Source organism: Lygodium microphyllum, chromosome 11 (genome assembly GCF_053477565.2).
Source record: "Lygodium microphyllum isolate KBCC chromosome 11, Lygodium_microphyllum_v1.1.10, whole genome shotgun sequence".
NCBI lineage: Eukaryota > Viridiplantae > Streptophyta > Polypodiopsida > Schizaeales > Lygodiaceae > Lygodium > Lygodium microphyllum.
The window spans coordinates 17212582-17284670 of NC_141145.1; the positions used below are offsets into that span (position 1 = coordinate 17212582).

At 40.0% G+C, this 72089-nt stretch overlaps 1 pseudogene; it reads right to left on the reverse strand.

Moving 5' to 3' along the window:
* Positions 1-37203: 37203 nt before the first annotated feature.
* LOC148028580 (actin-85C pseudogene) lies at positions 37204-37879 on the reverse strand (annotated as a pseudogene).
* Positions 37880-72089: the final 34210 nt, after the last annotated feature.

Sequence of the window (72089 nt, forward strand, 5' to 3'; positions counted from 1 at the left end):
ACACACACATAGAGAAAGGGAGAGAAGGAGAGAGAAGAGGCATATATTCTCATTTATCTTATTATAGATGCTATACTACTTTGTATAATTTGTTTACCGTGTTTATCGCAGCACAGAGGAGCGGGAAAATGGAGCAGAGGAGCAGAAAAATGGAAAAAAGGAAATAGCAAAAAAGGCGCAGGATAAAAGAAGGAAAATGCACCTTGACCGGTAACCAGACCCTTAAAAATTTAAACCCCAAAAAGTCTCAGTGTCACCCCAAGAAAGCAAAAGAGTAAAAAGCGCACCATTAAATGTGGAAGCACTCCCGAATCCTTGTAAAAGAGTGCCAGGTTCGCTCCTGTGCAAATTGTATGCATTAGTTGGGAATATGACAAATTAAAATGGTGGGAAATGAGAAATGGGCTTAGGCCAATGGCTGGCCATGTAAAAAAGGGGATGACCGCCCAAAGAAGGGAGGGCATGTATATAAAGTTCAAAAGTGAATAAGAAGCTCATTCTTGTGTGTGGCAAAAGCTTCTTCTTCTTCTTCTTCTCTTGTTTCTTGCCTTCTTGCTTGTGCTTGAGAAAGGGAGTGAGGGAGTGTGAGAGGGTGAGGGAGTGAGTGTGTGAGAGTGAGGGATCGTGGAGAAGAAGCTCTCCATCTCCTCTCTCCATCTTCTTCTCTTCTCTTCTCTCCCCTTATCTGGCGCGTGGCTATGGAGGATGGAGCTCATGGGAGAGGGATTGAGGTTGCTTGAGCTTGCCACAAGGATCGTGGAGGTACCGGTGTGCAAGAGAGAGGAGGGTACTCGATCGAGCACCAAGGTAAGCTCACTACGCTCATAAGGTAGGCATGGCGCGTCGGCTATGTGAGAGGTAGCCATGGCCGCTCAGCTTGAAATGCTTGATCAATAAGCGGTCCGTAGGTCTCAAGGTAGAGCTTGTAGCTCCCCTTCATTTTGGTTCTGTTGCTGGGACCGAGGGAATCGAGCCTTGAGCGCCGCGCGCATCAAATTGAGCATAGGAGTAGGGCCTTTGCCCGAAACTGTGCTTAGATTGATAGGAGATTTAGGAGGTTTAATCGTTGGAACAAGTAAGTATTTTAAGTTTTTTGATGAGTGCTTGAGTAGGTAAATACAACCCATACTTGGTTTTGCGATTTTTTGTTAGCATTAGGTAGGATAGGATTAAGATTCGAAATTGAAATGGTAGGGTTTTTGCTGCTGTAAATCTGGTTGCAATAAGAAAAAGAAGGCAAAAATCGTGTTTTTTAAGAGGGAAATCGCAACGGGGAAAGGCTCTAAGGTTAGAGAGTGGTTGGGCAATGCTGCGTAAGGCTGGGGTAAGGGGAGAAGAGCTCATTTGCATTTTGACTTAGTTGAGAGAGAGCAAGAGAAAGTGAGAGAGCCACAGGCACAGGACGCCCTTCGATCACACTTCCGGAGTGCTACAAGTATACAAATCTCTTCCCCGGCATGCCCTTGTGTGTATTTAACAGCCTAGAATAGCTAATCATCAACATAACACTAGATTCGTCACCATTTTCATTGTCGAAAGTGCACCGACCTCGACGCGTTCGGATGTCCGAACCCCAGAATTGGGCAGTTGGCTGCCCCGAACCTAGGGTTCGGTGTTCGGCCTTCGGGCATTCGACCACGTGCCGTTTGGGCTTCGAGCTTCGGCCGCTCGAACGAAGGCCTTCGAGCTTCGGCGTTCGGCCTTTGGGCATTCGGCCACGTGCTGTTCAGGCTTCGCGCCCGAACAAAGGCCTTCGGGCCATCTAGCCATTCGGACCTTATCATTTGGGCTTCGGTAGTTCGGCCCCTCCGAATTCGAGATTTGGCCATTCGGTGTTTGGACGGCTGAATCGGCCCACCCAAACCCAGCCATTCAGCCCAATTCGAGTTCAGCCCTCGGACTTGGCCATTCGGGCTTCAACCCTCGAACTCGGCCATTCGGGCTTCGGCCTGACTGAACGAGACATTCGGACTTCGGCGGTTCAAACGCTGATTGTGAGATTCGGACCCTGCCATTCGGGCCAATTTTGGTCGAATGCATTTTTTATATTATTTTAATAATTTAAGCCCAGACCCGCGTTGCCGACACTAGTGCAACCCTATAGGTGTGAGAAAATCATAGAAAATTTGGCCGTGTGGCTAGGAAACCTAGCAGAGTGTGTTGTCGCAACCTAGTCGCAACAGCAGACCAAATATCAGACCCCCACATACCTGAGAGATGCAACAAAGACCCAGATTTTAACCAGGCAGCTGTGTGCTGATCTCATACCCAGAGGCCAAGAGCTGAAGGTAGCATTGATATCGCATTTGAGTGTCGTAATCCCGCACACACAGTAGGCCACATTGGTTGTGCACTAAAAGAGTAGAAAGCCTGATTTCGCATCGAATGCACAAACACCACACTGAATGTACATAATTTGAGGATTGGTTATAATAACAAGGAATACACTCAAGCATAATCATTCAAGAAACCCACCAATAGGAGTAAACCCCAAGACTTAGTAGACAAACAGGGCTAGGACCTAGGAGGACGTTAAGTGGACACAAGGATCCAGAAGGCGACAACATAGAGGATCGGGCGCTGCCAGAACTACTCGAATTGATCGACGGCCTTGTGGAATTGGAGGCAGAAACACTGTCAGGATCAAGAGGCGACCGCGGCTAGACCTAGGAGAATTCCCAGTCTCAGTACAGGAACTAGTCCATGACTACAATTTACTTACTAGGATCGTGATCCAGGGAAGACCTGTAGAAGAAGTGGTAGCAAGCCTCGAAGAAGAGAGAAGAGCAATCAGGAGAGCCCTAGAAGGCATAATTGCCTACAACCACGAGCAAAGGGCTAGAAAGCTACAGCAAGACGTAGATATGTACGAGGCTAAAAGGGTGCTAGACCTAGCTGGGGTAGCCAAATCTAGACCGAATGAAGAGAGGGAACATGCAACAGAGGCTGACATGACATTGAGTGAACTTTAGCCAAGCGACTCATGGACAATACGTCCGTTGAGCAGAGTGCTATAGCCCTAGCCACCACACTACTCTCAGGATTGGGAGTCACGCAAGGGGCTAAAGGGCAGGCTAGAATCCCTATCGTTGCAAAACAGCTAGCGAAGTATGAGCCTAGCAGTGACCCATACAACTTCATGGAGCAGTTCGAGCAAGTATGCGAAGCAAACGGTCTTACTGACCTGGCGCAACGCTCTCAAGATTTTGGCCTGTGCTTAGGCCATAAGGGGAGAATCTAGTATTCTAGCCTCGATGACGCAGAACGTACAAACTTTTCTCGCCTTAAGGGCCTCTTCATCAAGAGATTCTCGGAGGCAGGGTATTCTGACAACATCATTGTCCGATTGATGAATATCAGTCAAAGGGAGAAGGAAAACGTCAGGGACTACGTCACTCATGTGCATAGCCTCTTCAAAAGGATCCCTACCAATGAACGACCTACTGAGAGGGTAGTGTCTACAGTATTCATGAACGGAATTCGGAGTGAGGAGCTCTACAAGGCTTTGGCCAGTAACTCTACCTTGCAACGATACGTGCTAGCTAGAGTTTTCGAAGAGGCAATACATGTAGATGATCAGCTTAGGGAACGAAGCATGAGGACTACCAGCCGAGAAAGTGCAAATCAGAGGGATCCAGAGAGATCAACTATTTCGGGAGAAAAAGCAACCGCTAGTGTGTAGGAAAAGGGAAAGAGTGTGGACCAAGGCCAGGAGATGGCGGAGATGAGAATGGAGATTGCACGATTGCAAGAACTGATAAGGAAGCCTGCGCGATCGCATGTATAGTGTATATACTGTGGCGGCAATCACCTCCCAGCTAAATGCCAAGATCCTAGATCTAGGCCATGTGCAAATTGTGGTAGATTCGGGCATGATGTGCATTGCAGGATGCCGAGGAGATTCCCATATGCACAGCAGTACAATCCTCCGTACTTAGGTAATAGACCACCCAATTTCTTTGGGAGGGGAGCCCAATTGGCACTCCCTGCACCAAATGACTCAAGACCTGCCGTACCTAGGCTGGAGATGAACCCAACAGGTATACCAAGACCACCAGGGCCTTTCGTAACCCACCCACCGAGCGATGCTCCAGTTCACTATATGGAAGAGCCTAGTAAAGAGGAGACATATGTCAACCCGTACATATCCTATGACGAGGAGGGAAACCCAATCCTGATGGACTATCGGCCGGTGCCGGTGATGGCATCAGGTAGAGGAAGAGGCAGAGGCTTTGGAGGGCCGACCACATGCTGGACCTGCGGCCATCCAGGCCACATTTCATCACATTGCCCAGAGAAGGAATATGCTAACAAGGACAAAGTGGATCTCCGATGCACAGAATGTGGGATCACTCACCTGTTTCCTGATTGTCCTAGGCGGAAACCATCAGCTAGCTCTGCCACCGTACTGTCAGTACCTTTAGGGCTGTTTGGAGTGAAAACCTTTGATAGTGAGGACACACCTATCCCACTATAGGTTATGATGCAAGCTCAAACAAGGCAGGCATGTATCTCCTTGCCTGGACCAAGTAACCTTGATGCAGCCTCAATAGGAAAGAAAAGCCAAAGGAGAAGGAAAATGAGAACACACGCGAAGATAACCCTTAAAACTGAGGAAGCCACGACATTAGTGAGTGACAGGAAAGAAAGTCACGGATGGAGAGGCAGAGACCTCAGCCCCGAAGACACCTGAGCTAGGGAGTGCCAAGGTAGGGGATATATCCCCATCTCTAACGGCAACTTGAAGCTATAGCCAAAGTCAAGGAGTGGGTCAAGGATGCCCAGGAGCACCTCAAGGATGCTGAACCCATACTAGAAGATCCAATGGACGATGTTTCCAGCGTGAGCACACTAGCCTCACCCACAAAACCACAAACTAAAAGTGTATCCTTCCCATAGGGGGCAACTCAGCAGAGCAAGGCCAAAGGGGGACTTACCAGGGCAGACAGAATGCATGGCCCAGGAGTGCTAGCCTTAGGGGAAGACAAGAGCCCAGCAGTCTCCTTGCAACCTTGCTGTCCACCCCAGTAACTCTAATCGTAGAAGACCTGCTTAGGCAGAATCCTTCTTTATGGCAGGAGTTAAAAGATTTGGTGGAGGGACACACAGAACTTACGGGTGCTGATTAGCAAGATCATGATGCAGTTATGCAAATCCCAAGTCTAACTCTACACTCAACTCCTAAGTCATTGCACATCAATGCTTTCTAGGAAGGCACTGAAATGCATGCAGTCCTACCTGTTCTAGCCTTAGGAGATATGACGCGGAAAGGAATTGTAGACACAGCCATCGGTGTTAGCGTACTGAGCCATGCAGTTTTAGAGGCATGGGGAAACACTCCTATAGAGACTGCCAGGTTGAATGTCACGTTAGCAAATGGAATGAAGGTAAGGCCATTCTGAGTCTTAAAGAACTGGCCAGTAAAGATTGCAGGTGTGCAGTTTTCCGTGAACTTCATTGTCATTAAGGGGGTGGACTACGACATACTGTTAGGCTGACCTTGGATGAGAAACGCTCGAGTCATTGAAGATTGGGGGAATGGTTTGATCTTCCTAGGGAGCAAAACTAAAGCAGTAAGGGTAGAGATGGACACTTGGAAAACGACCCCCGTTGACCTAAATACCATCTCAGCCATGCTGAAAGGCGATACTCAAATGACCAAACCATATGGATCACTCACTAAATATATTCCCTGCCCTGAGGATGAGCGGGATTGGATACACATCTTGGCAACAATTGACCTACCATTCTCAGATGAGGAAGAACTATATCGGCAGGCTGCTAAAGCCGCAACCATGCCAATAGAGAAGCCAACTGTGCCACTCTGCATGATGGCAGGAAGCTCACTCAACCCAAGGAAACCTGTCTCGTTCCATATCCCCAGCAATAAGCTAGAGCTTTAGGAAATCGTAGAGTATCTAACAGACACACTGAAGGGCAACTTGGCTCTGCCAACCTAAAGTCTCTACGTGATCTGTTGACTAAGCCAGAATGAAAATGGACCAAAGTCCACGATCTGAATTTGTTATACAATTGGGCTTTAGTTACTGACAAGGAGACTGAAGAGGAAAGCTTAGGTGATGATGAACGGTCTGAAGAGCAAGACTTTGACGACGAGGAATATGAGGACTGCCGCTCTACAGGAGATGAAAGTGAGGAAGAGATAGATACAGTAGAATATGACACAGAAGGGAGAACGATAGAACAAATCAAGGAAGACTCGAGACCCAGGAAGGAAAAGATGAATTGGAGTGAAAAAGGAGTCATGCGGATGGAGTGCAATAGATCCTGCTAGAACACATAGGAGCCTTGGATTATGAGCAAGTCGGAGTAGCACGACCATGGGTAATCCCAGTGCTCAAGACGGATGCACCTACTGAACTACAACCCCCTAGGGAAACTCCTTCCTCAAGCGAGGGATGCGAGTTTAACTCGGAGTCGGAAGTCAGCACTGAGAGTGATCCTAAGATACCCCAATCCTCTAAGGTCAAACGTACAAAAGGGGACTTGCCAGTCCACCTAAGGTGCAGGAGATTAAAGGAGGAGGCCAGGACACGAGCGAAGGACTCAGAAGCAGAGAGGCAAAAGAAACCGTAGGATCTACCCAAACGGTTTACAAAATTTAAAAAGGGTGACAGAGTAGTGATTTTGCTAGGTGCGAAGAGGCAGGGCCAAACTAGTGAACCGATCGAAGGACCCGCCAAAGTCAAGGAAGTCAACTTGATTAGGGAGGGCGAAAAGCCAAGACCTGTATTCATTGCAGACGATTTGACCGAGAATGAGGAGACCAAACTTGTTTTGCAGTCTTGCAAGAGTATATTGATATATTTGCATAGACATTGGAAGAACTTAAAGGGGTCGACCCTAGGGTTGTGACTCATAATATCCCAATGGTCCTTGATGTAGTGCCAACAAAGCAACGACCTTACCCCATGAATCCCAAACACACCCATGCAGTAAAAGAGGAGATTGATAAGCTCATGAAGGTGGGATTCATATATGAGATTGAGCACACAGACTGGGTATCACCGATTGTGATTGTGATGAAGAAGAACGTAAAAATTTGAGTGTGCGTTAATTACAAGAAAGTTAATACCGCTACGAAGAGGGATAACTACCCTTTACCATACACCGAGCACATGCTTGAGAGGGTAGTAGGAAAAGAGGCCTACAGTTTTCTGGACGGCTTCTCGGGCTACAATCAAGTGCAAGTGCGCCCCGATGACAGGCACAAGACTACCTTCGCCATGGAATGGGGTGTATTCTCCTACATTGTCATGCCCTTTGGGCTGATGAATGCGCCTGCGACTTTCCAACGCTTAATGTGCACTATCTTCAAAGATATGCTTAGGCGCGAACTAGAGATGTTTGTAGACGACTTATACGTACACTCTAGTTGGGCCGAACACTTAGAGAAATTGAGAGCTATCTTTGAACGGTGTCGGTTATACAACCTCTTGTCGAACCCCTTGAAGTGCCAGTTTTGGGTGAAACATGGATATATCCGAGGGCATGTGGTGTCAAAGAACGGCATCGCCACGGACTTTTCAAAAGTCAGAGTCATTGTCGACCTTCCGCCACCCAATAACTACAAGGGAGTTCAGTGTTTTTTAGGACATACTGGATACTATTGCCGCTTTGTACTAAATTATGCATTGATTGCTAGATCGTGTTCGAGTGGACTGAGGAATGCCAGTGCGCATATGAAGAGTTGAAGAAGGCTCTTACCACTACACCAATCTTACGAGCCCCAAAATGGAACATAACATTTCATGTGCACATAGATGCCTCTAAGTTTGCTATTGGGGCCGTGCTATGCCAGCCTGGTGAATATAACTTAGACTATCCGGTGAGTTTTTCCAGTAGGCAGCTCACAGAGACCGAGATGAATTATTCCACCACACAGAAAGGGAGGGGTTGGCCATGGTATTTGTTGTAAAGAAATTTAGACATTATATGTTGGCCACTCCCTTTGTCTTCTTTGTTGACCATCAAGCCTTGCTCTATCTTGTGAACAAGCCTTGCACTACAGGACGCATAGCTAGATGGTTACTTCTCCTATTGGAATTTGACTTATCTGTGGTTGTACGCAAAGGAAAGTAGCATTACATGGCTAACCATATGTCCCGCATACCCACAGGAGAAGCCGCTAGACAAGGCATACCTGGCGATTTACCTGACGATTTACCAGATGCTTATCTCTTTAACATGTCTAGTGAGAGAGAATTGTTTAAAGCTGATCTGACGCCATATTGGGCCGATGATGTAGTTTAGGTGCTGGAGAACGGATTACTTGAGAGACCAATTGAGAGGGCCAGGCTGAGGAGACTTATTTTGAAAATCCAACCATACCAATTGATAGCCGGCCAACTCTATAGGTTAGGACAAGACGGTTTGTTGCGCAGATGCGTGTATGAGCACGAGATGCACGATGCATTGAAAGAAGCACATGGCGGAATCGCTGGAGGACACTTTAGCGGGGATACAACAGCCCGAAAGGTGCTGCAATCCCAACTATGCTTCCCACCCTATTCCGTGATGCTGCTAAATTTGTGAAGCACTGCGACGAATGCCAAAGAACCAAGGTGCCCATGCGTAAAGATAAAATGGAGTTGACCCCTGTCATAACCCGACAATCCTTTGAAAAATGGGGCATCGACTTCATTGGACCTATCAGTCACACGGCACAGTACTCTCAGGCTCGCTACATCATAGTGGCAACTGATTACCTAACGAAGTGGACAAAGGCAAGAGCTACAAGGAAGAATGACACTAGAACCACTGCAAAGTTCTTGTGGGAGAAGGTCATTTCACGGTTTGGGTGTCCAATAGAATTAGTCAGTGATCAGGGCACACACTTCATTAATGAGGTGATATCGCATCTGCTCTCTACTTTTCTAATCATTCACAGAAAATCCTCGCCCTATTACCCTCAGGCTAATGGACAAGCAGAATCCACCAATAAAATCCTAGTCAATGTACTCACAAAAGTAGTATCTACATCTCGGAGTGACTGGGACAACAAGTTAATGGCAGCCTTGTGGGCCTATCATACGGCTTATAAAACAACTATAGGCTAGACTCCCTTTAGGCTGAGTTATGAAATGGAGGCCATTCTGCCCTTAGAGTTTTTTGTCCCTAGCTTAAGGATAGCAATGCAGGAGTGTTGGGAGGGAAGAGATGCTTGGACAAATAGCTTGGTAGAGCTAGAACGTCTCACGGAAACCTGGCTCTTGGCCACCCATGTGCTGATTTGTGAGAAAGCACGGAGGAAAATGTGGTTTGACAAGCATGTCAAACAACGCGGCTTTGATCAGGGAGATCTCGTTCTGCTATACTCTGTGAAGGGTCACAAATAGAAAATGAAATTCTGTAAACTGGGACCTTTCTGAGTACGTGCAATTAGTCGAACGGGCAACGTTGAATTAGAGACGCTCGAAGGCGAAGGAATCGACTTTTTCAATGGTAGCCGCATAAAAAAATACTATCCTCCTTCCCACCCGTTACATGAGCCACCTATGTTGGAAGCCCCTGTCAACGTCTGCGTGGCTACTATTACGGAAATAACAGATCAAGATGAAGAAGCAGTGGCACCCGCCTACTTATGAATCACCGTCACTGCAAAAAAGACCTATTCTTTTGATGCTTTGATTGACGAAGGTGCCAATTACAATATCTTGACACATGACCATTGGACACGCATTGGTCAACCTAAATTGCAGCCCACCAATGCCAAACTCACCCCATTTGGGGGCAATGCTTACAGTGGTCATTTCTATGGAGTCTGACCGTATACCAGCTTTCTTTCACGTGTTGCCTAACACAAAAGGGGCCGGTAATGTGTCACTATTAGGTCGTACTTTTAAGAAGCAGACGAATTGTAATGTGGATTATAATCTAGATCGCATCCATCTTGCTATAAGCAATGTGCGCATAGTGACGACTTTCAGCAAGGGCTGTTCTGACCCTTTCAATATTGTGAAGCCACCGGTAGAAATCACTACGAACACACTTGCGCTCAAGTCTACACAGAAGGACACTAAGGTCTCACGCCAAGCTCTAGACCCTAGACCCAAACCCACCAAGAGTGCTCACAAGGCCAAGGAGTCTAAGCTTATATGGGTGCCAAAGCGGCAAAGACCACCTCCGGGTAGGCCACCCAAACATGCTTCTAAACGCCAAAACAATCAGTCATCACGGCCTAAGAGGCAATTTGGACGCTATCAACATAGGCACACAACCACACCACGATGGATCCCCAAAGATCTCTTGCGAGCGCAAGGCTACTATGAAGGCAACCCCTAGATTTGGGTGCCTAAGAATGGCAAGTCTAAAGGCTCATCTCCAAGCAACCTCACTCCAGCGAGAGAGGCTTGTAAACATAGCGCCCGGGCCATAGTTAGCAAACCACTGCCGACTGTGACTAATAAGTCCCAACTAATTTATCGACCAAACCAATCGCTAAAAGCCTCAAGCTTACCTCACTCAAAAGAGTTGAATACTTCCCTTGACTGTGCACTCAGAACCCAACACAACTTCCATGCCACCAGAGCTTCCTACAGCACTTCAAAGTGCTTCGGAGTACAAAGCCACACTCGTGACACCTGCAATAGAATCACTGCTGTCCAGCTCAATTGCACCATCACCACCAGTAGGTCTTAGGCCTTCCTATGCGGTATGATCTTTCCTTTCCTTGGCTAAAGACCTTGCTGAAACTTCGGGAGATGACCTTGTGACCTGCATTAAGGTGTTAGACCACACTTTCACCACATTTTCCAGGAGTTATGAGCAGTTGGACCTAGATCTTCTTGATGAACCACTTGATTCCGATGTTCGTGCATTACCATGCACTTGGGAGGAATACGAGTTTATGACCGTCAAATTCCCAAGATTGCTGCTGAACTAATAGCAAATGAAGAAATCTCAAAGGAGCAAGCTGTTCTCAGGCGACTAATCACCTCATACCGTAAGACTCCTCGTTCTGCTCCCAAACAAGAATTACATGAGCTCACGCAACTTGCAAGCTCAACTTCCTCGTTCTTACAGCAATGGTTCACTTTGCGGACCCAATGGGAAAAGAAAGGCTGTCGTATCATGAAAAAAGCTGAACAAAGGAAGGAAATCAAGACCATTGAGTACGATCCTACTTATGTGGCACCTCTTTCATTTAGAGTTTTGGCCATTACCCAGAACCAACACTTAGATGACCAGGTCCTAGCCCATCCTTACATTGACCAATTCCTTACGGAAGAAGAACTGCATGTTGCAAGCTGCCTTAATACCGGAGATATTTTTCACGATGTCTTGACCTATATCTCCCAAGTTTCTATACAACCCTGTGAACTCGATCATCATGCTCAACTTGAGTACAACCCTACATTTTATGAGTGGCTGTTGGCCGGAACACTCCATCACAATTACCTTTGATATCCTCACCACTTCGTTCAATCCTAGGAAGGATTTTTATCTTTCCGAGGGGGAGGAATAAGGCTAACAAGGCATAAATTGTTGAAAGGTTGAACACAGTGATTATAAATAAATAAATAAATAAAAATTAGTTAGCAAAAATTTTCAAGTTCTTTGCATTCCTGTTTTGCGTATTTTTCATGCTTAGCTTCATTTAGCCATGTTTTCCTTTTCCACTTGTGATTAATGGAAAGTATTTTTGCTGGGTAGGAACCTAAGATGGCTCATCAAGATCGCGCTCATAAGCTCCCCTTCATGGAATAAGAAAAGAAAAAATATATGCTGAGTCTGCAAATTCAAGCTTACGGACGGCTGAATTTCCGAATTGTCCACAACCTATCCAGGGTCGTGGAAATGGAGGAAGCAGCTAAGCAGGTCATAGAAAAGTGCAATATGACCAAGTATGTGGAGAAGGTGGAGCAAAATGTGGATCATGCAAGGTGTGTTGAGTTCTTACGAACTTTCGACTCTGCCTCCAAGAGTGCCACGGTGACTGTGGGAAAGGGGGATGTTGCCAGGCAAGTCAGGGTACCCTTAAGCAAGGAACTAGTAGAAAAGGCACTAGGCCTGGAATCAAAGGCTGTAAAGAGACCAAAAAGGGATGTCTTCGCCATGCTAAAAATGGACAGGGGCCAGGTGCGGTCCAACGACGGAGTCAATATCCAGGACATCCTTGATGACGAAATCCGCATGCGTGCTAAAGTCATCCACACCCTCTTCTCCAGCCACATCGATACACTGCCTATATGGACAGAATAAATGTGCCTATGCTCGAAAGCCTCACAGCCAATGCACTAGAAGAGATTGACTGGAATGATTATGTAAGACACACAATCGAGAAGGCTGCCGCAGCACTTGATCTGGGAAGCCAACCTGCTAGAGGTGAATCCCCAGTAGCAAAAGACAGGAAGAAGGCCACCTCCAAAGCATCATTCATTGGATATGGCGGTGTACTAACCGCCCTAATTAAAGAAGCAGTAAAGGAGGCAGGAGCAGCAGAGGAGGAGCAGGAGAGACCGCCACCCTCACCACACAACGAAGAATCCTCTGGCTCTGACAAGGAAACAGAAACTGACGAGAGTAGTGATGAAGAAGAAAAGCAAGAAGAACAGCGCCAGCAGCAACAAAGAGAGCAGCGCACTAAGTGTTTCCAACAGCAAAGGGAATAAGAAAGGAGGAAGAAAAAGAAAGAAGAACTGCAAAAAGCACAAAGAGTGTCTAGAGCCCAGGAAACAAAGAGGAAAAGGAAAGAAAAAGAGGATGCACAGAGAGTGGAAGAGGAGTCTAGAAAGGTAGAAGAGAAGAGGAAAAGAAGGGCTGAGGAGGAGGAAGAAGCCTTGAGAAAGAAGGAAGAAGAAGATATAGAACTTGCAACTCGCCAATCTGTGGAACAACATCAACGACAAAGAAAGCAAACCCCGCCCCAGGAGGATGAGAACCCGGAAACGAGCTTGAATGTGCCAGATCCCATCCCGCCACCGGTCCTCCGCAGAGGGCAAGGGCAAGGAGGCCATCACGCCTGTCCCTACCAGTTTTGTGCCAACTAGCCCTGCTGCAGCATTTGCAATATATGATGTTTGACCCTCCTTGGATATTAGTGTTATATATAATAGTGATGGGCATTGGTGTAGATTATATCGAAGACGTGTTCTATATGATCGATACTTGCATTCTTGACTTGGAGAATCTTATCTTATAGAGATCTAGCATGGGATTTTGAGAGTCTAGAGTCTCCTTAGAGAGGTGACAATAGCAAGAAACCAAAAAAGATACTAAAGCATACATGAATCAGCCAAATTATGACATCTGATTGATTCATGCATCATAACACTTTTTTTTTTCCCTTCTTACTTCTGCTACCCTGCAACAATGTTGACTCTTGTGCCATAGCATCTTTTTTTTGTTTCACGCTCTTGCTACCCTAACAAGCACATACTCATGCCTATTTGCATTGTTGGCATGACAAAACAAGCATTTATGATTATAAAGGTAAACATACATAATACTACTATAATCATCGTGAGGGCCATATGATAAGTTTTAAAAACATGTGATCCACAAAGTATAAACAAAAGAATCATTGAAAATTTATCAAAATAAGTCAAGAATTAGATAGATAGATATTCAAAACTTAATTTCATTGATGTATAGTGAGAAAATGTATTGCTCTAAAAAATTAAACTATAAAACCAGCTTTATTACATTGATGTGTAGTGAGAAAATGTATTGCTTCAAAAAAGTGAACTATAAAGCCACTCGATTACATTGATATATAATGACAAAATATATTTCTCCAAAGGATTTACAAAAATAGAGACTTTAGTCTCATTCATCTCTAATTCTTCTAGGCAACTATATATCTCTATGCTTGATTATTACATGCTTTGCATGGATTACATATAAATATGTAAATTCAAGCAAGCTTACTAAGTAAGCTTCCATTGTTATTGTACAATCTCCAAGGTTGCACCTTGCACCTATTTTTATCCTCTCTAGATCCATAATTTCTCTTTGACTAATCAAGCAAAGAGTGTGGGGGGTTGGAAAGATCTTGGCCAAAAGTTCGCTAGGGATCAAGAAAAAGAGAAGACAAATGGAAGAAAGAAATTGTCAAGGAGAGGGACTGGGCGAGAGAACGAAGAGAGAGAAGACTGCAGAGAAGAAGAAGAAGAAGAAGAGCAGAAGAGAGAGAAAGACAGGTACGAGGAGAGAGAAAGACTAGAAATGGAGAGAGAAAGACAGGAAGAGAGGGAGAGAAGACATGGAAGCTTGGAGAGCAAGGTGAAGGAGAAAAAAGACTTGTATTAATTATCCGATGATAAAAAATTAAGTCTCTCTCACCTTATATACAAGCCAGTGTAGCTAGTATTTCCCCGTTATTAAGTCCCCCTCTCTTACATTCCATCCCCACACGAAGGTTTTTGCCTTAAAAAACAATTTGGGCACGTGTGGTAATTGGAAGGGGCTGATTAGAGTACTACTGTGCGGCATTATTACAAGGGTATACTGATGAATGAAGAGGTATTATTGTGTATGATAGGTCATGGGGTATGTACGATACATGGGCCTTATCAGGGAGTTATAAACATGAGTTTTGACCTAAATATTTGGAGTAAATGCGGGCTGCAGAAAGTGGACAACAAGCTGTTTACTACAAGACCTTGATGTAGTGAATCTGTCGTAACTTTCTGTGGGAGGCTCCAAACGGGGTGTGCTATACATCAAAACGGAGCTCTCGAGAAGTACTTTCAGCCTTTGTATGGTGTGCATTGCTGTCCATAGTGCAGAATAAAATCTGCTTTAAAACAGTGTGATGTCTGCAGTCTGTCTGGGAGGAAACAAGGCTATAGTTAGTTAGATTTCAGCCAAATCTGCTTCTAAAAGGTATGGGAACTCTTCCAAAACTGAAGCTGGCCTCCAATAAGCTTTCTCGAGTGGTAAACCTTGCCACTTAATCAAGTATTCCATGATCGAGCGAGAGCGAAGCCTCTTTTCCCTTTGTCCTATGACTTTTTTGGGTATGTATTGAATGATGCCTTCTTCATCTATCGGTGGGAGTTCCTCAACATAGTCCACTGTTGAGCCAATGAAGGGCTTCAACTGACTCACATGGAAGACATTATGGATCTTCGTAGATGGGGGTAATGCCAATCGATATGCCAAGTCTCCCACTCTCTTGATAATCAGGTATGGTCCATAGAACTTGTGTGCTAACTTATTGCTGGACCCATCTTTAAGGGAGGCATATCTAGACTTAGGCACTTTCAAGAGCACCAAATCCCCTTCTTGGAACTCCACATCCCGTCTTTTGTTATCAACATAAAGCTTCATTTCATCTTAAGCTATGTTCAAGTTAGCTTTACACTGCTGAAGTAGGCCTGTATTCTATCTAATTCTTAATTGCTTTATGGATTTATTTTATCATTGAAGATAACCATAAGAAGGGGCACCTTGTAGCCATACAAGGCCTCAAAAGGTGAAACTCCAATGCTAGTATGCGTAGAGTTATTATAAGCAAACTTAGCTAAATGCAACCATGAGTCCCAAGCATGCTGCACATCATGACATAAATGCCTCAAGTAAGATTCCAGCCATTTGTTAACCCTTTCTATCTGACCATTTGTCTGTGGATGGTAAGCAATGGAAGGGGCTAACTGAGTGTCCCATAGAGCTAAAAACTGCCCGCCAAAAGTTACTTATAAACTTAGCATCTCGATCATGCACAATGACCTATGGTAAGCCATGTAGTTTGAAAACACATTCCATGAATTGGCTGGCTACTTGAGAAGCATTATACCGAGTCTTTGTGGGAATGAAATGGGCTGCCTTTGTGAGTCTGTCCACAACTACATAGATGTTGTTCCAACCTTTCTTGGTCACTGGTAGGCCAGTATAATGAAGTCCATAGTGATGTGTGTCCGCTTGCCTTCGAGCATAGCTAATGACTGAAGTAAACCAGCTCGTTTTAAGGTGCTGACCTTGTTTTGCTGACAAGGCATGCAGCCCAAGATAAAGTCTTTCACATCTCTCCAAAGGCCCTTCCAGTAAAAGCTTTTAGCAATTTTGTCATAGGTCTTAAAGACTCCCAAATGACCAGCTATAGGGGCTGAGTGCATCTCATGCATGATTTTCTGCTTGAATGGAGAAGCGTGACGGATGGCAATTCGGCCATTATACCATAAAAGCCCATTTTTTAGCTGATACGAAGAGTTTTTCACACATTGTCCTTGCTGTAAATTCTAAAATACATTGTTGAAATCAACGTCTAACAGGTAAGCCTCCTGAAGCTCATGTACCCAATCACTGTGTAACTCCATGATAGCAGAGACTTTACATGCCCACATCCTAGACAGGGAATCAGCCACTACATTGTCCTTCCCATGAGTGTGGGTGATGTCAAAGTCATAGTTCTGTAAGGTGGCTACCCATCTCGTCTGATTCGGAGTCAAATTTGACTGACAAGAAGTACTAGAGTACTCTATGGTTGCTTTTCACTCTAAACCGGCTGCCATACAAATAATGATGCCATTTCTTGATGGCATGAAGGATGGCCAGCATTTTCTGATCATAGACATTCATAACCCTCTCATTTTCAGCCAGCTTTCAGCTCTCAAAAGCTATGACCCCATGTTCTTGCAGCAAGACTGCACCAATTTCTCTCCCACTGGCATCACACTGAAGGGTGAATTCCCTAGAAAAATCAAGGCATACCAAGATAGGGGCTGAAGTAAGCAAATCTTTCAGCTAATTAAAGCTTCTATCTGCCAATGCATCGGAGAAAAATGCTTCTTTCTTCAGCCTATCAGTGAGAGGGACTTCAATAGTGGCATAGTGCCGAATGAATCTGCGGTAAAATGAGGAGAGACCCAATAATTCTCTCAAAGAGGTAGCATTTGCAGGTGTGGGCCAATCTCTGACACACTATACGTTCTTCGGGTCAACTCTAATGCCTGCCTCACTGACAATGTGTCCCAAGTACTCAACCTCAGTCTGCATGAACGAACATTTTGTCTCCTTAGCAAAGAGTCTATGCTGTCTATGTATATCAAATATCTGCCTCATGTGCATAAGGTGATATTCCTTTGAGCGACTATAAATGAGGATGTCATTGAAAAATACCAATACAAATTTGAATAAGTAAGGATGAAGTATTTTATTCACGAGGCTCTGGAACGTGGCTGGTGCATTAGTCAAGCCAAAGGGCATGACCAAGAAGTGATAGAGCCGACGATCAGTGCTGAATGCAGTCTTTATCTCATCCCCTTCATACATGCGTATCTGATGGTAGCCGGATCTCAAATCAATCTTTGTGAAATACTTAGCTCCCTTCAACTCTTCAGGTCGTCCACCCACCCTAGGAATAGGGTATCTATTCCTGATAGTGATCTTATTCAGATCTCTGTAATCAATACACATCCTGAAAGTGCCATCTTTCTTTTTTACCAGCAAGACAGATGATGCAAAAGGGGATGAGCTAGGCTCAATGAATCCCATATCTACTCAATCCTTGACTTGCTTGGCCACTTCTTCTCTTTCACATTTGAACAACCTATAAGGAAGTTTATTGACAAGCTTGGAGTGGGGCTCCAAATCAATGGGATGATCAACCGCTCTCTCGGGAGGTAATGCTGTAGGTAACTGAAAGAAGTCACCATAGTCCGCAATTAGAGCCTTAAGGGCTGAATTATCATGCATTTTTCGGGACTGATCTGCATTTTCCTTGTTAAATTGCAGCACAAAAATATGGTAACATTTCTTGAACTCTTTCTTGAGCTGTTTGGCTGTAATAAGCTGAAATTCAATGTTGTTTTTAATTTCCTAGAGGTGAACAAGCTGTCTAGCCTTGAAAAATTGCATGTACAGCAATGAAAAATCCATGGAAATGGTGCCCAAAATTTTCAGCCAATTGCAGTCCAACACAATGTCTATCGGTCCCATATTGAGTGCAATCAAATCCACTTTCTGCTCGTAATTTTCAGCAAGCTTAATAGGTACAGCTGGGCATACATCAGTGCTAATTTCCTCACTTCCATTGGCCACTTGTACCCTCATTGGTTTCTGTAAATCAAAGACAAAACATTTCAGCCTGTCCATGACTACTCTATTTATGAAATTGTGTGTGCTACCACTATCTACCAAGACAAATACATCTTTCCCGTGAATCTTGCCTTGAAGACGAAGAGTGTTGGGGCTCTTAGATCCTGTCCAAGCATCCAGGGAGATAGTACAAACAGTGGCAGCAGCACGTGAACCATTCTTATCACCCATATTTACATCTACATGACCGCCGGGGTCAAATGGAAAGGTGTCAGCCAGGTCAAAGAATTCTTCTTACCCACATTCCTCTTCAACCTCATCATTTTCGGCTGTGATTGCAAAGGCACTTGCATCCTCATGATCCTCATCAGATTCATCAAAGACTAACATGCTATGTACCCTTGCTTTTGCATTCCTATAAACACATTTAGATGCATGCTCGGCTGTATACTTTTCCCCGCATTTAAAGCAAAGTCATTTTTCTTTCCTCTCCTTGTAGAGGTTCATCGAGATAGAGCGTTGACCACCAAAAGCTGAAGCATTTTTACCCCTGCTGTCCCCTTGCCTATTTTCAGCTCTTCCTTGATTTGCAGTCCTGAAATTACTATTTTGCCTAGAGGCATTAAAGGTGGGGTATGTGGGGTTCTTTGGGGTGCTGAATGGCATATTTCCACCACCATAACCTACCTCAAACTGCCCGGGCCTTACAGCACTTCTTTGCTGCCCAAAATGTGACTGCCTAGGTCCTCTTTACTGCCCAAACAGTGGTTGAGACACCCCTCTTTCCTGTCCATACTAGAATGAAGCATCTCGTTGGTACTTATGAGAGTACCTCTCAGCCAACTCAATAGTTTTGAACAAATCTGATGGACTTTGGGCTGAAACATCAGCCGAGAGTTGGGGATCCAAACCATAAATGTACTTGTGAAGCTTTGCATTGTCACTAATGGACTCAACATACATTGTGAGATTGAGGAATTGGTTTGTGTAGTCACGCACCGTCATCCCACGTTGCTCTAAGCCATACCATTGCCTTGCAAGCTTCTCCTTCTCAACCGGAGATACAAAGGCTTGAATCATAAGAGCTTTCAATGCATCCCAAGTGTCAACAAGCTGCTGATTTTCCCTCGTTATGTACCGCTACCACGTGTGGGAAAAGCCCTCTAAGTGTATCGTGGCAAAGTGTATCCTTTGATCGTCATTTCTTGGCATTATGTCAAAGTAGTCTTCAAGCTTCGAGAGCCATTCTTCTAATTCAGTCGGGGAGGACGACTGGCCATTGAACTTTGAGAAAATGATTTTGTCTCTCAACTCCCTTTTATGGTTGGGGGGTTGTCCCATATACCCAAAGTGGGGCTGATCCATTGGGCTACCAAGAAATGACCCATTGTTTGAGTGATTCCTTCCAAAAGATGACTGAGCATGCATAGGTGGCATGGGCGTGGGTGGTGGCTGAGAGTTACTTCTCATCCCATTGTTTGTGGGCTCCTTATGCCTTTGTGAGGGTTCTCCTTACTCAAAGCTGACGTTGGGAATGCTCGTTCTTCCCAAAATACCTTGGGTACTTGCATATGCTGCATTCACGGATGGGATGGTTACTCTTTCAACTTGCATGCTTGGTCTATCCTCTTTTCCCTTGCCTTTCATTTGGGAATCCATCCACATTGAGAACTTGGATGTAAGTGCTTGGATGGTAGAGGTCATTTGGCGCATCTCCGTCACCACTTGAGCTTGACCTTCCATTACTTCCCTATGCCTCTCCGCATGTCTAGTCCCGTGTGAAGTGAGGGTATTATTGAGTGCACTAAGACTTCCCATGGAGTGAGAGAGGTCTTTCTCTTCAACCTCAAAGTTGGTGTCATCCCTCGGGATGCGCGCATCCCTTATTTGTTTCTGAACATCTTCATTTGCTTTGTTTTTCCTCCTGTTACCCGCCATGTCTAGGTGCTGTCCCGTGAGACCACTTGTCACTGTTTTGGATATAACTAGAGCTAGACAACTCCGATTGACCTATTTTTTTGTTCAAGATGGAGGCAGCGATGCCCTCTTTGAGATGAGTATAGGCACACATTCCCAGGTTTTATACAAAAAATTCTGTAATCAGAAATGTGGGATTGTTCTGTACAGTCCAGCACCCTCTCCACTCCTAGGAAAGGCCTGTTTTGGTATGCTCCAAGTGGGTATCCAAAACTGAGCGGGCTTCTTGGTAAGGCATGAGGGTACTCTCCAAGGCCAGAACCTCAATTTTTGGGAGTGGCAACACCTCTGCAAATACAAGCAATTTCTCTACAGCACCCTGAAACAGTCACAAGAGGGTTGAAATTGGGTTCCCCTTCTATTGCAGTGTGGGATTCACTGTTTGCTTGGCATCATACATCACTTTAGTATCCCTTAGCATGTTTGGCATTACTTTCAGCATTACTGAGCATAAAAGGAAGCATTCCCATAACCATATCCAACAAGATAGGCATACATGCATAACCACTGCCCTTACTACATATATGACTGCATAGGTGTATCCCATGATACCTATATCCATCTTCAATCCAAGTGAAGCAATATATTTCCATAAATCACTACATATATAGCTGCATGTTTATCTAGAGATACATTTGCTGAAGTACAACCATACATCCCATGCACACAAGAGTGTGTCATGCCATAGTCATAAAAATTTCCATCATGCCAAGTCAATTTCTCAATTTCCCAAGAAATACCTACACCTGCAACCAAGTTTTTGGCTCCAGATCACCGGGAGGTGGGCAAAGTTCCCCCCTGGGCCGAGTTGTGCACCCCTTCAGGGTCTTTGATGGCAAGGGGGAGTCACCCCTCTTTTGTCTTGCCACCTCGCCTAGCATCGGGCTTTTCCTCACCCTGAATATACATGGCAGCCATTTATTAATTAAACACCAGCATGAGATGCATTTTTGGAATGGAAATTTTGGGCTTTTCATGAAGTGCATGGAATTGGAATGGGAATTGGGAATAGGGATAGAGAGCTTACCGGCAGTGACTCACTGCCAACTCACCCTGATACAATGGATTTATTAATCAATTCTTGGCTCAGCCAATTCACAAGAAGCCAAATGGGTTATGGGTAAGCAAAAGTATAATCTCAATGAAGCTTCAGCATGAATAAAATCCATTCCAATGCCATAAGATCAAATGAGAATGACTTAGATTAATATTCAGCATGCATACAATGTTTGGGACTTCTATTATCTACTTGGACTCTTGCATCCTCTCAAACAAGTGGATAGGATTCAACAAGATGCTTAATGGGAGAGAATGAGAGCCAAGAATCGGTTACCTTGTGTTGTTTGATGAAGATTGAAGCCACTAATGGCACTTCAGTTCTTCATGAGAGCTCCAATTTGATCCTGCATGCTCAATAGCTTCAAAATGGTTGTACTCCGTCAAGAAGAGATGAATTCAAGCTTGGGGAAGAAGGATTCTTCAATGGGAGAAGGGCATTGCTTGCATAGACTGATCCATAATACCCTCTTGCTTCCAAGAAGCCTTCAAATCTTGAGAATGAGCTCCAATGTGGCTGTAGCTTTGAGCTAGGATGGCTTAGGACCTTCCCATGAAGAGCTCTTGATGAAATTGAAGCTGCCCACAAATGCATGTCTTCAAATCTTGCTTCTAATCTTCTTCCCGTGCTTCTTGATGTCCAAATCTTGAGCTAGGCTTGAAGAGTGAACCCCCGCGACCAAGAAGAGACCAAAATCTTCAAGATTCTTGAGCTTGATGCCATGCTTTCATGGCTGCCATGGACTACACATGATTAGGGTTTTTGAGGTGGAAGAGAAGTCCAAGAAGATGAGAAAGGAGGCTTCAATCTTGCCCAAAGGACCTGCAAGAAGCTAAGAATGAGAGCGAAGAAGGAGAGGAAGCTTCATTGAGCTGTTATTTTTGCCTAGAAACAGCCCGCGTTTTGCACTGAAAAATGCGGGGGGCTACCTGGAGGAGAGAGGAGATACCACACAGCACTTCCACCACTTAACCTGTAGCTCAGGGGCTTAAGGAAACCCTGGGAAGGAAGGTAGACTCCATGGAAGAGGGAGAGCAAGGTTTGGGGCTGATTACCTCCATGGGAGCTTGCAAGAAGCTTGAGAAAGGGGAAAAGAGAAGAGTCTCCCTGAAAGGTAACCCCAACTAGACTTTCTTCTAACTCCTGTGACCACGGTTACTAAGAGTTTACCTTCAAAATGGGCCAAAAATGACCCACGAGCTGCAAAAGTCGGTCTTCCTTCCTCCAAACTTGGTCCAAGCCGCCATTAATGCTCCTGCTTGTAGTCCTTTGTTGAGATATCGAGCTCCACTTGTGATACGCCAGGGTGACCGTTGTGTATTTATGTCACCGACTTGTCAGTTGCAGATGCGGTTGGTACACCGCCCCTGAATAATAGCTACATGATGGCTATCCTTATCTACTCTAGTTAGTGGCTCAGTTAGTAATGCCACCTTAGTTAGTTGAGTTTGGTTTGAGACCCATATCTAGGGTTCTTCTATTTCTTTGTACTTGAGTTCTTTTGGCTTCCACAACTAAGAAGAGGAAAAACTGTTTTCAGCCTCCACCCTTGTGTGTATTCCCCCATTGTGTAAGCAAGAAAGCTACAAGTGAGACTCCTTCCTTATCTCCCACAATCTTGACATGGTATCAGAGCCTTGCTCGTGGTAAGGAGCTCAAGAAAGCAAGCCAAGCTCGCGGTGTTCTGGTAAGAGGAGCAGTGTTACTTTCATTTTCTGTTTTGGGAGCAGATCTCTGCAGGTAGCACAGCCGGAAAGTGCAGGAGTGCATTGTCTTAGGTTGAGACGCCCTTCGCGGTGAAGCAAGAGGGCAGTATATGCTGCGGGAAAGGGCTTTAGCCCTTGGCGACCTTATTTTTTTGATTTGAGGCCATTTCGGGGCCTGTTTTGGAGGCGGAAGTTTTCTGCACGCACTCAGGAAAAGGCCCAGTTTTATGCTGTGCAGCCACTGTTCTACAGGTCGGTGAATAGTTACTGTAAAAATTGCATTGTATGCTTGTGCGCAGAGACATTGGGAGTTACAGAATCATCCCTGTTGCCTGTTGATGCAAGATCGTCACTAGGAAGTGACTGTGTGGTCAAATACCACTTTCGCCAGTTTTGCAGATTTTCCCTTATGAGGGTGAAGCTGTGGTTTTTGCAGTGACAGAATTTTTTGCAGTCTTCTGTAATGGCATCTGATTCTCTTTCACAGATTGTCACTGAAAAGCTTGACAAGAACAACTTCCAAGCATGGAAGTTTAGAATGACGAATTTCCTTATGGGAAAAGGATATTGGGAATTTGTTGCAGGAAATGAAGAGGAACCAGTTCTTCCTGATGTTCCCAATCAACAGCAAATGCAGGCATTTAAAGCATGGCATGAGAGAGCCAGGAAAGTTATGTACTGGCTGTCTATCAGTATTTCAGACTCTATGATTGTGCATATTCAGGATGCAAGTACGCCAAAGGAGGCATGGGATACTTTGTCAAAAATGTATAGCACAAATACTCAAGCCAGGAAAATGCAGCTCAAGCAAGAGTTGCATAATGTGCAAAGAGAAAATATGAGCATCAATGACTACCACATGAAGGTGAAGAAGATTGCAGATGCACTTGCTTCCATTGGGTCGCCAGTGGAAGATGATGATTTAGTTTCTGTGACCTTGAATGGTCTAGGAAAGGATTATGCACAGTTTCGGACATCCATCTCAGTTCGTGAAAGATTTCCTGATTTTGAAGAGTTGATTGCTCTTCTAATTTCTGAGGAGCAAAGAAATGGTGGTGCATCTTCTTCAGGAGGAACTTCAAAAGAAGCTGTCTTCTACTCAAATGCTGGAAGAGGTAGAGGCAGAGGTAGAGGAGGCCGCTTTGGAGGCCGTGGTAGAAATCAGAATATGCAGCAAACTCAAGAAAACCAGTCCTATGGAGGAGGACGTGGTAACTCTAGAGGCAGGGGGAGCCAAAGAGGTCGTGGTAGATGGCAAAGAGGTCAAAATGCAAACAGTAATGTTGAATGCTACTACTGTGGTAAAATGGGTCATATGGCTAAAGACTGCTATAAAAAGCAGAATGACATCATGAATGGAAAACTGCAACAAGGGAATTATGCATCTTCTAGCAGACAGGGTGATGACAGAAATGAGCATTTGTTTATGGTGCAGCACATGAACAATTCTGTGATAATTGCAGAAGAAAGCAATGATGTATGGTATGTTGACTCAGGTGCATCAAACCATATGACAGGTCATGCAGAATGGATCGAGGATGCAAGGAAAATGGAAAAACCAGGATTTGTGGAGACTGGTGATGATACTGCACATCCTATTGTGCAGATTGGAAAAATTCCCTTGTCCATGTAGGATGGGAAAAAGAAATACCTGTCCGATGTATTTCATGTCCCGAATATCACCAAGAATCTGGTTTCTGTCGGTCAAATGGTTGAGCAGGGCTTGCAGGTCAGATTTAATCCTCATGGATGCTTTGTTGAGGATATGAAAAATAAAGGTCGCTTGATAGCAAAAGGAAAGAAGAAGGGCAGAATGTTTACGTTGGATGCAGACATGTCTGAATTGAGTGCAGCAATGTTTGCACATGGGACCGGTGTAGTTGCAGATATTGATATCTGGCATAAACGCATTGGTCATGTTAATGTACATCGACTTAAATCAATGCAGGCCCAAAATATTGTTGCAGGATTGCCAAAATTCAAGGTTGCAGAAATGCATAAGGTATGTGAAGCCTGTCAGTTTGGAAAACAGGCAAGGAAACCATTTCCTAGACATGTTCAAGAGAGTGAGAAGCCATTGGAATTAATCCACTCTGATGTGTGGACTACTAAAGCTGCATCTCTTGGAGGCTGTCATTATTTTGTCACTTTTATTGATGACTATAGCAGAAAAGTTTGGGTGTATTTTATGAAAAAGAAAAGTGAAGTTTTTGGGCATTTCAAAACCCTTAAAGCTATGGCTGAAAAAGAAACAGGTCTGCAAATAAAATGCCTAAGGTCAGATGGAGGGGGAGAGTACCTCTCAAATGAGTTTGCAAAGTTCTTGCAGGAGCATGGCATAAAGCAGCAATATTCATGCAGTTATACCCCACAACAAAATGGAATTGCAGAAAGGAAAAACAGGCATATTGGAGAGGTATCTTGTGCCATGCTCAATGAAAAAGACTTGCCAGATTTTTATTGGGCTGAAGCAGTTGCTACAGCAGTCTACATAATGAACAGGACTTCCACTGCAGCAATACATGGAATGACTCCAGAGGAGAGGTATACTGGTAGGAAACCAGATATTTCTCATTTGAAAATTTTTGGTTGCATTACCTATGTACATGTGCCAGATGAGTTGAGATCCAAGTTGGATCCAAAAGCTGAGAAGTGCATCTTTATTGGTTACTCTCTGCAGCAAAAAGGGTATAGATGCTATAACCCTTCTACTCGTAAGTTTACAGTGAGCAGAGATGTTGTTTTTGATGAGATGAGTAGCTGGTATAAACTAGTAAATGTGATTGATGATATAGATGCACAAAATGGTAATGCTGCACAGAATTCACAGAAGCAGTCACAAAATATTAGTGGACCTGGAGCGTCCTCTAGCAGTGGTTTACACTCTTCGCCATGGACAGGCAGATTGAGATCAGGAGAATCTTCTCAAAGTAATGCAGATAGTGGTATGCAGGTATCACGAAAAGGAAAAGAGAAGGTTGATCAGGCCATGTTTGATGTGAATGCAGGTCACTCTTATGTGGATGGTGAATCCAGTGGCTCAGAACAGAGCATTGATGATGAGTTGGGTATTCCTTCTATTGTTACACCTGGAGTAAGGAAGACCAGGGATGTTTTGAGAGCACCTGGGAGTGAACCCACTTTGCGCAGGTCTACCAGAGTTAGGTATCTTGTGGATAGGCTGAAATATGATGGATTTACAGCCATTCACTATGCATATATGGTCAAAGTGATACAGGAACTAGAACCCACTTCTTTTGAGCAAGCCATGGGAAAAGAAAAATGGGAGAAAGCCATGGATGAAGAAATGGATGCCTTGGAAGCAAATGCTACATGGGAATTGGTACCTTTGCCTAAAGGTAAGAATGCAATTGGCTGTAAGTGGGTTTATAAGGTGAAGCACAATGCAGATGGTTCTGTGAACAGATACAAGGCAAGATTAGTAGTCAAGGGATATGCACAAACATATGGCATTGACTATGAAGAAACATTCAGTCCGGTTGCAAGAATGGCAACCGTAAGAGCAGTCATTGCTATGGCTGCATCAAAGGGATGGTCTTTACATCAGATGGATGTAAAGAATGCCTTCTTGCATGGTGATTTGCAAGAAGAGGTCTATATGGAGCAGCCACCAGGTTATGTGCATGCTGTTCATCCTGAGTTTGTTTGCAGGTTGAAGAAAGCTTTGTATGGCTTGAAGCAAGCACCTAGAGCATGGTCTGACAAGATAGGACAGTATCTTGTCACTATTGGCTTTCAGATTTCCAAGGCAGATTTCTCACTTTATGTGAGAAAAACAGAGAAAGGTATTATGCTGCTTGTCATTTATGTTGATGATTTGATTATGACAGGTGACAGTGATGAAGATATCCTTCATGTGAAAATGCTTTTGAAGCAGAAGTTTGAGATGAAGGATTTGGGAGAGCTGCGTTATTTCTTGGGCATTGAGGTGATTAGATCACCAAGTGGGATACAGCTCTTGCAGAGGCAGTATGGATTGGACATGCTGTCCAAATATGGGATGACAGGCTGTAAGCCTATTTCAGTTCCTTTGGAGCAGAATGTGAAGCTGAGCACAGATGCAGGTGAGCTTCTAGAAGACCCTACTATGTACAGACGCATAGTAGGAAGTTTGATTTATATGACTATTACCAGGCCAGATTTGAGCTATGCTGTTGGATTGGTAAGTCAGTTTATGCAGGCTCCAAGGAAACCACATTTGGATGCGGCTAGACGCATACTCAGGTATGTGAAGTCCACATTGCAGTATGGACTATTTTATGAGATTGGGGTTCAGATACAGTTGCATGGATACACTGATGCTGATTGGGCTGGTAGTATTTCTGATAGACGATCTACCAGTGGATATGTGTTCTCTTTTGGGAGTGTTGCAGTCACTTGGAGCAGCAAGAAACAGCCTACAGTTGCCTTGTCGAGCACAGAGGCTGAGTACAGGGGTGCAGCAATGGCTGCATGTGAGGTAGCTTGGTTGCATAAGCTACTTTATGATATGCATCAGTCTACAGATGGGCCAGTTGTCATTTATTGTGACAACATGAGTAGTATACACTTGGCAAATAACCCAGTCTATCATGCTAGAACAAAGCACATTGAGGTGCATTATCACTATGTGCGAGAGAGGGTTTTACTAGGTCTTATTGATCTAGTTTATGTCAGCACAGAGGATCAGGTAGCTGACATATTCACGAAGGCATTGGGCGCAGAGAAGCTGCGCAAGTTCAGAGACCTGCTTGGTGTGCAGGAATTGGGATTGAGCTCGAGGGGGAGTGTTGAGATATCGAGCTCCACTTGTGATACGCCAGGGTGACCGTTGTGTATTTATGTCACCTACTTGTCAGTTGCAGATGCGGTTGGTACACCGCCCCTGAATAATAGCTACATGATAGCTATCCTTATCTACTCTAGTTAGTGGCTCAGTTAGTAATGCCACCTTAGTTAGTTGAGTTTGGTTTGAGACCCATATCTAGGGTTCTTCTATTTCTTTGTACTTGAGTTCTTTTGGCTTCCACAACTAAGAAGAGGAAAAACTGTTTTCAGCCTCCACCCTTGTGTATATTCCCCCATTGTGCAAGCAAGAAAGCTACAAGTGAGACTCCTTCCTTCTCTCCCACAATCTTGACATCCTTGTGGTCGATAAATCTTTGGGAACTCCCCTACTGCTCCCTGTACGTGTGTATCTGTGACTTAAAATTCCATGTGACTAGAAAGTTGTAAGTGGGTAAAATGAAGGACTAATTGGGACCAAGAACCTGGCTCTGATACCAATTGTCAAGGAGAGGGACTGGGAGAGAGAAAGAAGAGAGAGAAGACTGCAGAGAAGAAGAAGAAGAGCAAAAGAGAGAGAAATATAGGTACGAGGAGAGAGAAAGACTAGAAATGGAGAGAGAAAGACAGGAAGAGAGGGAGAGAAGACATGGAAGCTTGGAGAGCAAGGTGAAGGAGAAAGAAGACTTGTATTAATTATCTAATGATAAAAAATTAAGTCTCTCTCACCTTATATGCCAACCGGTGTAGCTAGTATTTCCCCGTTATTAAGTCCCCCTCTCTTACATAAATATTGGAACAAGGACTCCTGAATATACTCTAGAATACAAGAAATAAATAAACCCACTAAGAAATGTATAATTCTTGGGAATTTTGTATAACTGCAATAAATCCCTTCAAGATGAATACATTGTGCCTAAGATGATAACTTAGGTAAACTTTTTCTAAGACGATAGCTCAACACTACTCTTTCAGCTCAAAAGACATTATAACAACAAGTACAAATGAAAAATTTGAAGTACTGGAGAATACTCTTACCAAAATAGCTCTGATACACATCAAACGACCTAGAATCACTTCAACCTTGCTTCTTTGATAAATCCCTATGAGATCTCTTCAATTCTAGCCACATAAACACTCTCAACTCTCACCAGTAGTAGTCAATAAATATTTTTTTAGATTTGTTCCAAAAAATAACCTCTTAAAAGCATGCCTTTTTGGCTAAAGGGACCCATAAAGAGATAGAAGCACTTGTCTTTAACTAAATCCCTACTAATTAAAGCAATACATCACTTGTTTATTTACCTAGGCTCATAACAATGGTTGAGATCTCTATGTATAACCAGTCCAAGTCTACTTTTCAATATTTATATTCGTGCTTTTTGCCTTCCAAAATCTTGGTGTTTGCTTTTCTTATATTGCTTCTTTTTGTGCCTAGCTGCAACTTGTTTCGACCATAACTCTCATATACAAATTTAGAATAGGGTCATTCAAGTACTCAAATCGATGTGAATAGACTTGGTTGATAAGGCAAGATGGGTAGATTTTTGAAAATATTTCAAAAAAAAGTCATTTTTACATAAATGGATCACTTTTTGATATTTTTCTTCTTGAAAGACTTGTACTACTCAAAACAAAATCTAGCACACTAGTAATGGTCTTTGACAAGTTAATTTTAGTCACTTACATGTCCAACATATAAACTTGTACTTTATATTGTGTCATTCATCGATTACTCTTGACATGCCACATAAATCACTAAATAACCCACCCCTAGGCGCACACTAAAATCATATAACATTGAAACTTGTTTGTTTTCACACTTTGGACATGTAGTGTATTGACATCAATGCTTTATGAATCAATAGCTCTATGGTCTTTTAATACTTCTTGTTCTCTCAGGGCATTCAAGTAGTAGTTTCTCACCCTTAGTATCTATTTTCCTGGCACATGTACTGTAAGAGGTCGTCTTCTTTGGCTCCCTTGGTGAGGTTGTACTACTTGTGTGGACAATGGGGCAGGTGCAAGTGGGGGGGTTGCTGCCCAAATGGCAGAAGACCAAGGAGTTGCGTAGATATGGAACCATTGATGGTAAGCAACATCATAGGCCCTTTGACATGGTCGTGATGTTACCTTTTATCTTTGTGCACCATACTTGAGTGAGTTCGGTCACTCTTGGAAGTTTGCTCCTGATCTCCATTCTCTTGATTGTTACCTTTGTCTCCATAATCCTCATCTTCATTATGGTGTTTTTCACTCTTTTCATGACTAGATCCTATACCTCTACCTTAATCGAATGGTATATAGATCTCATTAGCAAAGGTGGCCTTGTCATAGTCCTTCTACAACCTTTTCTCTTTGAATTTATTGGTTGGGTATTGTCTTCTCTCCCATTGTCTAGTGACCTTGGCAAAGATAGAAGATGAGCCTTCATAGCATGAGAAACTTGGGATGTTTCACCCTTCCGATGGTGCAAGGATTAATGATTGCCCAAGAAGGAGATGGGATTGTATAGTTTGTTTTGTACAAGCCATTCTCATGGAGAGAGCAAGTTTAGAGCCTTAGAGATGAACAAGGAGTGAAGTAAAGCAATGAAGTATCTACTTTCTATTTGAAGAGTGAGCGAGTTAAGGAAGGACTTGTGTGCAGTGAGAACAACAATTTATGAGCTTTAGTTAGAAGCCCTAAAAGAACCTTGGTGCCATCTACTCTTGGCCCATGGAGTATATGTATTTGTTGGATTGGTGGTCTACCATTTTTTACTATTACGAGCTCATATTTTATTTTTACTAGATTTTCATGGAGCAATGGCCCTTGTGTTTTCCAATGTGATCAAATGACGAAAGGTGCATCTATAGAATCAAGTTAACATTTCAATGAGGCAGCTCCTTTTTCCGTGGCCTTATCTATGGCAAGTATTCTTAAAGTATATACCACAAGCATGGAAATGTGACTTCTTCATATCTTGTATGCTCCACATTTCTAAGGATCCATACTTCTTGAAAAAGTATGATCCTTGGGCATATAATAAACTCTCTAAAACTATTGGTTATTAACATTATATTTGCAACAATAAATTATTTACACAAAATAAAATAGAATAAGTGAAGTGGATAGAGTACCATGTCATGGGTGATGGTTTCTTCCCCCCACACATTAAACTAAGAATATTTTAAATTTTAAACTAATAAATTAATCTCAATATGAAAAAAAATGTAGCAACTATAAATGAATCATGTGTGACTATAAGCACAAGACATTATAAAATAGACAAGTAACTATGACTATTTATTGTGACTTGTGTAAGTGATTTAAAGTTTCTCATGATTGCATTGTCTCTATGACTCATTTGATCCAATAACATGCAACATGTTTTGTCCTTTAGGAAATTCGAGATATCAGAAGGGCATCTTCCAATGCAGGTTTGCAGCAGATAGGGGTACGCTTCCCACTCTTCCTACACTAAAGTTGCTACACACTACAATGCCATGTTTAAGAGCTAAAGTTTCCACCCAGTGTCTAGTATTTGTAGTCCGTCCTTTTTGCCCCTATAGCCAACTAAGTCCACATGAATGAGATTCTTAATCATTGAAGTAAATGAGGTTATTGGCATATGCTTTTGTGATGTTGCAATTAGTTTTCTTGTAGGTTAGATTCATGAGATTATACTTTAATATAGTATGTACTTTCCATGATGACGTTTAACTCACTGGCAAAGAATGCATTCAAATGTATGCTTTGCAACATCATGCTTTATTTCAAATTCACAAAAGTATTCTTTACATGTGGTTATTACGGATTGAATCCCTAGAGAAGCATGCACTTCATTCATGGCGACATTTGTAAATGTTGAAGTAATATAAAGTTTCTTTTGGTGATAAATAACTCCATTAACATATCTATAATAATCATGAGTTAGAATATATTTTGATGTGTTGAAAGACTTTTGTTGGCTAGCTCCTCATCTAAATATACTCTTATGCAAGGATTTATCAAAGGAAAAGCTATTATGGTTCTTACAATTTTTTTAGAGAAACTAGCCAAGCCAAGAATCTAAGCTCATGATCAAAGAGTAGACTACACTCTTTTATCATCTAAATTTACTTAGGACCCATAATTATTCCTTCACTTGACACTCTATGTAAAAAGATATTCTATTTAATACTAAAATAGCAAAATTTATTAGGATTTATCTCAGACTAAATATCACAATATTTGGATCCAAATTGGTATGTGAGAGAGTTCTAAGGAGTGATATACTTGTTTTTGTAACAATTTGGCAATTCTAATTATTAAGTAGAAGCTCAAGAGAATCAAGATGTACTCAATAATATGTTAGCACAAAGTGTCTATCTATATTTAAGTCAGGCCCCAAGGTTTGACCTATTAAAAAAACACTCTTGGGGAGACATATGATATAGGTTCAACATAAGTGATTTTTAAAACTTTATTTAGATACATTTTTTACATATAGAAGGATCCCATATAATAGAATTATATATATTGCGCATAGAAAAGGGTTATATTTTATTCAAGAAAAATTCATAAATAAAGGTATCTATAAACAAGCCTTGAATACACATGATATAGAGGGTACACATATAGTGAACCCCCTCAAGAGAACACCTTACAATTTCTTCCTTGCCTTTGGAACTCAAAATTTATACTACTACTAAGAGTTTTGACATATTTATATTGTAGACCTTTTTTGGAAAGTTGTGTTGAGATTGGGTCCAAAATTTTGTGAGCATGTTGAAACAGGGGACTAAATAAAGATTAGTTGGGACTTTGGATAGACTTGTGTTGTTATTAAAAGCTACAACTCACCTTGGATGATCATCTCTCATCTAGGCATCTCAATACTCCACTCTAGTCGAGCATGCATTCTTGTGTCTAACCTTGGAAAGAAAGAAAAAAGAGCACAAGACAGGCTTGAGTTATAGTAGACTCACCTATCTTACTTTGAGAGCTCAATGATAGTTCCATGATTCAAACATTATGAATCGATGCCTTTGCTTCTTTGCATCATCCACCAATAATATATGCACATGTCAAGAGAACAAGATTGAGAACCTCATTAAAATCCTCACTCTCTCACAACTTTACACATGACCTTAAACTCAAACCTCTTATAATCAATGGTGGCAAGAAGAAGAAGAAAAGCAAGAAGATGGAGATGACCTTCAATATCTCTCAGTCACTCACATAATACAAACTCTCACTCCGAGTCGCTCTCTCACTTACTCTTATACATGGTGGCAAGAGAATCGAGACGATAGAAAATAATAGATTAAATGCTTAAAATTTGCAGTGATAGAGGTTTAGCAGCATGGATGCACACAATGGATGAAAACCAAGACCTCCTATCCTTATGTAGACTAAAGTTAGGGTTAGGGTTAGGACCTTATGAATGAAGGTTAGTTTTTGCACTTCAATTCGCACTTTAGTGTTCCCGCCACTTTTTGGGCTCTTGCTTGGTCCTTCCTTGATACACAATTTTAATTAAACCTAGCATACACTATTGTGATTCCATTTTCATGTGTGGAACTGAGATAATAGTTATGGTGTCGTGCCATTATGCAGGCACGGTGTTAAAAACTTTGGAGTGCAGCATCATCCGACTTTCTTATTGATCAAAAGAGTCAATGTGATCTAAGTCATTAGTACTAGTGTGAGTGGCATAAATGGTCCAAAAATACTAGATTTTTGGATAATTTTAGCGTAATTATGATATTATTTATTGTAAAAATCCCAAAAAGTTAGAAAAACTTCTAGATTAGGATGGTATGCAAAAAGCAAGTTACTTTTATAATAAATTGAATCAATATGTATTGACAGAACCTAAAATCCTTTGTCTAGCACTACTAAGAAGCAATCTTCAAGCATTAGATCTCCTAAAGCTCCTTCGTAGAACAAAAATGTGCATCCAAATAATAGGTCATTCTCTGCTGCTTGAAACCCAAATCTGATGGCTCCATTGGCTTTGGAAGGGGGATAAAACGTAGGACACGTGATCACAGGGATCCCCCAGATCACTTCTTCTTCTTCTTGCAATTCAAAGTTTTCTGCCTCTCAATAGCGATTGCAACGCGCTTTATAGTGTTTACCTCTTGTCTATTTTTTTTCTTCTCTTCCATCTCCTATCTCTACTTCCTTATACCTCTGATCTCCAATGGATTTGATATTTCGACAAAAACCCCACCGATATTGGTGAACCCGACGTGAAAGGTTGTCAAAAGAAGGAAAGACAAGATGGGAGAACATTCAAACACAATCTCCAGTGATGTTTTACAACAGTTGATGCAGAATATGAATATGCTTATGCAAGTATAACAACAACAATAGGTGATGCATGCTTTTGCTCAAACAAAAAGTGTTGTGATGAATGCTTTGCAAGTAGTTGAGCGTGATATGAAGTTGTTCAATGGCAAGAATGTATGTGCATATGTATATATATATGCTCAAAAGATGGAATTCTTTGAAGTGGCTCAACTTGTATAGAGCTGGTATTTTATACGTGTTACTGTACATGAACTGAAAGCGTGAATTAGTGAATTATACATGCAGGATGTTGACTGGGTAGCTTTCAAGAAGACACTTAGGGAATAATTTTACATTGAAGATACCAGTTTGATTACGTGCAAGACTTTTCAGGAGTGGGTTTTACAACCCAATAAGGGTCTTGTGGCTACAAAATTATGAAGAGAATTTGAAAGTTGATTTGTGCAGTTAGATCTTGTAGAACAACAAGCTCTTGCAAGTTAGAAAATTAAATTGTTTTTACTGGTAGCCGATCTTGAGCTTCAAGAGAAGCTTGATGATTTGCTGGAGGATCAGACTACAGACACAAGTCTGAAAACAAAGTGGAGACATGTCAAGGAAGCTGTTACTGTACTTGTGAAAAAGCATAGAAGAAGAGACAGATTGCATGTCTCTAGCCTACCTACTATTATAGGAAAGATAGTTGATGTATCCAGTAAGCCACCCACTTCTGTGGCTCACCCTATTTTGTACTTGCTATTGTTCCCTTTGTTAGAGAAGATGTCTTGGATGAATTGGTCAAAGGCATACAGGATCTTTAATTGAAGGTCACAAAATTGGATGAAAAAGGACAAGAATGCATTCTGTAGATCCATTCTGTAGGCGGGTCTTCCATATCCGCCTCTTGGTCAAAGTCAAGACCGCATCCTGGGCATCTTGCCAATCTGTTTTAAGACCCATAGGCTTCATGCGATCCTCAAGAAGCTCTCCTAATTCTTCCTGAAGAGCAGGATCTGCAGCTTGCAAGAAAAGCTCAACTTTCTCAACATCCAATGCTCTTTGTTCAATGGCATCAAGCTGACTATACCTCTCTTCAAATTCTCGAATAAATTCTGAAGCAGCTAGAACTTTGTTTCACATGTAGACCCACTCTCGGAATGACCGCTGTGTAGCCATCCCAAAGTCCTCAAGGAAATACTCTTCTTTCAGGGCTTTCTTAAAATCTTGCCAATGTGAATTTCGAAGGAAAAGATACAATCACTTTTACCCTCAAGGCGCGTGTGACAAGGCGAAGGAAATATTTACTAATAAGTCCTGTTGGTACTCTAAAGAATCCCATCTTGATCTCATATGTCTTCAAATAAGCCGAAACATTATGGCCATCAAATAGCTTCTTTTCATTCTCAAGTGCTTCAATCGCCTTAGTCGCGCTGATTGCATTCTCTTGCTCCGAATATAGTTGCCTTTGCTGAGACAACTGTTGTTGATGCAACTGCTGCTGCTGCTGCTGCATATACAATTGTGTCTGCTGATTTTGAAGCTGCATGTACATAGATATATTTTGTAAAATCTGCTTTAAATCATCCGTAAAAGTACTTGAAGCAGAAGTCGATGATGAAGGTAAAGTAGAGGACAAAGCAGGAATCATAGAAGAGGCTGAAACTGATGCTGAAGTATCTCCTATCCTGAAATTTAAATGCGACGCTTTCACGTTAGGTTCACCAAAGATGTCGAAGGGTTTTCGAAAGCAAAGTTGCAATCACAGAGGACCTTGACTAATTTCACGATAGAAGATCAATCAAGCGAGATCACGATTCAATTTGAAAGTAGGTCACCTCAATTTCGGATAATGGCCCTATAATTAACTTGTTCAAGCCTTTTGGTCTCTTGAATGTGGCAAATAGACTTGAATGTATGCAAGACTAGTTGCACTTCACCCGTTTGAATACAACCCTGTTCAACATCAACAACTTCAGCTTCATAAAAAAAACAAATCTGATTTATAAACTGGCTGCTCAAAAACTGAAGTCCTTCACGTCCTTTTGATATGCCCTCAAGGCCTCTTCTTATGGTCAAAGCTCACAAAGAATAAAGATAGTCCAACATCTCATAAGATCTTATTGATCTCTGTATCATGTCAATTTTGACATGTGTACACTCCATCAAGTGGCTTGTAGCACTGGTGGAAGCTCTACAGGGGGCTGCACCTGAAGAAGTTCCTTTTGAACCACTGAAAAGTACTGCACTTACTCATGGAGTCAGAATCGGACATGAGCTACAGCAGCTCTCTCCTGAGGCCCTTGTAGATAATCATGAAACATCAGGGGCATAAGAGCTCCCAGGATGGCTCCAGCCTCTCTTGTACAAGAGTTAGAAAGCTGGAATAGAACTGCCGTTAGAAGTTGGTCAAACATTGTGGAAGAAGATTATACATGGTCAGATGCTTTTATCAGACAGTGATGGTAGATAGTTACAACTACTCAGAATACACATCTCCATAAGCATCTGCTTGGTAAAGCTTGTAAAGTTCAAATCTCTGTTTTTCACAAGGTCATCGTACTGAAATTCAACACCTTGGCCATATTTGTCCATCTTGAACATAACCTTCAGACATCCAAATGGTATCATGTCAGAGTCCTCTGTTATCACAATGTCCACAAGACCATTTATTGACAAGAAGGTCATCTATGCATCAGCCTCATATGGAGGTACAATATAATCAATCTTCTCATGCTGTAAACTCGGACTGTATCAGTGACTTGGTGTAAGAATTTCTTAGGCCAGGGTTTCAGCGTGGGTATTGATAATTGTATCAGTGAGAGGTTTGTTTTTTGGGATCTCAGATCTGCAAAATATGTCAGTGGACCTGAGCCCTCAGAGGGTTTCTATGTTGCTATTGTCTGCGATGAGAAGGTTGTATTGCTTCTGGGTGATATGCAATTATCAGGTGCAGCAGCAGCAGCAGCATATCCGGACTGTCTTAACGGCAGATAAACTTCCAAGCAGCTTGCCGTCTGGAGAGAACTTCACACTAGAGTCAGCCTTCCTGTGCCCTGTTAATGTATGCTTCAGCTTATAAGGTTTGTAAGCATTCCCTTCCATGGACTCGAATCTGATACTTCCAGAAATGTGATTCGAATGTCTCCTCTCGTGCTATGGACATCCTCTAGGGAAATTCTGCATGACTGCGACCCCCTTTTCTTTTCCGATACACTGCGCTTAATTCATTCAGTTCTTCTGGATCACAATGGCCTTCTTAATTACTATCCTCTCCTGCCAGTACATAACACTTCTCCCCCATCTCCTTTCGTTCGTTGCTTTTTCTTCCCCAGCCGGACAGTTCTATTTTTACTACACGGCGGCCAAATCCCCCCCCCCCCCACACAACCCCAAAGCTCGCACTTTTTATTGCATTCAGATCAAGTCTCGTCCAGCCAAATCAAGACGAAGAATAGCTTGTGATAGTGATTAACCCTCATATATATATAGGCACAGTATGGGTCACACCATCACCAAATTCCAACACAACACCAGTTGTCCTGCCACTGACATATAGTGAAAGCACAGCCTGAATTGCAACATACATAGCAGCCACATTGAATGTATCAAGCATTATTTGTGTCATCTTCTCTCTATTGGTCTTGGGATTCAGTGGAGCTTCTGTGAGGAGGACTGAATGCTCTTCAGGCGCAACACAAAGCTCATTGTAGAAGGTATGGTGCCAAATTTTCTCCATGTCATCCCAGTTGGTAACAATACCATGCTCAATGGGATACTTTAAAGTCAATATTCCTCGTTTAGATTGAGCTTCATCACCAACATAAGCATCGTTCTACCCCATACCAACCATAACACCAGTGTGCCATGGTCGGCCTACAATACTTGGAAATACAGCTCGAGGAGCATCTACTTTATTGGCTTTGCATAGTCCAAGAGTAACCATACCCTTAGTTAGACTATCTGGATGCATTTCTACTTTCTGCATTATGTTGTACATTTCCAATGCATCATCAAATCTTTGTGCCTTGATGAGAAAGTCTATAACACAATTGTACGTGAAGCTAGCAAGCTCACAACCTAGATCACTCATACGATCAAACAGTTGCAAAGCCTCCTGAATGTGTTCTTGTTGGGTATATCCTCCAATCAAAGAGCTCCATGTCACAACATCTCAATTGGATAGAGTATCAAAAATAACATGCGCATCTCTGGTAGGTTTCCATACTTGGCATACATGCCAACGAGAGCATTATAGATAAGTTCCTCTTGCTCCAATCCCTTCTCCACTATATTGCCCATGCAGAACAAATGCAAATACAAGGACTAAGTATGTACAAAGTAATAAATGTCACACACACAACTTTTTGGTGGATTGCACATCTCGGATGCGCAGCAATACGACACCGGTTTATGTTGTTTTAGGGAAATAGAATGGGACTATGCCTTATAGCACAGAGATCAAGCCTTGCATTCCTCTCGTTTCCCATTCTCCTTGAACCAAGTGCAGTGTGAATCCGCTTCGGCCCTAGCGTGTCTACGTAAAGTAGTTCGCTCGGGGTTCGACGCTAGTTGCCGTTTAGGAAATGACCATTAGGGGAAACCCTGATTTAGGTCGGTCCTAAGTGGGAACGGCCAGAATACTTCCGCTACGTGGCAGACGCGGAAAGTCCTAGATCGCAAACCCCGTAACATTCCATGGGAGTGCCGGGCGAAACTTTCTAGACCTCCTTTCCGATGGACTGCTAAGACGTGTCCTGAAGGGAATAGGTGGACAGGTTACAGTTTGTGTGGAGTCATGGATTCTAGATAGATGACCTAATTTAACTACCTCAAGGTTTTCTCCCAATTTCCAGTCTTCTTGTAGAGGACATGAACATGGCCATCAATTGTAGAATGAGTTAGATCTAGCTAACTCAAAAGTTTTCTCATATTCCTTTTAGGCTATTTTTCAAAGGATGTGAGCATGGTTTACTTACAAGATTGAATTTGGAAAGCTCATGCTTGAAGCTCAACCAAAGTGTGCTCATACTAAAATTATGTAAGTTAAGCAATCAATGAATCCAACACATCAAGAGGAAGGTGATAGATCTTGTGCTAGATCTTAGATATCTTAGACATTCATAGTTATTCCTTCACTTGACACTATGTGTCCTAGATATTCGATTTGATTTTGAAGGAGTATACATTAATTAGGATTTATTTGCTATTATATGTCTAAAGATTTGGGGTATTAATTGGGGTGTGAGAGAGTTATTAGCAAGGCTATACTTGCTTTTGTAGTTATCTTTTCTTTTGTCATTATGATTTTCTTTCAAGGGGGATATTACTAGAATAACCTAAATAATATATTTTAAAAAGTCATCATAAATTGTGAAAAGAAGAAAAATAGGGTACACACTTCATTTAGGACCACTAACTATAATCTATTAGGGATTTATTACGTAAACATCTTTGCGTGCCATTGGGAATATAAGGGAACCTTCTCTTGCAAGCATCTTTTTGCATGGTCTCTTAGTCAATTCCAAGTGCAGCCATTAGGTGAAATTTGGATTATAAGAGCGCCCTTTATCTTAAGAGTTAATAACTTTCCTAATGATAAGAGTTATGGGGTGGACCAATGGGAGAGGAGGTGGTGTGCACATTTTGTCCACTTTTATCTCCCCCCTCCCCCCCACCTTTTTCAACTTTTACCTTTCACCAATAGGCCCCCATGTTAGGTGGGCTCAATGAGGTATCCTAAATTACGGAGAAATTTGAATTTTATTTCCTCCTTTCCCAAAAGGTTGCTTCTTCTTTGAAAAATTCATTTCATTTTTGTATAGTCAAAGAAAAGCCATTTTTTGTGTGTTTCTTTGAGAATTGCTTTCTTCTTTTGGCATTCTCCTTTTCCATCCCACAAATCCACCCATCAAATATTTATTTATATTATTCCTTCCACAACCCTAGCCATAGTCATAAAGTCACCATTGTCATTTAGTACTCCATAGCCACCATTTGTCCCTTTTTTGCAACCAACTTCTTGGCTTCCTCCTCCCAAGGACTATATGTTTCTTCTTACCAAGAATCATTGTAATGGCATTTGGAAGACATCAATGACATCCTCAAGATTGTGTTGATGCTACTTGTGTTTATAACACAAAGGACAAAGATAGACAATAAAGAGGAGTAGATTCAAGAAAGATTCATGGGTGGACATCCAACAAAGAGCAATGCTCTCATTAAGTTAGATATATGCAATTTATTGAAAAATCATTGGAAAGGTAGATCGCTTGGGTTAAGGAGGTTAGAAATGGTAGTTTAATTGCAATAGCATAACATGTTTTCACTCCAAAGGATTTGGAACTTGTCATCCACAATATGTCTTAAATTACTATCTTATTGCAAGTCTTAAAACCATGGTAATACTCATTTTCTTGGTTATGTTGCTTTATGCTCATGAATTTCATCTACTTACGTGTATCTTGTCTCCTTGCAAAATTAAATTTAATAGAGGAATGGCCCTTAAGGAGCCGAACTGAAATGTATAAAGCTTTACATATGGATATAAGCGAAACCTTGATGAAATGCCTTTTGAACTCTCTTTTTTTTCGAGTATAAATATTTCATGTGTACATCTTTGAATCCATACGATTCCTGTGAACTTCTATCTTGCCCATCATTTGACTTGATTGATTAGTTGATCCCTTGCTAATAGCAATAGAGATGTTAAATTATATTTGCAAGTGCATGAAGTTCTCCGAAGCTTCAAGATCTATGGGCCTTTCCTAGTTTATACCAATCCATGTTTTTGTGCATACTTTCAAATCTACTAATTTTCATTATTATCCTCCTATATTCATTTGCAAAGGTATATGTGAAGAGTTCTTCATATCTATGTTTGGAGAAGGTTGAGTAAGATGGATGGTGTGCATAGAGATGATGTGTACTCATGTAGGGTGCCTAGCACCAACATTATATTTCATTACTTGATTGCACATTCTTCACTATATAGGTGCTTCGATTATCAATGGTAGATGAAAAAAGAAGGCAATTGGATCTATTTAGAGTCCAGTAAAGATGGAGGGCCAAGCTTCAATATTGAAATTCGTATATCAAATAGATTGGTAGAGAAAGTCTTGGTGAATAAGTATTAAAGCTTATTAAATATGTGTGAACATCTACCTTTGATGGGGGCTAAAGGTATTGATCATCTTAGCATTTGAGTTGGGACACCAAAGGTGTGTTTGCTTATGTTTTTCTATGATTTGCTATGTTTTAGTGCTTGCATAATAGTTTTGATTTTTTTCCATGTGAAAACAAGAATAGAGAAGATCCTCATGGTATATACAGCTTTGCATGGAGTTGAGATCTATGTACAATTTAATGATGAAATTGAAATCGAAGAAAGATATAATATGTTTATTTGATATATTATTTTTTGTTTTTTCTGTAAATATTTTCTTTTTAGCTCTATTTTTAGTGATCTTATCTCATTTTTGTATTTTTAACACACACACACACACACACACACACACATATATGAGACCATGAGTCTCTCATTCTCATATTTCACAGCTTGCTTCTTGCTTTCCTCTTACCTCATCACTCATGCCTCACCTCTTCCCTTATGTAATACACAAGCATGGAGGACTCCCAACTCAACAACTTCATGGCTTCTTCGATGAGGAGAAAATACAAAGGTTGGGAAGACTTGTTCTAAGTTATAAATCCTCACATCTCTTTTGATAATATGGTACTTTACCAATGGGGTGGGCCTTAGAGAGCTATCATGAATATATGAACACCTATCTTCGAGAGTACATGGTTTCTTTCAAGAGATCCCAAGAGAATTGGTCCCTTGTGACCTTCTTAAATTTTATCAATTGAGATAAAGCCTTTGCAAAGCTTGTCTTTAGTTTTGTAAAGAACCCAACTCTTGCATTCTATATGAGACTAACCATGTAGGAAGCCATGGTACTTGGGATTGACACATATAGTCACTAATTCCTTCCATGAACAATCACATTTGTCTTGGAAAATGAGCTTGAGGATCCTTCCATTATCTAGATCAATGAAGAGAGTTGAGTTGGAGGCTTATGAAAGATGTCTTAGACCCAAGCTAGAGTCGCTCCAAAAATAGATAGGAAGAGGGAAGCGATAGAGAAAGAGCTTTCCATAGTCCTTGCTCGCCTTAAGGACTCATTTGCGGCTACTAGTTGTAGTAAGGGGGAGGGATCCTATGAAGGATCATCCCTTCAAGGAGTACCCATAGTCAGATGCTAGGCTTAAGAAGAGGCGGATGAGAGTATAGATGAAGAGTCCAAGGTATTCAACATTGCCAAAATCTTTATCAGTCTTACAAGGTTTATGCCATACTAGATATGACAAGTTCGCTAGTAGATAGGGGGTCAAGGGGAATTTGGAAGATATGTTGTTGTGGCTTAATACACAAGGGATATCCCCCCTTGGTATACTACTATGCTCCATGTCGAGTTCAGTCTTGTTCTTTCGTAGCTCATGATTTTCAAAGCACTTTCGAAGTTGCTATGTATCTCAAGTATCACCCCAAATGCTAATAAATCATTCTTGTTGAGAATGAGTTGGTGAGACATGCTTTTGACATGTTCTTATGTGGGAGAATTAGGAGCTTAGTGCTTTGGAGAGTGCTTTGAGGCTCCAAAAGCCGAGATGGTGAATAATGTGGTATAGAAATGATTGCTTGCAATGAAAAGATGCCAGAAACAACCGGCAGAAGCCATAAAAAGGTTGTATTTTCAAAGTAACTAAATACTTTTTACTGCCACCATAGCTCTACACATATACCTTGCTAAGAAGCTGCTTGATTTAGAAAGAATTGTAGTACTAATATATTTTCCTCTTTCTACGTGACTTGTAAATATAATGTCTTGATCTTGTTTCTATTTGAGTTGTGTAGACAATTATGAATATATGATATTATCCATTAAAAGATAGACATGGAGGTTTGTAATATATAAATGGTATTTGAATTTAGGCCAAGAAATTTAAAGCATTTGCAATATATGATGTTTGACCCTCCTTGGATATTAGTGTTATATATAATAGTGATGGGCATTGGTGTAGATTATATCGAAGACGTGTTCTATATGATCGATACTTGCATTCTTGACTTGGAGAATCTTATCTTATAGAGATCTAGCATGGGATTTTGAGAGTCTAGAGTCTCCTTAGAGAGGTGACAATAGCAAGAAACCAAAAAAGATACTAAAGCATACATGAATCAGCCAAATTATGACATCTGATTGATTCATGCATCATAACACTTTTTTTTTCCCTTCTTACTTCTGCTACCCTGCAACAATGTTGACTCTTGTGCCATAGCATCTTTTTTTTGTTTCACGCTCTTGCTACCCTAACAAGCACATACTCATGCCTATTTGCATTGTTGGCATGATAAAACAAGCATTTATGATTATAAAGGTAAACATACATAATACTACTATAATCATCGTGAGGGCCATATGATAAGTTTTAAAAACATGTGATCCACAAAGTATAAACAAAAGAATCATTGAAAATTTATCAAAATAAGTCAAGAATTAGATAGATAGATATTCAAAACTTAATTTCATTGATGTATAGTGAGAAAATGTATTGCTCTAAAAAATTAAACTATAAAACCAGCTTTATTACATTGATGTGTAGTGAGAAAATGTATTGCTTCAAAAAAGTGAACTATAAAGCCACTCGATTACATTGATATATAATGACAAAATATATTTCTCCAAAGGATTTACAAAAATAGAGACTTTAGTCTCATTCATCTCTAATTCTTCTAGGCAACTATATATCTCTATGCTTGATTATTACATGCTTTGCATGGATTACATATAAATATGTAAATTCAAGCAAGCTTACTAAGTAAGCTTCCATTGTTATTGTACAATCTCCAAGGTTGCACCTTGCATCTATTTTTATCCTCTCTAGATCCATAATTTCTCTTTGACTAATCAAGCAAAGAGTGTGGGGGGTTGGAAAGATCTTGGCCAAAAGTTCGTTAGGGATGAAGAAAAAGAGAAGACAAATGGAAGAAAGAAATTGTCAAGGAGAGGGACTGGGAGAGAGAACGAAGAGAGAGAAGATTGCAGAGAAGAAGAAGAAGAAGAAGAGCGGAAGAGAGAGAAAGACAGGTAGGAGGAGAGAGAAAGACTAGAAATGGAGAGAGAAAGACAGGAAGAGAGGGAGAGAAGACATGGAAGCTTGGAGAGCAAGGTGAAGGAGAAAAAAGACTTGTATTAATTATCCGATGATAAAAAATTAAGTCTCTCTCACCTTATATACAAGCCAGTGTAGCTAGTATTTCCCCATTATTAAGTCCCCCTCTCTTACATTCCATCCCCACACGAAGGTTTTTGCCTTAAAAAACAATTTGGGCACGTGGGGTAACTGGAAGGGGCTGATTAGAGTACTACTATGCGGCATTATTACAAGGGTATACTGATGAATGAAGAGGTGTTATTGTGTATGATAGGTCATGGGGTATGTACAATACATGGGCCTTATCAGGGAGTTATAAACATGAGTTTTGACCTAAATATTTGGAGTAAATGCAGGCTGTAGAAAGTGGACAACAAGCTGTTTACTACAAGACCTTGATGTAGTGAATCTGTCGTAACTTTCTGTGGGAGGCTCCAAACGGGGTGTGCTATACATCAAAACGGAGCTCTCGAGAAGTACTTTCAGCCTATGTATGGTATGCATTGCTGTCCATAGTGCAGAATAAAATCTGCTTTAAAACAGTGTGATGTCTGCAGTCTGTCTGGGAGGAAACAAGGCTATAGTTAGCTAGATTTCAGCCAAATCTACTTCTAAAAGGTATGGGAACTCTTCCAAAACTGAAGCTGGCCTCCAATAAGCTTTCTCGAGTGGTAAACCTTGCCACTTAATCAAGTATTCCATGATCGAGCGAGAGCGAAGCCTCTTTTCCCTTTGTCCTATGACTTTTTTGGGTATGTATTGAATGATGCCTTCTTCATCTATCGGTGGGAGTTCCTCAACATAGTCCACTGTTGAGCCAATGAAGGGCTTCAACTGACTCACATGGAAGACATTATGGATCTTCGTAGATGGGGGTAATGCCAATCGATATGCCAAGTCTCCCACTCTCTTGATAATCCGGTATGGTCCATAGAACCTGTGTGCCAACTTATTGCTGGACCCATCTTTAAGGGAGGCATATCTAGACTTAGGCATTTTCAAGAGCACCAAATCCCCTTCTTGGAACTCCACATCCCATCTTTTGTTATCAACATAAAGCTTCATTTCATCTTAAGCTATCTTCAAGTTAGCTTTACACTGTAGAAGTAGGCCTGTATTCTATCCAATTCTTAATTGCTTTATGGATTTATTTTATCATTGAAGATAACCACAAGAAGGGGCACCTTGTAGCCATACAAGGCCTCAAAAGGTGAAACTCCAATGCTAGTATGTGTAGAGTTATTATAAGCAAACTTAGCTAAATGCAACCATGAGTCCCAAGCATACTGCACATCATGACATAAATGCCTCAAGTAAGTTTCCAGCCATTTGTTAACCCTTTCTATCTGACCATTTGTCTGTGGATGGTAAGCAATGGAAGGGGCTAACTGAGTGCCCCATAGAGCTAAAAACTGCCCGCCAAAAGTTACTCATAAACTTAGCATCTCGGTCATGCACAATGACCTATGGTAAGCCATGTAGTTTGAAAACACATTCCATGAATTGGCTGGCTACTTGAGAAGCATTATACCGAGTCTTTGTGGGAATGAAATGGGCTGCCTTTGTGAGTCTGTCCACAACTACATAGATGTTGTTCCAACCTTTCTTGGTCACTAGTAGGCCAGTAATGAAGTCCATAGTGATGTGTGTCCACTTGCCTTCGAGCATAGGTAATGACTGAAGTAAACCAACTCGTTTTAAGGTGCTGACCTTGTTTTGCTGACAAGGCATACAACCCAAGATAAAGTCTTTCACATCTCTCCAAAGGCCCTTCCAGTAAAAGCTTTTAGCAATTTTGTCATAGGTCTTAAAGACTCCCAAATGACCAGCTATAGGGGCTGAGTGCATCTCATGCATGATTTTCTGCTTGAATGGGGAAGCGTGACGGATGGCAATTCGGCCATTATACCATAAAAGCCCATTTTTTAGCTGATACGAAGAGTTTTTCACACATTGTCCTTGCTGTAAATTCTGAAATACATTGTTGAAATCAACGTCTAACATATAAGTCTCCTGAAGCTCATGTACCCAATTGCTGTGTAACTCCATGATAGCAGAGACTTTACATGCCCACACCCTAGACAGGGAATCAGCCACTACATTGTCCTTCCCATGAGTGTGGGTGATGTCATAGTCATAGTTCTGTAAGGTGGCTACCCATCCTCTGATTTGGAGTCAAATTTGACTGACAAGAAGTACTTGAGTACTCTATGGTTGCTTTTCACTCTAAACCGGATGCCATACAAATAATGATGCCATTTCTTGATGGCATGAAGGATGGCCAGCATTTTCTGATCATAGACATTCATAACCCTCCCATTTTCAGCCAGCTTTCAGCTCTCAAAAGCTATGACCCCATGTTCTTGCAGCAAGACTGCACCAATTTCTCTCCCACTGGCATCACACTGAATGGTGAATTTCCCAGAAAAATCAGGGCATACCAAGATAGGGGCTGAAGTAAGCAAATCTTTCAGCTAATTAAAGCTTCTATCTGCCATATCGAAGAAAAATGCTTCTTTCTTCAGCCTATCAGTGAGAGGGACTTCAATAGTGGCATAGTGCCGAATGAATCTGCGGTAAAATGAGGAGAGACCCAAGAATCCTCTCAAAGAGGTAGCATTTGCAAGTGTGGGCCAATCTCTGACACACTATACTTTCTTCGGGTCAACTCTAATGCCTGCCTCATTGACAATGTGTCCCAAGTACTCAACCTCAGTTTGCATGAACGAACATTTTGTCTCCTTAGCAAAGAGTCTATGCTGTCTAAGTATATCAAATATTTGCCTCATGTGCATAAGGTGATATTCCTTTGAGCGACTATAAATGAGGATGTCATTGAAAAATACCAATACAAATTTGAATAAGTAAGGCTGAAGTATTTTATTCACGAGGCTCTGGAACGTGGCTGGTGCATTAGTCAAGCCAAAGGGCATGACCAAGAAGTGATAGAGCCCAGGATCAGTGCTGAATGCAGTCTTTATCTCATCCCCTTCATGCATACGTATCTGATGGTAGCCGGATCTCAAATCAATCTTTGTGAAATACTTAGCTCCCTTCAACTCTTCAGGTCGTCCACCCACCCTAGGAATAGGGTATCTATTCTTGATAGTGATCTTATTCAGATCTCTGTAATCAATACACATCCTGAAAGTGCCATCTTTCTTTTTTACCAGCAAGATAGGTGATGCAAAAGGGGATGAGCTAGGCTCAATGAATCCCATATCTACTAAATCCTTGACTTGCTTGGCCACTTCTTCTCTTTCACATTTGAACAACCTATAAGGGAGTTTATTGACAAGCTTGGAGTGGGGCTCCAAATCAATGGGACTGATCTGCATTTTCCTTGTTAAAGTGCAGCACAAAAATATGGTAGCATTTCTTGAACTCTTTCTTGAGCTGTTTGGCTGTAATAAGCTGAAATTCACTGTTGTTTTTAATTCCCTACAGGTGAACAAGCTGTCTAGCCCTGAAAAATTGCATGTACAGCAATGAAAAATCCATGGAAATGGTGCCCAAAATTTTCAGCCAATTGCAGTCCAACACAATGTCTATCGGTCCCATATTGAGTGCAATCAAATCCACTTTCTGCTCATAATTTTCAGCAAGCTTAATAGGTACAGCTGGGCATACATCAGTGCTAATTTCCTCACTCCCATTGGCCACTTGCACCCTCATTGGTTGCTGTAAATCAAAGACAAAACATTTCAGTCTGTCCATGACTACTCTATTTATGAAACTGTGTGTGCTACCACTATCTACCAAGACAAATACATCTTTCCCGTGAATCTTGCCTTGAAGAAGAAGAGTGTTGGGGCTCTTAGATCCTGTCCAAGCATCCAGGGAGATAGTACAAACAGTGACAGCAGCATGTGAACCATTCTTATCACCCATATTTACATCTACATGACCGCCGGGGTCAAATGGAAAGGTGTCAGCCAGGTCAAAGAATTCTTCTTACCCACATTCTTCTTCAACCTCATCATTTTCGACTGTGATTGCAAAGGCACTTGCATCCTCATGATCCTCATCAGATTCATCAAAGACTAACATGCTATGTACCCTTGCTTTTGCATTCCTATAAGCACATTTAGATGCATGCTCGGCTGTATACTTTTCCCCACATTTAAAGCAAACTCATTTTTCTTTCCTCTCCTTGTAGAGGTCCATCGAGATAGAGCGTTGACCACCAAAAGCTGAAGCATTTTTATCCCTGCTGTCCCCTTGCCTATTTTCAGCTCTTCCTTGATTTGCAGTCGTGAAATTACTATTTTGCCTAGAGGCATTAAAGGTGGGGTATGTGGGGATCTTTGGGGTGCTGAATGGCATATTTTCACCACCATAACCTACCCCAAACTGCCCTAATTCAGTCGGGGAGGATGACTGGCCATTGAACTTTGAGAAAATGATTTTGTCTCTCAACTCCCTTTTATGGTTGGGGGGTTGTCCCATATATCCAAAGTGGGGCTGATCCATTGGGCTACCAAGAAATGACCCATTGTTTGAGTGATTCCTTCCAAAAGATGACTGAGCATGCATAGGTGGCATGGGCGTGGGTGGTGGCTGAGAGTTACTTCTCATCCCATTGTTTGTGGGCTCCTCATGCCTTTGTGAGGGTTCTCCTTACTCAAAGCTGATGTGGGGAATGCTCGTTCTTCCCAAAATACCTTGGGTACTTGCATAGGCTGCATTCACGGATGGGATGGTTACTCTTTCAACTTGCATGCTTGGTCTATACTCTTTTTCCTTGCCTTTCATTTGGGAATCCATCCACATTGAGAACTTGGATGTAAGTGCTTGGATGGTAGAGGTCATTTGGCGCATCTCTGTCACCACTTGAGCTTGACCTTCCATTACTTCCCTATGCCTGTCCGTATGTCTAGTCTCGTGAACTGAAGGTATTATTGAGTGCAAGAATGAGAGCGAAGGAGAGGAAGCTTCATTGAGCTGTTATTTTTGCCTAGAAACAGCCCGCGTTTTGCACTGAAAAATGCGGGGGGCTACCTGGAGGAGAGAGGAGATACCACACAGCACTTCCACCTCTTAACCTGTAGCTCAGGGCCTTAAGGAAACCCTGGGAAGGAAGGTAGACTCCATGGAAGAGGGAGAGCAAGGTTTGGGGTTGATTACCTCCATGGGAGCTTGCAAGAAGCTTGAGAAAGGGGGAAAGAGAAGAGTCTCCCTGAAAAGTAACCCCAACTAGACTTTCTTCTAACTCCTGTGACCACGGTTACTAAGAGGTTACCTTCAAAATGGGCCAAAAATGACCCACGAGCTGCCAAAGTCGGTCTTCCTTCCTCCAAACTTGGTCCAAGCCGCCATTAATGCTCCTGCTTGCAGTCCTTGTAGTCGATAAATCTTTCGGAACTCCCCTACTGCTCCCTGTACGTGTGTATCTGTAACTTAAAATTCCATGTGACTAGAGAGTTATAAGTGGGTAAAATGAAGGACTAATTGGGACCAAGAACCTGGCTTTGATACCAATTGTCAAGGAGAGGGACTGGGAGAGAGAAAGAAGAGAGAGAAGACTACAGAGAAGAAGAAGAAGAGCAAAAGAGAGAAATACAGGTACGAGGAGAGAGAAAGACTAGAAATGGAGGGAGAAAGAGAGGAAGAGAGGGAGAGAAGACATGGAAGCTCGGAGAGCAAGGTGAAGGAGAAAGAAGACTTGTATTAATTATCTAATGATCAAAAATTAAGTCTCTCTCACCTTATATGCCAGCCGGTGTAGCTAGTATTTCCCCGTTATTAAGTCCCCCTCTCTTACATAAATATTGGAACAAGGACTCCTGAATATACTCTAGAATACAAGAAATAAATAAACCCACTAAGAAATGTATAATTCTTGGGAATTTTGTATAACTGCAATAAATCCCTTCAAGATGAATACATTGTGCCTAAGATGATAACTTAGGTAAACTTTGTCTAAGACGATAGCTCAACACTACTCTTTCAGCTCAAAAGACATTATAACAACAAGTACAAATGAAAAATTTGAAGTGCTGGAGAATACTCTTACCAAAATAGCTCTGATACACATCAAACGACCTAGAATCACTTCAACCTTGCTTCTTTGATAAATCCCTATGAGATCTCTTCAATTCTAGCCACATAAACACTCTCAACTCTCACCAGTAGTAGTCAATAAATATTTTTTTAGATTTGTTCCAAAAAATAACCTCTTAAAAGCATGCCTTTTTGGCTAAAGGGACCCATAAAGAGATAGAAGCACTTGTCTTTAACTAAATCCCTACTAATTAAAGCAATACATCACTTGTTTATTTACCTAGGCTCATAACAATGGTTGAGATCTCTATGTATAACCAGTCCAAGTCTACTTTTCAATATTTATATTCGTGCTTTTTGCCTTCCAAAATCTTGGTGTTTGCTTTTCTTATATTGCTTCTTTTTGTGCCTAGCTGCAACTTGTTTCGACCATAACTCTCATATACAAATTTAGAATAGGGTCATTCAAGTACTCAAATCGATGTGAATAGACTTGGTTGATAAGGCAAGATGGGTAGATTTTTGAAAATATTTCAAAAAAAAGTCATTTTTACATAAATGGATCACTTTTTGATATTTTTCTTCTTGAAAGACTTGTACTACTCAAAACAAAATCTAGCACACTAGTAATGGTCTTTGACAAGTTAATTTTAGTCACTTACATGTCCAACATATAAACTTGTACTTTATATTGTGTCATTCATCGATTACTCTTGACATGCCACATAAATCACTAAATAACTCACCCCTAGGCGCACACTAAAATCATATAACATTGAAACTTGTTTGTTTTCACACTTTGGACATGTAGTGTATTGACATCAATGCTTTATGAATCAATAGCTCTATGGTCTTTTAATACTTCTTGTTCTCTCAGGGCATTCAAGTAGTAGTTTCTCACCCTTAGTATCTATTTTCCTGGCACATGTACTGTAAGAGGTCGTCTTCTTTGGCTCCCTTGGTGAGGTTGTACTACTTGTGTGGACAATGGGGCAGGTGCAAGTGGGGGGGTTGCTGCCCAAATGGCAGAAGACCAAGGAGTTGCGTAGATATGGAACCATTGATGGTAAGCAACATCATAGGCCCTTTGACATGGTCGTGATGTTACCTTTTATCTTTGTGCACCATACTTGAGTGAGTTCGGTCACTCTTGGAAGTTTGCTCCTGATCTCCATTCTCTTGATTGTTACCTTTGTCTCCATAATCCTCATCTTCATTATGGTGTTTTTCACTCTTTTCATGACTAGATCCTATACCTCTACCTTAATCGAATGGTATATAGATCTCATTAGCAAAGGTGGCCTTGTCATAGTCCTTCTACAACCTTTTCTCTTTGAATTTATTGGTTGGGTATTGTCTTCTCTCCCATTGTCTAGTGACCTTGGCAAAGATAGAAGATGAGCCTTCATAGCATGAGAAACTTGGGATGTTTCACCCTTCCGATGGTGCAAGGATTAATGATTGCCCAAGAAGGAGATGGGATTGTATAGTTTGTTTTGTACAAGCCATTCTCGTGGAGAGAGCAAGTTTAGAGCCTTAGAGATGAACAAGGAGTGAAGTAAAGCAATGAAGTATCTACTTTCTATTTGAAGAGTGAGCGAGTTAAGGAAGGACTTGTGTGCAGTGAGAACAACAATTTATGAGCTTTGCTTAGAAGCCCTAAAAGAACCTTGGTGCCATCTACTATTGGCCCATGGAGTATATGTATTTGTTGTATTGGTGGTCTACCATCTTTTACTATTACGAGCTCATATTTTATTTTTACTAGATTTTCATGGAGCAATGGCCCTTGTGTTTTCCAATGTGATCAAATGACGAAAGGTGCATCTATAGAATTAAGTTAACATTTCAATGAGGCAGCTCCTTTTTCCGTGGCCTTATCTATGGCAAGTATTCTTAAAGTATATACCACAAGCATGGAAATGTGACTTCTCCATATCTTGTATGCTCCACATTTCTAAGGATCCATACTTCTTGAAAAAGTATGATCCTTGGGCATATAATAAACTCTCTAAAACTATTGGTTATTAACATTATATTTGCAACAATAAATTATTTACACAAAATAAAATAGAATAAGTGAAGTGGATAGAGTACCATGTCATGGGTGATGGTTTCTTCCCCCCACACATTAAACTAAGAATATTTTAAATTTTAAACTAATAAATTAATCTCAATATGAAAAAAAAATGTAGCAACTATAAATGAATCATGTGTGACTATAAGCACAAGACATTATAAAATAGACAAGTAACTATGACTATTTATTGTGACTTGTGTAAGTGATTTAAAGTTTCTCATGATTGCATTGTCTCTATGACTCATTTGATCCAATAACATGCAACATGTTTTGTCCTTTAGGAAATTCAACGTATCAGAATGGCATATATCGATGCAAGTTGGCAGCAGCTACGGGTAAGTTTCCCACTCTTCCTACACTAAAGTTGCTACACACTACAATGCCATGTTTAAGAGCTAAAGTTTCCACCCAGTGTCTAGTATTTGTAGTCCGTCCTTTTTGCCCCTATAGCCAACTAAGTCCACATGAATGAGATTCTTAATCATTGAAGTAAATGAGGTTATTAGCATATGCTTTTGTGATGTTGCAATTAGTTTTCTTGTAGGTTAGATTCATGAGATTATACTTTAATATAGTATGTAGTTTCCATGATGACGTTTAACTCACTGGCAAAGAATGCATTCAAATGTATGCTTTGCAACATCATGCTTTATTTCAAATTAACAAAAGTATTCTTTACATGTGGTTATTACGGATTGAATCCCTAGAGAAGCATGCACTTCATTCATGGCGACATTTGTAAATGTTGAAGTAATATAAAGTTTCTTTTGGTGATAAATAACTCCATTAACATATCTATAATAATCATGAGTTAGAAGATATTTTGATGTGTTGAAAGACTTTTGTTGGCTAGCTCCTCATCTAAATATACTCTTATGCAAGGATTTATCAAAGGAAAAGCTATTATGGTTCTTACAATTTTTTTAGAGAAACTAGCCAAGCCAAGAATCTAAGCTCATGATCAAAGAGTAGACTACACTCTTATATCATCTAAATTTACTTAGGACCCATAATTATTCATTCACTTGACACTCTATGTAATAAGATATTCTATTTAATACTAAAATAGCAAAATTTATTAGGATTTATCTCAGACTAAATATCACAATATTTGGATCCAAATTGGTATGTGAGAGAGTTCTAAGGAGTGATATACTTGTTTTTGTAACAATTTGGCAATTCTAATTATTAAGTAGAAGCTCAAGAGAATCAAGATGTACTCAATAATATGTTAGCACAAAGTGTCTATCTATATTTAAGTCAGGCCCCAAGGTTTGACCTATTAAAAAAACACTCTTGGGGAGACATATGATATAGGTTCAACATAAGTGATTTTTAAAACTTTATTTAGATACATTTTTTACATATAGAAGGATCCCATATAATAGAATTATATATATTGCGCATAGAAAAGGGTTATATTTTATTCAAGAAAAATTCATAAATAAAGGTATCTATAAACAAGCCTTGAATACACATGATATAGAGGGTACACATATAGTGAACCCCCTCAAGAGAACACCTTACAATTTCTTCCTTGCCTTTGGAACTCAAAATTTATACTACTACTAAGAGTTTTGACATCTTTATATTGTAGACCTTTTTTGGAAAGTTGTGTTGAGATTGGGTCCAAAATTTTGTGAGCATGTTGAAACAGGGGACTAAATAAAGATTAGTTAGGACTTTGGATAGACTTGTGTTGTTCTTAAAAGCTACAACTCACCTTGGATGATCATCTCTCATCTAGGTATCTCAATACTCCACTCTAGTCGAGCATGCATTCTTGTGTCTAACCTTGGAAAGAAAAAAAAAAGAACACAAGACAGGCTTGAGTTATAGTAGACTGACCTATCTTACTTTGAGAGCTCAATGATAGTTCCATGATTCAAACATTATGAATCGATGCCTTTGCTTCTTTGCATCATCCACCAATAATATATGCACATGTCAAGAGAACAAGATTGAGAACCTCATCAAAATCCTCACTCTCACAACTTTACACATGACCTTAAACTCAAACCTCTTATAATCAATGGTGGCAAGAAGAAGAAGGAAAGCAAGAAGATGGAGATGACCTTCAATATCTCTCAGGTACTCACATAATACAAACTCTCACTCTGAGTCGCTCTCTCACTTACTCTTATACATGTCGACAAGAGAATCGAGATGATAGAAAATAATAGATTAAATGCTTAAAATTTGCAGTGATAGAGCTTTAGCAGTATGGATGCACAGAATGGATGAAAACCAAGACCTCCTATCCTTATGTAGACTAAAGTTAGGGTTAGGGTTAGGGCCTTATGAATGAAGGTTAGTTTTTGCACTTCAATTCGCACTTTAGTATTCCCGCCACTTTTTGGGCTCTTGCTTGGTCCTTCCTTGATACACAATTCTAATTAAACCTAGCATATACTATTGTGATTCCATTTTCATGTGTGGAACTGAGATAATAGTTATGGTGTCGTGCCACTATGCAGGCACGGTGTTAAAAACTTTGGAGTGCAACATCATCCGACTTTCTTATTGATCAAAAGAGTCAATGTGATCTAAGTCATTAGTACTAGTGTGAGTGGCATAAATGGTCCAAAAATACTTGATTTTTGGATAATTTTAGCTTAATTATGATATTATTTATTGTAAAAATCCCAAAAAGTTAGAGAAGCTGCAAGTTACTTTTACAATAAATTGAATCAATATGTATTGACAGAATCTAAAATCCTTTGTCTAGCACTACTAAGAAGCAATCTTCAGGCATTAGATCTTCTAAAGCTCCTTCGTAGAACAAAAACGTGCATCCAAATGATAGGTCATTCTCTGCTGCTCGAAACCCAAATCTGATGGCTCCATTGGCTTTGGAAGGGGGATAAAACGTAGGACACATGATCACAGGGATCCCCCAGATCACTTTTTCTTCTTCTTGCAATTCAAAGTTTTCGGCCTCTCAATAGCGATTGCAACGCGCTTTATAGTGTTTACCTCTTGTCTATTTTTTTTTTCTCTTCCATCTCCTATCTCTACTTCCTTATACCTCTGATCTCCAATGGATTTGACCTTTCGACAAAAACCCCACCGATATTGGTGAACCCGACGTGAAAGGTCGTCAAAAGAAGGAAAGACAAGATGGGAGAACATTCAAACACAATCTCCAGTGATGTTTTACAACAGTTGATGCAGAATATGAGTATGCTTATGTAAGCATAACAACAACAATAGGTGATGCATGCTTTTGCTCAAACAAAAAGTGTTGTGATGAATGCTTTGCAAGTAGTTGAGCGTGATATGAAGTTGTTCAATGACAAGAATGTATTTGCATATGTACATATATATGCTCAAAAGATGGAATTCTTTGAAGTGGCTCAACTTGCATGGAGCCGGTATTTTATACGTGTTACTGTACATGAACTGAAAGCGTGAATTAGTGAATTATACATGCAGGATGTTGATTGGGTAGCTTTCAAGAAGACACTCAGGGAATAATTTTACATTGAAGATACTAGTTTGATTACGTGCAAGACTTTTCAGGAGTGGGTTTTACAACCCAATAAGGGTCTTGTGCTACAGAATTATGAAGAGAATTTGAAAGTTGATTTGTGCAGTTAGATCTTGTAGAACAACAAGCTCTTGCAAGTTAGAAAATTAAATTATTTTTACTGGTAGCCGATCTTGAGCTTCAAGAGAAGCTTGATGATTTGCTGGAGGATCAGACTACAGACACAAGTCTGAAAACAGAGTGGAGACATGTCAAGGAAGCTGTTACTGTACTTGTGAAAAAGCATAGAAGAAGAGAAAGATTGCATGTCTCTAGCCTACCTACTATTATAGGCAAGATAGTTGATGTATCCAGTAAGCCACCCACTTCTGTGGCTGACCCTATTTTGTACCTACTATTGTTCCCTTTGTTAGAGAAGATGTCTTGGATGAATTGGTCAAAGGCAGACAGGATGTTCAATTGAAGGTCGCAAAATCGGATGAAAAAGGACAAGAGGATAGGGGACGGAGTAGTAGCATCTAAGCCAGGAAAAAGATGTATGTGGTGTGATAGTTTGCAGCATGAGAGAAAGGATTGCACTGCCTATCAGGAGGCCTTGGCACGACAGCTCATCTTTTGGAAAGATGGCAAGATCCATGGACAAGAAACGAGATTGCCTCTTACTTTGAATTTCGGAAAGGGAGGTATGCAAAAGTTATTGGAAGACTGGCTGTCTGAAATGCTTATGCAACTGTACATGCTTCTACTTTTGGTCTATAGTTGGATAGAATGCATGGGCAAGTGATGGTTAGTCTAAGGGTTGAAATATAGACACATGCTTTACATGTAGCTGAAAAGAGAAAGGTTACTGATAGTGAAATGTCTCATTCATGGCAAGACACTCGTGGCATAACTGGTTGGGAATCATCGATAGATGCATATTCAATGTATGCATATTTGGCAAAGGTACAAAACAAGGATGTACTTGTGGAAGAGAAGCGAAAGAGAGATGAGGATAATGCATGGATATCTAAAAGAGTGACAAGAATAAGTGTGTATCAGCCTAAAGCTACAAATCAGCCACCTCCCGAGCATGTTATGGAAGAAGTTAGTCAGGAGCAAAAACAGGATAACAAACCATAGGGCAAAAAGAAGGGCAAGCAGCTAGGATATAAGTTGCTGTCTAACATTAAGACAGCTATAGATCTTAAGAAGGTTCTTGAAGAATGGATCTTAAATAGTTGAGTGGAATTCACCTTGGGAGAGGTGCTTGGCATTACCAAGTGAGAATTTCATGATGAGATCATTGACATAATTAAGAGGTAGTGTTAGTTTCTCGGTGATACCACTAGTGCATTGCTACAATTTGAAGAGGAAACTGATTTGTTGGGTATTCAAACTGAATATGAGCATGAAGTAAGTATTGGATTATCTATATAGGATGCTACTGATAAATAGATAATATGTGAAAAAGATAAGAAAGTGGCTAAAAATGCATTGTCTTGTAGTTATATGCATGGTGGAGTAAGGCAGATGCAACAATATGGGAAAGAGACTTTAGGATTTATTCCTCGAAGTCACTATACAAGGAATCATTGAGCTAGGGCTACCATTGAAACGGTAGTGAAAATAGGGAAACATGAAACTCCTTGTGTTGCTTTACTTTACCATGGGTCTGAGATAAATGCCATTGAGCATGGATTGTATGAGAATGGTGCATGACCTATGGACACTAATCATGGTTGGCATATGAGGGCTACAAATAATTCTTCGGGAGAGCTTTATGATGCATGTCCTAATATAAAAGTGATTATTAGTGATGTACAAGAAGAGCAATACTTCTTTGTGCAATATCATTTCTCATATGTAGTGATTTTGGGACATCCCTATATTACAGAAGTGTATATGGAAACAAAGGTGCTTGATGATGGTTCTACTTATGCAAGAGTCAGAAGCAAGGATGAGAGGAAAGTAGTTTGTGTTAATCATGCTAGAAATCTTGATATGCTTCAAGAGTCTCCTTTGGCTTCAAATGCAAGGAAATTCAAAGATCTAGATTTTCATTTAGCACTGTTGTAATGTGGGGCTATAGTAGTGCTATTCAGAGGATATAATCGCCTCTTAATGGAATGAAGCATGTATTTACTATTGGTTATTCTCAATTTATAGCAAATAGTTCATGTTGGTTTAAGCCTATGGAAGCTATGTGCAAGGCTGAATGTATATCTATGAAACGGGCTACTAAGGAACTGAGAGCATTGGGGTTGTTAGCTAAAAATGAAGGTATTTCAGACATCTTTTATGGACTGAATATTAATAACACTATGGCTGAAATTTTAACAACTATACATTCAGAAAATGAGGCTGAAAACAGAGTGTTGTCAGTATGTTCTTTGGACATGTATGATGTTATAGCACTGTTTGCTCAGCAGGAAGGATTACAATGGGCTGAAGCACTTGTGGAGACAAAGTATAAGATAGTTGACAAAAAGGTGAAACCAATTGCTTTGCCACTTCCACCAAAACGTGATGATTTGTATGTAAAAGTGTCAAGGCAGCCAAGCTTACAGGATCCTAAAGATATAGGTCATCAGTTTACATCTGAAACATTACAGGAATTGAAAGTTGGTGTAGAAGGGTTTCTTTTGTTTGCTGAAAGAGACCGTTTTATGCAGATGTTGGCTAGGCATGAAAATGTATTTACATTTCAGCCAATTGAAATTGGTTGTGTGGATCCAAATGTTGTCTCTCCTATGGTACTATTTACTATGCCGCATGTACCATGGAACTTGAGGCCTGTTCCAATGCCTAAATCTTACTTGCCAAATCTAATGGATTTGCTAAATGAAAAGATTCCCATGAAGATCTTGGAGCCCTCTTCAGCCAGGTACTCAAATCGTTGGTTTACTGTGCCCAAAACGAATGGGGCTTTGAGATTTATTCAAGACATGCAACTAGTCAATAAAGTGACCATAAGAAATGTGGATGCAGGTCTTGTGGTTGATGAATTTGCAGAGGCTTTTGCATGTAGAGTGATCTATTCTTTGGATGATCTTTACTTAGGGTATGATCAGTTTCAGCTTGTAATTGAAAGCAAGGATATCACAACCATGGAGGCTCCTTTGGGGTTAGTATGGATGTGTACTCTCCCACAAGGTGCAACAAACTTAGTGGCACACATGACAAATGCTATGAATAGGGTACTCAGGGATTTTATACCACAATTGATAATGCCCTTCTTGGATGATGTTCCAATCAAAGGATGTGCAGTGGATCAAAAGAATGAAGAGATGGATGCTCATGGATACAGACAGTTTGTTGCAAATCATATTGTGCATTGTGAGAGGATTTTGACACGTCTAGAAGAGGTGCATTTAACTCTTTCTAGACAAAAGTTTGTCTTTGGACTTGAAAAGATTTTGATTGTTCAGCATATGTGTGGGCCTTATGGGCAAAGACCATGACCAGAAAAAATAGATGGAATTGATAGAATGCAAGATGTATGCATGAATGTATTAGAGGTCCGTAGGTTTTTGGGTGTATGTGTGTTCTATTTGATATGGATTCCTCACTTTGCACATGTAGCCGATTCTCTATATCAGCTTTTGAGAAAATGTGAGAGATTTCATTGGGAAAGGAAGCATTAGAAAGCAATGAAGAAATTGAAGCTACTCTTAAAATTTGCTCCTACATTGAGAAAGATTGACTATTCACATGGAAAGCCTATCATTATTACTGTTGATACAAGCCCAATCAGAATTGGATGGGCAATTGGGCAAGATGATGAGGAAGGGCAAAGATACACAATACATTTTGGTGCTAAAGTATTGATTAAACGATAGAGAAGGTATCTACAAGTAAAAAGAGAATTATGGGGACTTGTGAGAGCCCTTAAATGTGATAAGGAGTATTTTATGGGTGCTCATGTAGCCATTGAGATCGATTGTTTGTGGATATTGGGTATGATTACTAGTTGTGCTACCCTAGACATTGCTATGCTCCGGTGGATTGCATACATAAAATATTTGAACCTTGAATTTTAGCATATTGCAGGAAGAGATAACCCAGCATGGCAGACATGCCATCTCAGGCATGCTATGAGAATGAAGATGGGATGATGGATGACGAGGAAGAAGATGACTTTCTTGCGGTTGAAAATGATATTGTAAGAGTGAATTTAGTAGTGCAAGGTGTTGCTAGAGCATTAACAGAAGCTTGGACAACAAAGAGAAGGCACTTTAGATGTTTTGTATCTTGTGTAGAAGTGTTTCTAGAAGACAAATATGTAGGAGAATGGCTGAGAATTGGTCAATACCTCAGTACATTAACAAAGAGAGATGAATGGTCAAATGAGGAGTTTAAGAAGATCAAGAGGAAAGCCTATGGGTTTTTCTTAAAAGATGGATACTTATGGAAACATGCTAAAAAGAAATAGGGTATTGCATTGCGAGTTTTGGGTGACAGAGCTTCACAAGTAAATGTTATGCAAGAGTTTCATGAAAGCTTGTGGGCTGGTCATAGAGGTGTTTGGGGTACTTTTGCGAAGATCAAAGAAAGATATTGGTGGTAGGGTATGTACACGGATGTTTCTCACTTTGTGGAAACATGTATGACATGTCAAATGTATTCATTTGTGAGACATCGAGATGGATTGCAGCCCATATATCCATTGTCTCTTCATTTTAAGTAGGTGGTGGATTTAGTTAGGATGCCTATAGGTCTTTGGCAAATGAGATATCTTGTGCTTGCTTGTGAAGACTTGACTAATCAAGTGGAAGGGAGAGCTCTACATACTAAGACAACAAATGCCGTATGTACTTTTCTCTTAGAAGAGATCTTTTGTCGGTATGGCTGAGTGGGAAAAATTACTGCAGATAGGGGTGAATTTGATGTAGATGAAGCTCATGATTTCTTTGCACGGTTGGGGATAAAGCTTGCTTTTTAACTTCAGCCTATAAGCCCGAAGGAAATGGAAAAAGTAAAAGAGGTCATCCACCTATTGTGAAGGCATTGGCAAAAGCATGTGGAGAGAAGGTAAAAGAGTGGCCATGATTGCTCCTTTATGCCTTGTGGGCTCAGAAAACAACTCATAGTGCTATTATAGAATATATGCCTATAGAATTGATGTGTGGCCAAAAACCCATCATACCGATAAAAGAGATGACAGTCACATGGAGTGTGCTACCTTGGGAAGAGGTGTTGAATCGAGAGGAGTTGTTGGACTTGCGCATTAGATAGTTGGAGAAAGAAAGTCAGAAGACATAGAGGCAACAGTTGCAAAATTAAGGGCATCAAGGATACAAAACAAGAAATGGTTGACAAAAGACATAAATTGAGACCAAGAACCATACAAGATGGGGATTAGGTATTGGTTTATGATAGTAGTTTAGACAACTAGCATAGTGCCGTTATGCGTAAAGTTTCCAAAAGATGGTTTGGACCTTGTGGTAAGACAAGTGTTTGATAATGCTACTTATGCATTAAATGAGCTGGATGGGATAGCCATAAAACTTTTGGTAGCAGGAAAAATAATCAAATTATTCAAGAGGCGGGAATCTAATGCCTATGAGTTGCCAGAATCGGAAGAAAATAGTGGCCAAGATATAGGGGGTAGCTAGGAAGATATGGAAGATGAAGAAGCAAAGGATATGGTTATAGAGGATGAGAACTCAGAATCTGATGACAACTAGGATTTTGGCACATATTAGAGGATGTACAGATTTAGAGGGGGTGGATGTCGTGCCACTACGTGGACACTGCGAAAAAAATCTGGAGTGCATCATCATCCGACTTTCTTATTGATCAAGAGAGTCAATGTGATCTGAGTCATTAGTACTAGTGTGAGTGGCATGAATGGTCCAAAAATACTAGATTTTTGGATAATTTTAGCCTATTTTTTATATTATTTATTGTAAAAGTCCAAAAAAGTTAGAAAAGCTTCTAAATTAGGATGGGATGCAAAAAGCAAGTTACTTTTTTAGTCAGCTATGGGATTTTTCATAAAAAAGAAAGATTCGTGAAATCGTGTGCGTCGCGATCGCTATTCACAGGTTGAAAACTGCACTTTGAACTAGAAGAAGAAGAAGAAGTGATCTGGGAGATCCCTGACTAGGTCTCGGGGGGGTCACTCATAAATATATGTATATATAATGTGAGTTCAAAATAAGGGGTTTTAAAACACCATTTTTTACATACAGAAGGGTGTCATATAAAGGGGTTACTTACAGATTGAATAGAAAAGGGTTGTGTTTTATTCAAGAAAAATTCACAGATCAAAATATTTATAAATAGGCCATGAACGCACGTTATATAGAGGATATATATATACAGTGAACCCCCCGAGGACCAGGTGTCTTGGAGTGGTGTCCTAGGATTTTACCCCCCTTTCGAAGGGAGCCATGAGATTTGGGTTTCGAGCGGCAGAGATGGAGCTATTATTTGGGTGCACGTTTTTGTTATACGAAGGAGCTCCAAGAGATTGCTTCTAAGTAGTGCGAGACAAAGGATTTTAGGTTCTGTCAATACATATTGATTCAATTCATTGTGATTTGTCTTTGTCATGCTTACCTCTTGTCGATTCTTTTTCTTCTCTTCCATCTCCTATCTCTACTTCCTTCTACCTCTGATCCCGGATGGATTTGACCTTTCGACAAAAACCCCTCCGACAGCAGGTGCCACAAATACATTTGCAAAAGCTAATATAGCATGTATATGAGTAAACGTGGCCCTTACAAAATAATATAACAAAAATAACAATGTGTCCCCAACATAATACAAGTGTCCAAAACAAAACATTGAAGCTCTAAAAAATAATACATATCCAAAACATAACATTGACACTTATGTTTTCACTTTATGTCAACATTCCCTGAATGCCTTTGACTTTTGCATTCTCAAATTACTATAGTCATGTAGTGACACATTTAACGTTTGAGAAGGGAGGAGGGGGTGTAGTATGTGGGTTCCATAGAAGTGATTTTATAACCTTTTACACATTTTTACCTACAAAAAAGTATCATTAAGAGGGATATTATTATAAAGGGATATTCGAAGGTTAGATAGAAAGGCCATAGTTATAGTTGAAATCAATCTATTCACTTTTGATAATGAAAACTGAACCAAGAATGAAAAAAATATAATTACTAGCTTTGTTAGGCCAAAACCTAATGTAAGGATGAAGTGCTTAAGAAGACACAAAATATGGTGTGCGAGAAGGGGGCAAGAAGGGACAGTTTGAATTTGGCTTGTGCTTAGTGGTGGGAGTTTTTTCTTGGGACTATACTAGGTGTCCTACCCTCGGGTGATCACCATGATTTTGGAAAAGTTCCTAGAGCTAGAAGTAATGTTGAGATGAAACCACTATTTTACAAGAAACTGATGAAACATTTGGCATACGCCGCAAATTTAGTCTTGATAGCTTTGGAAAATGACCTCAAGGGGATTTGGGTTGTATGCAAACATAGTCAAGGAGAAGGTAAAAGGATCCACAAAGAAAAGCTTTCTTTCTTGATGTAGCCTTTGTGTAACTATTAGTTTGACTATGCAACATCTAGTGTCTTCATGTTGTTTATGGGAGAAATCCCATTTGAGGATGAGTTTCCCATATGGTTTCTGGGTGCCTTTTAAGAATGATGAGCTTTCGGTTAGTACTAGCTTATTGGTCAAGGTTTAATGAGAGCACTAAAAATTGTACTTATACCAAAAGTCACAATCATGACTTTGAGTGAAATCATGAGATGCTGAACTAGTAACATTAGGAAGGTGAAAAAAATCAATGTCTATCATGCTTACCTTGAGTTTTTCACAAGCAATGAAAAGAGTGCCTCATTGTATAAAGGTAGCAATAACAACCTACAAATATACTTCTAATCTTTTATAATAACCTTGTTTCGCTTCCTTTGAAAGTTGAGCTTAATATGTAAATGCTCTGATTTCTTCCCCTTAAGCTCTTAAGGTGCTAGTAATACCCTTGCTCCCCCCTCCCTCTCCCCCTCACTCCCCTTTTATCCAAAGTAGCTAGAATGTTTGACACTCATCTCATGAGGGAAGAGTTTGAGTTTATTGGTCTTTTATCTTTTTGCATTTTAATTTTAATTTATATTTTTTCTATGTTTCTTCGTTGTTTTATGTGTTTTTGTGTCTTCTACTAATCTAACTTCTTTTTTGTGTTCTTAAAATTCTTATTGTTGCTATTCTTTCATTCTTTCTTCCACTTAATCAATCTCTCCTAAATTATATAACCAACTTGATTACATTGATGTATGGTGAGATAATGTATTGCTTCACAAAAGCAAACTATAAAACCAGTCAATTACATTGATCTATAATGGGAAAATATACTGCTCCAAACGATTAACAAAACTAGGGACTTTAGGCTTGTTCACCTCTAATTCTTCTAGGCAGTTGTATATCTCTATACTTGATTGTTACATGCTTTGCATGGATTACATATAAATATGCATCTTCAAGCAAGCTTAGTAAGTAAGCTTCCATTGTTCTTGTACAGTCTCCAAGGTTGCACCTTGCACCTACTTTTATCCTTTGTAGATCCATAAGATCTCTTTGTCTAATCCAGCAAAGAGTGTGGGGGGTTGGAAAGATCTTGGCCAAAAATTTGCTAGGGATCAAGAAAAAGAGAAGACAGATGGAAGAAGGAAATATGGAACAAGGAAACGTGAATATACTATAGAATACAAGAAATAAATAAACCCACCAAGAAACTGTATAACTCTCGGGAACTCTATATAATTGCAATAAATCCCTTCAAGCTGAATACACTAGGCATAAGATGATAACTTAGGTAAACTTTGTCTAAGACAATAGCTCAACACTACTCTTCCAACTCAAAAGAAATTGTAAAAACAAGTACAAATGAGAACTATGATGTACGATAGAGTACTTAGACTTGCCAAAATAGGTTGGATACGCATCAAAGAACCTAGAATCACTTCAGTCCTGCTTTTTTGGTAGATCCCTATGAGATCTCTTCAATTATAGCCATATAAACACTCTCAGCTCTCACCTATAGTAGTCAATAAATATTTATTTAGATTTTTTCCAAAAAAAACCTCTTACAAGCATGCCTTTTTGGCTAAAGTCACCCATCAAGAGATAGAGACACTTGTCTTTAACTAAAGCCCTTCTAATTAAAGTAGTATATCACTTGTTTATTTGCCTAGGCTCATAACAATGGCTCAAATCTCTATGCATAACCATTTATAGCAGTTCATGCATGCTTTCACTATTGCCTTTCATGCTTTTTTCCTTCCAAATTCTTGGTGTTTTCTTTTCTAGTATTGTTTTATTTTTGTGCCTAGTTGCAAATTGTTTCAGCCATAACTTTCACATACAAATACAGAATAGGGTCATTCGAGTACCGAAATCAAAGCGAGTAGACGTGATCGACAAGGCAAGATGGGTAGAATTTCAAAAATGCCTTCAAAATAGCAAAAAAAGTCATTCCTAAATATTCGGATTAATTTTTGATATTTTTTGTCTTGAAAGACTTGTACCACTCAAAACAAATTTTGGTACACTAGGAATGGTCTTTGACAAGTTAATGTAAGGCATTTACATATCCGGTATATGAACTTGCACTTTTTAATATGTCATTTACCAATTATTCTCTTTACATGTAGTGCATTGACATGGATGCTTTACAAATCAATAGCTCTATGGTCTTTTAATACTTCTTGTTTTCTAAGGGCCTTCAAGTAGTATCTCCTCACCTTAGTATCTATTTTCCTAGTACATGTTCTGTAAGAGGTCATCTCCTTTGGCTCCCTTGGTGAGGTTGTACTACTTGCATGGACAATGGGGGTAGGTGCAAGTGATGGCGTGGGGGGGGGTTGTTGCTTGAATGCAAGCAGACCAAGGAGTTGTGTAGATATCGAACCTTCAATTGTAAGCAACATCATAGGACCTTTGCCATCATCACAATGTTGCCATTTATCCTTGTGCACCATATTTAAGCAAATTCGCTCACTCTTCAAAGTTTGCTCCTGATCTCCATTGTCTTGATTGTTACCTTTGTCTCCATGCTCCTCATCTTCATTATGGTGTTTTTTGTTGTTTTCATCACTAGACCCTTTACCTCTACCTTAATCAAATGGTACATAGATCTCATTATCATAGGTGTCCTTGTCATAGTCCTTTTACATCCTTTTCTCTTTGAATTTATTGGTTGGGTATGGTCTTGTCTCCCATTGTCTAGTGACCTTGGCAAAGGTGTCCTCGTCATAGTGCTTCTACAGCCTTTTCTTTTTGAATTTATTGGTCTCCCATTGTCTATTGACCTTGGCAAAGATAGAAGATGAACCTTCATAGCATGAGAAATTTGGCATGTTTCACCCTTGCCATGGTGGGAGGATTAATGTTTACCCAAGAGGGAGATGGGATTGTATAGTTTGTTTCGTATGAGCCATTCTTTTGGAGAGAGCAAGTTTAGAGCCTTAGAGATGAATAAGGAGTGAAGTGTAACAATGAAGTATCTACTTTCTATTTAAAGAGTAAGCGAGTTAAGGACTTATGTGCGGGGAGAAAAAAAAAAGAGCTTTAGTTAGAAGCCATAAAAGAACCTTGGTGCCATCTACTATTGGCCCATGGAGTATATGTATTTGTTGTATTGGTGGTCTACCATTTTTTAATTATTATGAGCTCATATTTATTTTTACTAGATTTTCCTAGAGCACTAGTCCTTGTGTTTTCCAATGTGATCAAATGACTAAAGGTGCATCTATAGAATCAAGTTAGCATTTCAATGAGGTAGCTCCTTGCTCCGCGACCTTATCCATGGCAAGTATTCTTAAAGTATATACCACGAGCATGGAAATGTGACTTCTCCATATCTTGTATGCTCCACATTTCTAAGCATCCATACTTCTTGAAAAAGTATGATCCTTGGGCATATAATATATGCTCTAAAACTATTGGTTATTGACATTATATTTGCAACACTAAATCATTCACACAAAATAAAACAAAAGAAGTGAAGTGGACATGGTACCAAATAATGATTGATGGTTTTTTTCCCCCATACATTAAACTAAGAATATTTTAACTTTTAAAGAGATAAATGAATCTCAATATGAAAACCAAATATAGCAACTATAAATGAATCATGTGTGACTATAAGAGTAAGAGATTATAAAATAGACAAGTAACTATGACTATTTATTGTGACTCATGTAAGTGATTCACAATCTCTCATAATTATATTGTCTCTGTGACTCATTTGATTCAATAACATTCAACATATTTCATCTTTGAGGAAATTCATCGTATCAAAATGACATCTTCCAATGCAAGTTTTCAATAGGAAGGTGTATGTTCCTCAGTCTATCTACTCTAAAGTTGCTACACACTATAATCCTATGTTTAAGAGCTAAGGTTTCCACCTAGTGTCTAGTATTTGTAGCCCTTCCTTTATGCCTCTATAGTCAACTAATTTCACATGAATGAGATTCTTAATCACTCAAGTAAATGAGGTTATTGGCATATGCTTTTGTGATGATGCAATTAGTTTACCTATAGGTTAGATTTATGAGATTATACTTTAATATAGTTTGTACTTTCCATGATAATGTTTAACTTATTGACAAATAATAATTTCAAATGTTTGCTTTGCAACATCATGCTTTATTTGAGATTAAGAAAAGTATTATTTACATGTAGTTATTAGGGATTGAATCCCTAGAGAATTATCCATTCCATCCATGGTGACGTTTGCAAATGTTAAAGTAATATAAAGTTTCTCTTGGTGATAAATAACTCCATTGACATTTGTGTAATAATCAAAAGAAGTATTATTTATATTTTTCTCTGGATTATATGCATACGAAAATTCATGGTATAAATCATAAGTAGAGATCAAGTACTGAAATATTTGAATTTCAAGTGATGAGGCATTATACATGTTAGTAAATGCTTCATGTTGATCATTATGAATTAGAACTTCAAAACCCATTAAATAGCTTTAGAATATATAAAGCATGATCTAATACCAAAAACTCCTGTTGATAAGTTTGATAGGATTTCCAAATGGCTTGATATTTATTCTCTCATATTCTATAGGATGTCAATTTGCGTGCATTGTCTATACCTAACCCAATATATGAATACCCACTAAAAGGAATGGTTGGGTAAACGAAAGTAATTGTAATATTAATGCATGAGTCAAAAGATATTTTGATGTGACTTTTGTTGGCTAGCTCCCCATCTAAATATACTCTTATGTAAGGATTTATCATCAAAGGAAAAGCTATGATGGTTCTTATAAATTTTTGATAGAAACTAGCCAAGCCAAGAATCTAAGGTCATGATCAAAGAGTAGATCACTCTTTTATCATCTAAATTTACTTAGGACCCATAATTATTCCTTTGCTTGATGTTGTATGCCATATATATTCTATTTAATACTAAAATAGTAAACTTTATTGGGATTTATCTGACACTAAATATCACAATATTTAGGTCATAATTGGTATGTGAGAGAGTTCTTAGGAGGGATATACTTGCTTTTGTAACATTTTGGCATGTCTAAGTATTGAGTAGGAGCAAAAATAAAATCAAGATAGTCCTAAAAGCTCAGGAGAATCAAGATGTACTCAATATTATGTTAGCACAAAGTGTCTATCTATATTTAAGACATGCCCTAATGTCTCACCTATTAAAAAAACACTCTTGGGGAAGCATATCATATGGGTTTAACATAAGCAATTCTTTAAACTTTATTTTGATACATTTTTTACATATAGAAGGGTCCCATATAATAGGATTATATATAGGTTGAATAGTAAAGGGTTATATTTTATTCAAGAAAAAAATCATAAATAAAGGTATTTATAAAAAAGCCTTGAATACACATGATATAGAGGTTACACATATAGTGAGTCCCCCTCGAAAGAACATTGAAGAATTTCTCCTTGACTTTGAAATTGAAAATTTGAATTACTACTAAAAGTTTTGACATATTTATATTATAGAAAATTTTTGGAGAAGTATGTTGAGATTGGGTCCAAATCTTGTGAGCATGTTGAAACGGGGGCTAAATAAAGATTAGTTGGGACTTTGGATAGATTTGTATTGTTTTTAAAAGCTACAGCTCACCTTGGATGACCATCCCTCATCTAAACAACTCAATACTCCAATCTAGTCGAGCATGCATTATTCTCTCTAACCTTAGAAAGAAAGAAAAAAGAACACAAGACAGGCTTGAGTTATAGTAGTCTCATCTATCTTACTTTGATAATCGAGATGATAGAAAAGAAGATATTAAATGCTCAAAAGTTGCAATGATAGAGATTTAGCAACATGGATGCAAACAATGGATGAAAACTAAGACCTATCCTTATGTAGACTAAAGTTAGGGCTAGGGTTAGGGCCTTGTGAATGAAGGTTAGTTTTTGCACTTCAATTTGCACTTTAGTGTTCACGCCCCCCTTCCTTGGTACACAATTCTAATTAGACCTAGCATAGACTATTGCTATTCCATTTTCATGTAGGAACTTAGATAATAGTTGCGGGTGGGGCAAATACATTTGCAAAAGATAATGTAGCATGTACATGAGTAAACATGGCTCTCACAAAATAATATAAGAATAATAATGATGTGTCGAACATTGAAGCTCTAAAAAATAATACACCTCCAAAACATAAAATTGACACTTATGTTTTCTGTTTATGTCAACATTCCCTAAATGCCTTTGACTTTTGCATTCTCAAATTATTGTAGTCATGTAGTGATGCATTTAATGTTTTAGGAGGGGGAGGGGGTGTAGTATGTGGGTTCAATAAAAGTGATTTTATAACCTTTTACACATTTTTGTCTACAAAAAAGTATCATTAAGAGGGTTATTATTAAAAAGGGATATTCAAAGGTTAGACAGGAAGGCCACAATTATAGTAGAAATCAATCTATTCACTTTTTATAATCAAAAGATAACCAAGAATGGAAAAAGTACAATTATTAGCATTGATAGGCCAAAAGGTAATGTAAGGATGGTGTGCTGAACAACACACAAATATGGTGAGTGAGAAGGGGGCGAGAAGGCACATTTTGAATTTGGCATGTGCTTAAGTGGTGGGAGTTTCCTCTTGGGACTATACTAGGTGTCCTATCCTTCCCTTGGTTGCATGTAAGAGAAGGGACAATGTGATCCCTTGGGTGATCACCATGACTTTGGAAAATTTCCTAGAGCTAGAAGTAATGTCCAGATGAAACCACTGTCTTACACAAAATTGATGAAACATTTGGCATATGCCACAAATTTAGTCTTGATAGCTATGGAAAATTGACCTCAAGGGGATTTGAGCTGTATGCAAACATAGTCAGGGAGGAGAAGGTAAAAGGATCCACAAAGAAAAGCTTTCTTTGTCTATGTAGCCTTTGTGTAGCTGATAGTTTGACTATGCAACATCTAGTGTCTTCATGTTGTTCATGGGAGAAATCCCATTTAAGGATGAGTTTCCCATATGGTTTATGGCTGCCTTTTAATAATGATTAACTTTGGGTTAGTACTAGCTTAGTGGTCAAGGTTTAATGAGAGCATAAAAAATTGTACTTATACCGAAATTCACAATTATGACTTCGAGTGAAATCATGACATGCTGAACTAGTAACAGTATGAAGGTGAAAAAAATCAAAGTATATCATACTTACCTTGAGTTTCTCGTAAGCAACGAAGAGAGTGCCTCATTGTATAAAGGTAGCAATAACAACCTACAAATATACTTCTAATCTTTTATAATAATCCTATTTTACTTCCTTTGAAAGTTGATCTCAATATAAAAATGTTGTGATTGCCTTCCCTTAAGCCCTTGAGGTGCTAGTAATACCCTTGCTCCCAGCGTCCCTCCCCTTTTATTCAAAGTAGCTAGAATGTCTGACACTCATCTCATGAGGGAAGAGTTTGGGTTTATTTTTCTTTTATCTTTTTGCATTTTAATTTTAATTTATATTTAATTGTTTTTCTTTTCTCTATGTTTCTTCCTTGTTTTATGTGTTTTTGTATAGTCTACTTATCTAACTCCTTTTTTGTGTTCTTAAAATTCTTATTTTTCCTATTCTTTCATTCTTTCTTCCACTTAATCAATCTCTCCTAAATTATATAACCAACTTGATTACATTGATGTATAGTGAGATAATGTATTGCTTCACAAAAGCAAACTATAAAACCAGTCAATTACATTGATGTTTAATGAGAAAATATATTGCTCCAAAGGATTTACAAAACTAGGGATTTTAGGCTTGTTCATCTCTAATTCTTCTAGGCAGTTGTATATCTCTATACTTGATTGTTACATGCTTTGCATGGATTACATATAAATATTCATCTTCAAGTAAACTTAGTAAGTAAGCTTCCATTGTTCTTGTACAATCTTCAAGGTTGCAACTTGCATCTATGTTTATCCTTTGTAGATACATAAGATCTCTTTGTCTGATCAAGCAAAGAGTGTGGGGGTTTGGAAAGATCTTGGCCAAAAATCCACTAGTGAACAAGAAAAAGAGAAGACAAATGGAAGAAGGAAATATTGGAACAAGGACTCCTGAATATACTATGGAATTTTTTATTTAAAAAACCCACCAAGAAATTATATAACTCTTGTGAACTCTGTATAACTACAATAAATCCCTTCAAGCCGAATACACTGTGCCTAAGATGATAACTTAGGTAAACTTTGTATAAGACGATAGCTCAGTAGTACTCTTCTAGCTCAAAAGAAATTATAACAACAAGTACAAATGAAGAATTTGATGTATGGTAGAATACTCTTGCCAAAATAGCTCTAATACGCATCAAACAACCTAGAATCACTTTAGCCCTGCCTCTTTGGTAAATGCCTATGAGAAGACATGTAGTGTATTGACATCGATGCTTTACGAATCAGTAGCTCTATGGTGTTTTAATACTTCTTGTTCTCTCAGGGCATTCAAGTAGTAGTTTCTCAACCTCAGTATCTATTTTCCTATTACATGTACTGTAAGAGGTTGTCTCCTTTGGCTCCCTTGTTGAGGTTGTACTACTTGTGTGGACAATGGGGCAAGTGTAAGTTGGGGGGGGGGGGGGGGGGGGGGTTGTTGCTCAAATGGCAGAAGACCAAGGAGTTGTGCAGATATGGAACCATTGATGTTAAGCAACATCATAAGCCCTTTGACATCGTCGTGATGTTGCCTTTTATCTTTGTGCACCATACTTGAGTGAATTTAGTCACTCTTGGAAGTTTGCTCCTGATCTCCATTCTCTTGATTATTACCTTTGTCTCCATACTCCTCATATTCATTATGGTGTTTTTCACTCTTTTCATGACTGACCCTATACCTCTACCTAAATCGAATGGTATATAGATCGGTGGCCTTGTCATTGTCCTTCTACAACCTTTTCTCTTTGAATTTATTGGTTGGGTATGGTCTTCTCTCCCATTGTCTAGTGACCTTGGCAAAGATAGAAGATGAACCCTCGTAGCATGAGAAACTTAGGATGTTTCACCCTTGCCATGGTGTGAGGATTAATGATTGCCCAAGAAGGAGATGGG